This window comes from Erythranthe guttata, chromosome 14, assembly GCF_056151865.1.
Source record: "Erythranthe guttata isolate IM_541 chromosome 14, IM_541, whole genome shotgun sequence".
Taxonomy (NCBI): Eukaryota; Viridiplantae; Streptophyta; class Magnoliopsida; order Lamiales; family Phrymaceae; genus Erythranthe; species Erythranthe guttata.
This window is the reverse complement of record NC_142546.1, coordinates 17827858-17888805: the sequence shown is the minus strand read 5'-3', so window position 1 is coordinate 17888805 and position 60948 is coordinate 17827858. Positions and strand designations below refer to the sequence as shown.

Here is a 60948-nt window from a genome sequence, read left to right as displayed (position 1 = left end):
GCTGGACTTAAAAACATGGTTTTACATCAACGAGACGCACCAACTCTTCACTCTCCATTCCTGCCGCTACCGCCTACACCAAAACTTTCTACTGGCTTCGAGGTTGTTGGTGAAGAAAAGCATAGAAGAGAAGAGAGAAAAAAGAAACAGAAAAAGGAGGAGAGAGAAATGAAAACTTGAATTAAAATTCTGAAAAATTACAATACACACTTTAAATTTATTTGGATTATTTTAAAGGGAAATATTTATTTATCCTACAAAAACAACATTTAAATAAATAAAGTAGGCTCACGTAGTCAAAATTTTAGAGATCCAATCCAACCAAGACTGCAAAAACTTTCCACTGCAGCACTGTGTTCTGTTCTCTGTAAGGGCATCTCCGATCGGACACTATAACGCCATTTTTTTATCTAATTTATGTGTTTTTAACCTCCACCCGAAATTCATATATCACCATTACACCTAAAATTATAGAGATTTGGTTTTAGCCTCCCACCGTGGTCAACTCCTATATCACCAAATACTCAAATCCTATTTTTCCACCAAATTTTTTGGTGAAGAAATTTTTATCTCCCACCGGTCCACCATTTTTCTATTTTTTCCACCAAACCCTATTTTTCCTACCAAATATAGAGGTGAAAATAGGATTGCCGTAATTAACACCATTTTATTAAGTACCATATAAAATGACGATTTTAACTAATTGCACCTGATTACCAACTTATTAGCATATTTATCGTAAATACATTGGTATTAATTATTAAATTAGTTTTTGAAATATAAATAAATTTGATATTATTAACAAAACATTAATTCTAATAATATAAATATGCTTATTTTTAATTAATTTGTATATTTTGTTGGTATCAATGTTTATTAGTTCATTTCTTTACTTAACTAATACGCTAATTGCTATTAATAAAATATAATAAGAAACAATAGAATGATTAACGAAACACACTTTAATTGATGAAATACAGGACTGAGACATTTATAGACATTTAATATAATGATAACATAATTTTTAAATTATATAATTAAGAAAATTTATTACTTAGCATTGGATCTATAATTAATATTTATGAATAAAATATTATAAAATTATGATTAACATTAGATTTACATTTTTGGGGCATATATGGTGAAATGGCATGGGAGACCAAACCAAATCCCATTTCCTATAAGTGGTGAAATGGTGAAATATTATTATTTTAATATTTGGTCTAAATTTTGGTGAAACCCATTGGAGATCAAAAACACCATTTTTCTACCAAAAATGATGAAAGGGTAAAATTGTATGGTACCGGTGGGAGATGGACCCATTTTTTCACAACTAAAAATTGGATTTGGTGAAAAAATGGTGAAACCGGTCGGAGATGCTCTAAACCCAGCCCAAACTCTAAACCCAGCCCAAACTCAATTTGCGGATGCTCCAAACAACCATTCCATTTCTCTCTCTCTCTTCCATTTCTCTCTCTTCTTTTTCTTCCCCGTCAATTGTACAATACGGATTAAAAGAGATAGTAAAAAAAAATTAGGTTTTGGGAGAGCAATTCAACAACACTAGGGTTCTAATCACGCCACCCCCAGGTTCTAATTTTTCTTCCCTGTCTACATATTTGTTTTATTTATTGTTTAATTTTGTTTTTTGTTTTGATTTGTTGTGCATTATTAGTGATTTATGAGTAACCCTGGTTAATACACTACACTAGGATTTGTTTGGTGAAAATTTCATACATTAGATTACACTTTTGAATTTATACTTCTAGCTTCTGCAAGTAATCGACTTAAATATGCAGTATTTTTTTTTAATTAGACTTTGAAAGCTTATTCTCAAATTGATTATATTCAGTTGTAAGAGATATATTTTCTGGGCAAAAATAAAACAAGAACCAACATTAAATCTCCGTCTTTCGATTTTCAGGGTGATGGCAAGAACTAGGCGTAAGCGCACAAATCACGAGTCAAGTTCGACTAGGTTGCTCGATGAACAACATCTACAACAACAACAAGATACCACAAGTATGTTGTTATCATTATAAATTCATTCAATATACGTTGCAATTTATCTCGAAAGTGCTGTACCAGTAATTCTTTAACATTGTTACAAAATTGCAAATATAGTGATGGAAAGCATTCGACATAGTGCACACATTAGAAACGAGAACGTGGGCCATCCATTAGAGTCGAATTCAAATGATGTGGATAATTCAGTGCTTGACCAAACAGGTAATTTCGAGCATATTAATATTTAATATATGCCAGGATTTTGATTCTTGATTATCTCGTTTCTATCACACTTTGTCGTTTACAATTATTTTGTTTGTAGAAAATGTCCGACAAAAAAGGGCTAGAGGGCCTACTTACATGACACGTGTTTGGGCAAGGAAGGGTCGTAAAGAAGTTCAGTTCAATGAATATGGGCAAGCTATCGGGTTAAATAAAAGTGAATACGTTGAATTCGTCGGCACGTTAGTGAGAAACGGTAAGTTACTTCCTATTGACATTAAAGATTGGCATCGAGTGCCAAAGCCTACAAAAAGCAAGCTAGTCGAACTGGTTAAGGTACTATCAAGCCATCTGCACCCGTCTTTAATTTTAGGGTAAATTATGGCTACCCCTGATATAAGGTCAAATTACAGAAAAAAAACCCTCATGTTTGGGTAATTACAATCTACAACCACCCCTCTCAACTATGAATCTTCTTACACGTCCACCATTGTGGTGTTAAATTTAGTGGAATCTTCTAGATTATGTGGAATATTCTGCAGTTTGTACCCATTTTACCCATTCGAGCTTCACATTTTGCAACATGACGATTATAAGATGTGTCTCTTGGCTTGTAAAATATCAGATCAGAAACTGCATTTTTGCACAAAACGAGCACAAACTATAGAACATTCCACGTACTCTAGAAGATTCTGTTGAATTTAACCCCATAAGGGTGGATGTGTAATAAGATTCATAGTTGAGGGGTAGTTGTAATATTTACAGGAATGTTTTTTTCGTAATTTGACATTACCTCATGGGGACGGCTGTAATTTACCCTTAATTATAATGTTTAATTTGAATAAACTATCTAAATATATATTTTGCCTTTACAACGTAGGCGAAGTTCCACGACGCACCTGGTTTTGAGCATAACACATTGATGAATTTAGCGAAAAGTTGGAGGAACTGGAAAAATAGAGTAAAAGCGAATTATTTCGATCCGGACTTATCGTTGGAAGAAAATATGCGCAAACGACCGGATACTGAAGACGAAAGGGTCTTACCTGATCAATGGAAGAACGCAGTGATTTACTGGAGCAGTGATAAATCGAAGGTAAATAGTTCACTTTGTAAAGTTTCGATTCAACATCAAAATTAGGGTTTCGGGTTAGTAATAGATTAATATATTCCATAATTTACTGATCATAGTTTTTATTTTATTTTTGAATATTCAGATGATAAGTGCTAAGAATAAAGTAAGCAGATCAAATAAAAGTATGCATCACACTACCGGGAAGCGAAGCTTTGCTCAAGTTAGAGAACGGATGAAGGTTCGTTTTATGCCTATATCAGACCGATTTTTTTTTTATTTTTTTTATTTTTTTAATTTTTTTAATGATGTAGTAATTTTGTAGGAGTCAGAAGCATCGGTTGACGAAGATGAAACGGGGGATAATCCAATTATAAACGGACCAAGTAGAACAGATCTTTTCGTTAAGTGTTATACACGAAATGGAGAGTCTTCTAATCCTAGTGTAGTAAATTGTTTGGTACGATAATTATCGACTCTTCACTCTTATTTAAATTTCAGATTACGTTAAGTAAAATACTAATTATATCCGTTTTCATCTTCAGCGGAAGATGAAAGATTTAATTAGTGAGCTTCCTAGCGGTGCAAAAGATATTGGACCGGACGATATTTTTTCCCGAGTAGTTGGACAAGATAAACCGGGTCGAGTAAGAATGTTTGGTCGTGGTGTAACTGCGTCCGTTGTATACGGTGATTTGCATAAGGGAGGCGAGACTTCTCATACGAACATAGCCTATAAGAATGAAATAGATGCGTTGAAGCAAAGAGCTGACGAGCAAGATAAACTTATAATCGAGCAAAATATGCAAATCCAGGAGCTTATATTAATGAACAGGCTAAGAATCGAACAATATTCTCCGCCACAAGCGGATAGAGTCCGTTCGATCTCTCATCACCCGTCGACCTCTTCCTCGAGCCAATTGCCTACCTCCTCAAGCAAAGAGCCTTTACGGGTAAGTTAATTATATGATGGACAATGAGAAATATGATATAGATTTTAGGACAAAATGCAATTCGCCCCCTAGAATTTTTAAATTTTGCACTTCCCTCCTTACAAATTCAAAAAAGAGATTCTTCCCATTCAAAATTTTGTTTCAATTGCATGTTCCCCCAAATTAAAGTTTTCAGTGTATTTTTCACCGGAATTGCCATGAATCCGTCCAATTGAAGGGCATTTAAGTCATTTCAGGGACGGGTCATCATAATAGCTGTTAGTTGAAGATTCTCACTATTTTGAGACCACAATAGCCACAATTCGTTTCGGGAGAAAAATAACCACACATTTTATTTTTCTGAAATTAGTGAAATGGGTTGTATTTTTCATCTATTAGAAAAGATAAGGATAGTAGGATTTGGATGGGAATAATGAAATGACTCAAGTGCCCTTGAAGTGGATGGGTAATGGGCAATTCTGACGAAAAATACACCGAAAATTGTGATTTGGGGCAAAGTGCAAATGGAACATAATTTTAAGGAGGATAGTCTCTTTTATTAATTTGTAGGGTGGAAAGTGAAAAAGTAAAATTTCTAGGGGCAAAGTGCATTTTGTCCTTTAAAAAAAAAAAAAAAAAAAAAAAAAAAACTGTTAACAGTTTTGATGGCTAGCAAAATGTTGACTATCAAGAAACAGTATACATAAAAATTCTTATTAGTTTAAAGAGGAATAAAGTCGAGATTCTTTTATATTCGGTTTATCTCTTAGATAGTAAAGCTTGACCTTTCGTATTTTGTTCTTGTCCGACTTTTATCTCTATTTTTATCGAGCCTCTTGAATTTTATCAGTTGAGGAACATGACAAGAAACGTAAACATCTCGTGACTATATGGTTTAACTTTTGATGCACATTGAAATGTATAATTACATATGGTTAATTACTTCATTTATAAGCTAATTTTATTCTAATGTTTAATGTAGGTTGGAGGAAAAGTCAACTTGAGAAGTATATTTGAATCTTCAAAAGTCGTAGCGATTGGTTTTCTTGTAAATACATCGAAATCTGGTGAACAAATACAATTGGGAAAAAAATGGTGCGAAGTTATAATTAATGTTGGAATTGAATCGGACGAGGAGTTGATTCGTCCGACTGCCCGTTCCAGAACTATTGGTGAGGCTATCGGCGAGGTTATTGCTTGGCCACAAAACTTGGTAATAGCATTTTGAATTTTTTGTAACGAAATATGTATTTATTCAAGAATTGTTTTGATTGAACTAAATTTTAATATTTTGATTGTCTTTATAGGTATTCATGGATGAAGAAGTATGAATACATGTAGATCTCGAAATCGGATGGAAATTAGCTTTCGAGTTGTGATATTTGTGTTCACGTAATGCGTTTTTTGGTGCTTTGTTTTTTTTGGAGAAGGAGTTTTAGAATGGTGTTTATGCATATGTCTGTGATAGATTGTCATTGTATACTTATAATTGTATGTAATTGTTTAATAATTAGACATAATTGTATGTAATTGTTTAGCAAGTAGAGTTCCCCTCTTACAATGTGTTATTGTGATGTTGAATAGTGTCACAATAATTAATCTAATGGGAATTGAGAACTAATACTCCTCCTTCCCTAAATAGTTATCACTTTTGCCATTTTCTTATGTTTCAAATTATTTGTCATTTTACTCTTCGAATGAATCATTAATTGTAATTTTTTCAATATTGCCCTATCTCACTCATAATTTATTTACATATAATTAGTTAAAAATCAATTGATAGTATGGGCATTTTAGTGATTTGCTATACTTTTTATTATAATCCATGTATATTTATTGTGTTTCTTACTGTGTGTGCAACTAATAAAAGTGACAACTATTAATAAAAGGAGGGAGTATTATTTTAGTGCATATTAAATACAGATCAAATACATGCATACAACTTTACGATAGAGCAAATGAAAGGTAAATTTACGATAAAGCATGTTGATAAGCTATATCAAGCACCAATAGAAAAGGAAAGGAAATTGCGTTGATTTTGAAGCTACGATTTTGATCAATTTAAAGATTTTGAATTACAAAAGTTTAGTGTTGCAAGTTTCATTCCAAATCCATATTCACGAAGGTTTGTACATGGATTTTTTTTTAATTAATTGGTTTAGATAAGATGAGATTTCAAACCAAACGAGAAATGAGAGGAGGTCAAATTTTCTTGTTAAAGCTACCTAACCTGCTGCATGTTCTGATTTTTCGAAATTTACAGTTTACTCCAAATTTTCAAAATTTTCATTTTAGTCCGAGTTTGAAAATTTTATAATTTAGTCCAAATATTTAATAGAATTTGCAGGTTTGTTCCATTCAGCATCTGGAATTATAATTATATTTCAGTATTTTCAGTTGTCATTGTTTTTTATAAATCGCAGCAGTGACCCTATAGTTTTCAAAGTTTATAATTTGGTCCCTAGACTTTCCAATTTTGAAATTTGATCCTTTAATTTCAGAATCTGTTACAGAATAACTTTATCCTCAAACAAAGTTCTTTCTCAGTTTGATAAATTACTATATCACATGATTTGTTTCCTATTTCTACAATGAAGTATGTTGAGTTCATAATGGGAGAAATGTCTATGGCTTATGTAGTCAATTGACTTTTGATGAGACAATTTTCCGTCGTTAGGGGAGATTGTATAACGGCGTGAAATCATGTAAAGTGATCTTTGTCTTATTTAGATTTGTGCATAGAAATATTTAGCACAAAAGAAAAAGTATTCATTTGTAACAATTTTAATACGAAAAATGCCAAATGTATTTATCGACAAAAATGGCAACATGAAGTTATACATATGAAGCAAATGAATGCAAGAGAAAATTTCTAAGAAGGGCACATTTCACATCGTGATTGCATCATGAATTCCCTACAAAGGTGAATAATGATCAAGGTTGTAAAAAGCGGTAATTGGGTCGGAGGCGGTCAGGGACCAACTCACGATTAATCGGTGCGGCGGTGATTAATCGGTGATAAATCGGAAATAAATCGGTTTTTTAAAATTAATATAATATATTTCTAGATATTATTTATAAATACTAAAAAAATATATAAAAAGATATTTAAACACAGTTATATCTCTATCACGTATATATCTTAATAAAATAATAAAAGTTTAATAATAATAATAAGATCATAATACATAAATATCATTATAAAATATAAATAAAAAAGTATTTTTTTTTTGAATTTACCTTTATTCTTGAACATTCCTAACAATACATTATTAGTTCTTTAACAACAACAATTAACATAAAATAAAATAAAACATTAGCTCATATTTTTGTTATTAAAATCCCAACTTTTATTTTGAATTATAAAAAAAATATAAAAAAACCGATTTTTGATCGATTTTTGCCACCGAAGTTTGACCCGCCATAAAGGTTTGACTGCCTCAAACCGCCTCGGACCGCCGCCTAAAACCGCCTCACAGGCAAAAAACCGAATTTTCAAACATTTACACTAAAATCGTAAAGGTTTTTGACCACCTCCGCCTCGGAGACCGATTAATCGGCCGCCTCGGCCGATTTTTAGAACACTGATAATGATTATGGTACACTTGCAGCTAACCAATTATACGCTATACCTATAAGAGGGGGAGATGTGATGGTTTGAGTGATTAACCCCTAGAAGTGGGTAAATGTCTAGTTAAAGTCTACTGGCGCTTGTAGCATCATACTCTCATCGTATTACTTACCTCATTCGATAAAATGATTCATCTTAAAGACGATGTTGGGGGACGCCTCAACACAAATATCCATTACCATGATTTGAGAATTTTTGTCAGTTATGGTGGCGTAAACAAAAAACATATTTTGATGAGAAAATCATTGATGATTATATGGTAGCTACCGAGACCATTTTAAATCGAGCCATTATGTGCCAATAAAGAGTTATTGGCAAATAAATTATGGTTAGCTTGCTCTCAAAGTGAATAGAGAGGCATTCGAACCATTAGTTCTCAAACTGGTCCACTGAAAAGAAAAAGAATATGTCAGTTTTCTAAAATAAGTTTAAAACAGATTGATTTTTAATTTTTGGAAAATTATTTTCAATTAAGCTCAAACCCTATATTCACGATCCAAATCATTCATCTTTCATCTATTTCTATCTTTTCTCTTCACAACCGCCACCCCTCTCTCCCTTCTCTTCACAGTGCATAGTGAATTTCAAATTTTAAATTGGATTTTACATTAATTCTTTTACAGTGAGTGTGTCGTAAATTTCATTTTTTGGCAAACCTGTTGAAAAAAACATAAAAAAAAAGATTTTTTTTATAATTAACAAATTGAAAAAAAAAATTACATAGTGGATTTTGATAAGAACCATTTTTTTTAAAATGCAATAAAAATAAATTATTATCTTTTTAAAATAAAAATAAAACATAAATAAGAAAGAACTATTTTAAATTAAATAACCAAAAATAAAAATAAAAATGAAACAAAAATGAAATTAATATATATATATATATATATAACAAAGAAGGGGTTTTTGTGCATAAGTCCCTAACCAACCATCTTTATTATTCTAGAGTTAGGGGCTATATCTCTTTCGCCAATACATTCATCCTTTTAATTTTTATTATAAATAAAGAACAAATTCATGTATATGACAAAATTACCCTCAACCCTTTACATCAAATTCTTAATTGTAACCCCAATTTAATCCATTTGACCATAAAAATCCACTTTTGACTTTCTTTTCAACAACTTTTTTTTTATAAAATTATTTTTTGCCGTCGGTTTCCGGCGTTGACTTTTCGATTTTCTCTTCTCTAGTCTGTTATTCCGCCGCCGATTCCGGATTTTTTTTTTGGCTGTTTTTTCCACTGCCGGATTCCAACGTTGATTTTTTTTAGTGTTTTTTTTGGATAATTAGTGAAACCCCCCAAATTATTTACTTATATTAAGGTGCATATAATTCTATTTTCGTTATTAGTTAGACCCTCTATTTATTAAAAAAATCTTTTTTTTTAATTAAAATTGGAGTTGAGATGACTAATATATCCATAAGTAATTAAATCTCTTTAAATTTGTGATATGTAAAATAAAATCCTATTTCACGTTTCTTCTCTTTCTCTTCTCATTTTCTCTCTACAGCCGCCACCTCCGTCCCCTTCCACCTCTGTGCCGCCGCCGCCCCCACTTCTTCCATAGCGTCGGCCTAAGGCTTTGACATCGTCGTTCTCCTCCACAACCGGCTCCTACGACGACGACGCCGCCCTCGTCGTCGCTCCTCCATAACCGCCTTGAATCCAACACGGAAATCAAACAACGTCGATGGGAAGCACGGTTACAAGTGCATATTTCGGATCTCGTCATTCCGACAAAACCAACGATGCAAAACGCCCCGCGACCAAGTTCAGATCTGATGCCGTTCAATTCAAGCAAAAAGTTTATATTTTGTTTCTTGTTTATTGTGATTTTCTTTATATCATTTTCGCTATGATGTTTTTCAATTTTCTGTATACATGTTTCCGTTACTTTGTAGTTGATTTCGGATTTTGTTATTTTTATTTTTTTGTACTTATTGTCGATAACTTTACAGTAGTTTTCGATAGTTTTATAATTGTTTTCGATATTTTGTCTTGATTTACACAATTTATAGTTGTTTACCATTTCTTTTATAGCTGATTTCGTTCATTTGTAGTTGTTTTTATTTTTTTATAAATTTGTTATTTGTAAATCACTGTTTTTTATATAGTTGTTTTACAGTTTTCTAATAGTTGACTATGGCGAAAAAAACGAACAGTCGAAAAGAATAGATATTTTCTAATAGTTGTTTTACAATTTATAATTGTTTTTCATTACAAAAACTGGCAAAAAAATAGTTGTTTTCTGGAAAAAAAATGCCAAAAATAACTGAAACTTAAATTAAGAAAAATGAAATAAAAAATCGAAATTATAGTCGATTTCAAAAATATTATAGTTGGTTTCAGAATCTTTATAGTTGATTCCTAAAAAAACGTAAATTAAAAAAATTAAAAAAAATAAAATATTTTTTAAATAAAAAATGAAAAGAAATATATTTTTTTAAAGCTATTATTGGTAGTTTTTAAATAAAAAGTTAAAAAACAAAAAAAATAACTTTATTTAAATTATATATAAAAAAAATTAGAGTTTGTAGATGGTAGTTTATGGAAAGATTTGGGAAGCAATTTTTTGGGAATTTAATGACACACGATTGTTGGTATCTCAAATTTTCGGATTTTGTGTGTGTGTCTTCCAGAAGCCTATTTTCGGAAATCATTAAAATAGTGAGTTCTACTTATATTAAAAATATGGTCGGTAATGGGTCGGTTGGTGGATAAAAACCAACTCAGTCCCAGCCCTAATTATTATTATTATTATTATTATTATTATTATTATTATTATTATTATTATTATTATTATTATTATTATTATTATTATTATTATTATTATTATTATTTTTATTATTATTATTATTATTATTATTATTATTATTATTATTATTATTATTATTATTATTATTATTATTATTATTATTATTATTATTATTATTATTATTATTATTATTATTATTATTATTATTATTATTATTATTATTATTATTATTATTATTATTATTATTATTATTATTATTATTATTATTATTATTATTATTATTATTATTATTATTGTTCTTTTTTCTTTTTTTTGATTTGTTGACAAGTCAATGTAATTATATCACTGTCGTTGACAGTAAAGTAACTTTAAACACAATAATATTACTGTCAACCACATCAATATTATTACTTTTTTGGGATTTTTTTTGTTTTGTTTGAGTTATTCACGGAGTAACGTAATAATATTACCGTCTATTATTGTACTATTACTGTAAACACAATAATATTATTGTGGTTGACGTTAAAACTACTGTTGTTATAGTAATCTTACTGTCACTCACAATAATATTAATTCTTTTGGCTTTTTATTATGTTTACCTTTGTTGAACGGTCAACATATTAATATTACTCTATTACACAATAATATTGAGTTTTGTTGTGTTAATATTACTGTGCTAGAGATTAATATAGCAATATTATTGTTTTAAGTTGTAGTATAGTTAATTTTAATGTATTAAACAGTAATATAGTTAATATTACTGTCAAACACAACAATATTGTTGTTTAAATGGGGGCAAAAGGATGTTAAAGAAAAAAACAATCACAAAAAGTTAACGCCGGAAACCGGTGTCGGAAAAATCAGGAAGAAAAAAAAAGTCAACGCCGGAAACCGGCGGAAAAATCTGGAAGAAGAAAAAAAAAAGTCAACGCCGGAGACCCGCGGCGACGAACGAAATTTTCCATAAAAATGTGTTTTGGGTCAAAATTGAATAATTTGTGAAAGTTGGGATCAAATTGGGGTTAGATTAAATTAATGGATAAAATTGGAGCATATTAAAATATGAGTGGCTATTTTAGTCTTTTACAAACCTCCATGTGTGGACTTTTTTGTAAAAACATTTATTGTCTGAACTTCTTTATGAATAAGAACCCATTAAATCACTTATTTATAAAGTGCCCAACAAAGAAATCAAAAAATGCACTAAATTTGAGTAATTTAAGTATTCTGCAATTTAACGGATTATCCCAACACTCTACTAAAATTCAATGAGGGGATTTTGATCAAATAGCCCCCAAATATATTAGTTATTTTATTTGCAATATTTAATCTATGAGTATGTGACCTAGTAACTTTTGGGCCAAACATATTTCTCTTAGAAAAATTTGAAAATGTTTTAGAATAAAATTTTAGAATACTTTAAAAAAAAAAGTTCTAGTAGATTAATGAGAGACATTAAATTACAATACTCCTAACGATTGATTAGAACTATTGTGATCGAGTATAAGTAAGACTTGTTATTCTCATTTTGTACCAAGGAAGCAGATTTAAAATTTCATTAGCAACACAAGTTTCAATCTCCAAATCATCTACTCCTCATAAGTTTTGTTCGAAAATATTTGGACACCGATAGAATGCTTGAAGAGTATGCAATATTAAATTCAACAAGAAACCGTTTAAAAACACATCAACCTTACAATATCTTATACAACTGTTATATTGAAGAAAATTATGAAAAGTGAAGAATCATTTTGGACCATGCATTAATATGTTTAAGAAATAATATATTGAATTACTAGATGTTAGAAAAAGAATGCTCAAGATCAAGTCACTCATAAATTTTAAAAAGTAACAATTCAGTAATTTTGGTGCCCTATTCGCATCTTTACCATCACAATCTTAGCATCGTGTAGATGTTGAATATGTTTTCTTTTGTTTCGGATTTATCGTGAATATTAGAAGACCACAATAGTATCAGAACACATAATTAGAATAATTAGAGAATTAGAGGTGTCGTGGCAAGGAGAGCATAGAAAAAAAACCTTGCCTAAAAGTCCTATATTTCTAGGGCAAATTATGATAAGACTAGTACTGCACTATTGCACCGGTGCGATTCACAGGGCTATTTTTCGTGAAAGCAAATATTTGATTACAAAAAAGTGCTCGAATTACAAAGATCAAAAGTTTATTATCAATGATAAATAAATTTATAAAAAATATATAGATATAGATGGATAGATAATTAATTGAAATTGTAGATCAGTAATACTTGAAATACTGATCGAGTTAAATAATATCTTCAAAGTAAATGTCTATATTGAACTCAACTACTCAACCGCTAAAAATAAAATTTGGACTGATTTTATGTTGCATGCTTTCTAAATTATTGGCCAAATATAGTATTGATGTGCGTTACTTGATTAGCACAAAAATTAGTTACAACAACAACTCATTACCAATTCTTTTTAACTATACATATACCATATATACCAAATGTGTCTTAATTAAAACTTGCAGCAGCAAGAATGCTTGTTAAGGCAATTATGTAGAGAAAATGGACTAAGTTTTGCAGAACAAGGCAAAGACCACTTATGTTTAAGCAATGTCATAAGTAGATAAACAAGTAGCTTCATACTCTGCATACATCAAATTACGAACAAAAACGATGAACGGAGCATTTTACGTTGTTGTTTGCTTCTAAGCAAACTTATCGAGTCGGTGGATAGCATTTATTGACGAGTAAGGTTTTGAAGGTTCTGTTTTAGTGTTCTATTTGTTTCCTATTTTGGTTGCTTATGTGGGATTTTGAGTTGGTTGAGAGATGTTAGAAATGGCTATGAATTTAATTATAAATAACCAACTTAAATCATAAGTGTAATATATTAAATCATAAGCCCTCTTCTACATATCTAAATACACAAAGAAAACCAACATAAAAACAAATGAAAATGGTGCATGTTTTTTCAGCCTCCAATGTTTTTAAGTTTGTGTTTATAATCTTGGCGTCAATTGAACAACACGCGGTTGTAAAATCCAACCCATTATGCCCTTCGGAGTATCCAAAGTTTGGGGTACCGATTTACAAAGGAGATATAGACATGTTGCAGTTTGCCGAGAATCTAGAGCATTTGGAAGCAGATTTCTTCCTATGGAGTTCACTCGGTTATGGACTCGACAAAATTGCACCCGAGTTGGTCATGGGGGGCCCACCCCCTATCGGTGCTCAGAAAGCAAATCTCGATTTCCTCACAGAAAAAATCATTCGAGAATTCGCCTTTCAAGAAGTTGGCCACCTTAGGTTCATTCTTGAAGCCACTATTTTTTTATAATTTTCTTTTTCTTTTAATTATAATTTTATTTAAGTTTGTTTAAGTTTGTTGATAATATTAAGTGATATATATATATATATATATATATATATATATATATATATATATATATATATATATATATATATATATATATATATTATGAACTGATTAACATAGTTTGATACTAATGCAGAGCGCTTAAAACAACAGTGGGCGGATTTCCTAGGCCTTTGCTGAATCTAAGTGCCGAAAACTTTGCGAATATATTCAATGAAGCATTTGGTTACGAATTAGTACCGCCTTTCAACCCATACCGTAACAGCTTAAGCTACATGTTGGCTTCTTATGTCGTTCCGTATGTAGGATTACTTGGCTATGTGGGCACTAATCCTAAATTGATTGGCTATGTTTCCAAACGGGTTAGTTAGTTGTCTACATTTAACTTTTCAAGCTTTTTATCTCGATACGTTGTTTTGAGATCCCAACTAACTTTATGTACATTGTCGAGAACATGTATCCTTAAAAAGGGGCTTTTTTTACGACGATTTTTTTTCAATTCTCGGGATACTTGTATAAAAATTAAAGTTATATTGCCTCCATGCCAAATTATTTGTCGTTTTTTTGACGAAAAAAAAAATTGTTTGAAATTATTTGTGTCTTTACATTTCCTATGATGCATTTATTGAGTTTTTCTCAATTTTACCCTTATTACTCTTAATTAATTGATAAATTGAATTGATGGTGAAACAATTAATGATTCATATTATTATTTTTTTCTAGAATTAATGCATATTTATTATTTTTCTTAGTACATTTCCACAAATATTTTGGCATGTAAGTACTATAAAGCATGTAAAAAGAAATTATAAATATTAACTGGATTTGTTATCACTATGAAATGAAAATGAAAATCATTTAATGCGTGATGGGAATGGATGGCAGCTATTGGTAGGATTAATGGGAGTGGAAGCAGGGCAAGATGCAGTTATAAGAGAGTACCTATACGAACGGGCGGCAAAGGTGGTGCACCCGTACAATCACACGGTGGCGGAGTTCACAATTCGAATATCGGAATTGAGAAACCGTTTGGCGAGATGTGGAATAAAGGATGAAGGAATTATAGTACCTCCATTTCTCGGGGCGGAGAATCGGACCGAAAGCAACGTATTGTCAGCGGACTATAACTCACTCTCGTACAGCAGAACTCCGCCGGAGATACTAAGGATTGTTTATGGCACCGGCAGCGAGTGTGTCCCCGGGGGATTCTTTCCGAAGGGAGGAAATGGAAGAATAGCTCGACGATTTCTAGATAAGCCGTGAAATTAAAATATTATTATTATGGGTGTGCTATGTGTGTGTTGCGTGTTTGAATTTTATTCTAGCAATGAATAAGGGGGTTAGTACTTAGTACCCCACTGTACTTTTGATTGTTTGATGATGTTCTACTACTTGTTTGCCAAAAATTTGTATCCAGATGAAAGTTGTGACCAATAAATCTAGTCAGATTGTAATGTATATTTGTCATTACTAAATTACTAATAGACCAATAGTTAGAGAGGGCTACATTAGACATGGTTACAGTTTCGAGTATGATTCGTAACCATCATAGAAAATGACCGATTCCGACTTCCGTGCTGGTAGAAGAACCAGCAAATTGCTAGTTCAATGCCAATTGCTAAAAATATATGTAACTTAAAGGAAAATTAATAAATAAAAAGACTTGACCTTGATTTAAGGTTGAAATTCTTTTTTATTTTATTTTTTTCGAACTTAAGACTAGGTTGTCTACGTATCCTCGTATGGAATTAAAGTCCACATAGTTCTTACAATGTAGCTTGCGATGTCATCATCCCTCTTCGGAGGATTGAAGGATTGAGTACTTTTTGATCAATAACACTCGTCTTAACAATGTGAAAATTTTTACGGACATTGTCCGTTGAAACTTACGAAATCAAGTACAACTATCCAAATTGCCGAAAAATCCTTTTTTTTTAAATCTATTTTATGAATATCTATGTGATGTAAGACGTCACAAAACTGAAATTTTACGTAAAAATCCATTGTTGTCTGAGCGAGCACCAACGACGAATCAAATTTCATCTGCAAACGTAATATCTGAAATATATAACATGCAGCCGGTATACGTAAAAACTGTCGCATACATTAAATCACAAGTACTCAACATGATTGCAACCAGATATAACTTCGAAACTGTTCAACCATTCCAGTACCTCATCAATATCTATACTTCCACTCCGTTAATCTAGGTACAAGAAAAAAGTCCCGTCGAAAAGTCACACTGTCAAATCAACAACTAAACCACACCTCCTTAACCTCTACACAACTCAACTTCTGACATGTATAACTCGGTATCTTCTTATTTGCTCCAAAAAAGAAAAGGGAAGAAGAAAAAAGAAATTGGAATATGAGACGTATAAATATAACGGAAATCAATACGCATGAAAAACTGTATCACTCATCGTCAGATTTTTCGGTAGGTGTTCCAGCGAGCCAGCCCCATACGCCACCTGAGCTCTGCTTTTCTTTTGCATTTTGTGCAGCTTGTTCAGAAGCAGCTTTTTGACGCTGAAGGATTTCGAGCTCCTTTTGTAAGGTCTCCATGTTTTGTAGCTTCTGTCTTAGTTCAGCGACATCGACCTATTAGTGCAAGCATCAATTATTAACCCATGTGCTTTTCGGGTTCAATTCAAATTCGAACAAATATGGCACATATTCGAACAAGGGCTTTTTCACCAAATATAACGCCCCAAATGCAGGAAACTTCAGGCTCAAGCTAAGGAAATAAAGACGATCCCAACACAGCATATAATCAAATATGGTTCACAAACATGCATACAGTGTGACACTAAATTTCTTGAATAAACTTGCAGTTTCTGTACCAATATTCACCAATCAAACAATGCATTTCAGAATTGGAATTAATTTCTGATGTCATACAGACCTCGAGTTTGAAACATCTGGATTGTTCAGCGGCAAGCTGCCCTCGGACGGATTGGAGTTCCTGCAAAATGATGTATCATTTTTTTTAGACAAAGTTAATTGATTGAAGTTTAGACTAATTGCGGATATATAACACTTGCGCTCAAGTGAACCTAACTTTATATGCATATTATTTGCATCTTTAGAAGCATGTGCAGTTCTAGACTGTCTTCAGTTCTCGACTGAATTCTCATCCATTCTGTAAGTTCTTAGATAAACTTGCTTAAATATGTTCCTACAACTGCATAAAAATCAGAACTTCCTGCCTATCCCAAATACTCTACAGTTCAGTTCCATATATAGACAAATACAAGTTCGATACCTAGATCATGCTACCTGCTTAACCATAGCCAGAACATTGTCCTTGAGTGGTGAACGAACAATACCGTGGTCAATATCTAGTAACTGCATAAACCCTTTTTTGCCAGTTATCCAATGCCCATGTTGCACGAACTTTTTCAAGAAAATAGCAGGTCTTAAAATCAGCTATTTTTGCTCTCCGGCCCGATCGAGTGAAGATTTAACAATTTTTAGTAGAATAAGAGACTAAAATGTAGAAAACAATTTCAATAAAAGCCAATTCTTATTCTTATTTTCTATTTTGGCACGGAAATCTGCTACTCGGATCTGATTTCAAAATGATTTCTGATAATTTCGCCACCTGGGGGTTAGGTCTACCACTCCAAAAATAGATATTAGAAATAACAGAAGAGTTACCTTGTACATGTCTGTGTGGCGAGTTTCTGCTTCTGTCAACTCTTGCTTTAACTTGAGTGTCTGAGTTTTCTCCTTGGTGAGAGACAGTTCAAGTTCTTCTTTCTCTGCCTTAAGGGCTGCTAAAAGACGCTCTTTTGTCTCTTCAGCTTTAATAATCTGCAAAACACAGCGATACAACTTAGACGTTCTTCACGAAGAGAAATTGCAGCAACTAGGTTAGCGAATATTTTTTAAATGAAAACATTTCAGAAACTACTCCGGATTAAAGAAAAAAGATAATCATCTTTACAATAGCAAGTATTGAAAGATAAATAGTTAGTTTGAATATATGTCACTCTCACTGCAATCTATATACAAGATTTTTAAGAAAGAAACGGCACATAAATGACATCAGATCTATATTAAAGAAGATATAAAGTTTGAGTTCAACCTTTTCAAGAATACAATTGTGATAAAAAGAACTCTAATCAGTCATCTTTTCATGGAAAATTCACATTCGTAAATAGAAGAGTGAAATGTAGGCATTAAGTTTAAAACAACAAAGATACTGAAAACTCCTAACATAATTTTGTAGATTCTATTTCAATATCCATAGTTAGTTCACCCGTCATTTTTATGTCACTTTAGTCATCATGGTAGGCATACTGAACTCCATAATGATATATTTTTCATATTCTCACATATCACAAGAAAAAGTTACCAAATCACTGTAAACATCGAAAATACTGGTTTATCACATTGGTTCCAATTAAGAAGTTTAATAGGATGTACTATACTTAGTAGCTCTCTCTGACTATCAGAATACATAGAATGAACTGGTGAACAACTAAGCATTTATGCTTGTTATGCTTACCTGAGGTTCAGCAACAATAACGTCAGTAACAATTTTCCTTGTTTTTCCTTCCTGGCCCATCTCTAACTCAGAGTCCCCATCTCTTGTGGCATTTGTAACATTTTGAACTGCTGATACACTATCAGGCACCAGTGTCTCCGTCATCTTGGGTTGTAAAGTTGACTTATGGCTTGGTTTAAGTACATTTACCTAATGGCAGTAATCAAAGTCAAATTGAGGGATTGAACTTATGAAACTCTTGCAGAGTCGAAAAGGAAAAGAGAAAAGGGTTATCCAGACCTCATTGTTGTACCTCCCATTATATCCTCCAAATGATACCAGGATATCTTCGCCGCTGTAGGAACTAAGGACCAAACTTGAACCCTGTGAACAGAAGTATATTTAGTTAATGAATGAAAAACAGGACAACTTTGGTTGAATGTACCTGAACAGGCTCATTTAATTTCTTGATTCTTAAGTGTCATTTCACAAAATCATCAAACGGAAGAGATCACTTTTAAATGTTCTTAAAATGAAATAAGTATTGTATATCACGAGTTACTAAAAGTTGCGGTCTTCCAAATATGTGCTAGAAAATCTTGGTTTCAGGTATAGCTTACTCAAATGTAGCAGAATCTGGGACATTTATTGGATGATGAAACACTAAATTTTAAATTAGTTCAGAACTCCAGTGTATGATGTTCGTTCCAGAATAACCTTTTACTAGCTTCATGAAATCATTTCAAAAATCATCCATCAACCGGAACTTGGAAGCACAAAAGAATAGTAAATTATCCTTGACGATATAATAGACACGTTTATATATTTCTCCATTTATATCAAACAGACCCTCAATTCACATAAACAGGCGAGTCATCATCTTAGGGAAAAGAACTACAGAATAATCCAAATAAAAACGATGAATTTCTGCAATACAAAAGACTGAATTCAGTGGTACCAAACAATATATCATCTAGCCACGTGTACGGGTTCTCGTCAGCTGAGACATCGCATACTTTCCCTTTTTTAAAATGCATAACATTTTTCCTCCAATATCGTGCATTCAATAAAGATAAGATCAATGCCTCCAAAGATACTGGTAACAGACTCCATTGTTTAACTAATTCATCTTAGAAGATCAAGATGGAGCATATCTATAGAACATGGAGGATAAGATAGAGCATTTTCAGTTTCAACAAATTAGTTACCTCACTGGCAAGAGGAATACGTCCTTGGACAGTAGTTACAACAGACCAGGCCAACGTGGACATGTTAAGTACAACAGTCTCAGAGACTCCTGCATGCATATGAGAAAAGTTGAATGTTGATACAAATGAATAAAAGCTTCCTTTAACAAACAAGGAATATAATCAGACAAGTATTGTGAAATTGGATCATGTCCATAAATGAGAGTCAACCTACAATGAATAGCGAAACTGGAAACAAACATATAACATCATCAGACTTCCTAACTAAATGAATATATGAATATCAGGGTTGTGAATCAAGCACGTTAGGATATCACAATTTTTCCTTGATAAAAGCTAGTGGATTCAAACTTTCAAAATAATAAACATCTTCATAACAAAGTAGTGCACTGACACATTGGAGATTATAATATCTTCAAAGAACAGCTTTGTAACCATATAATAAAGACTATAAAAGTTGGGGTGAGGGGAGAGAAATGACTGAAAATGAAAACAACTGTGGCTTTCATATAGTTATTAGATTGGTATACAAATGGTGGGTAGTGCAGTACTGCAATGAGACAAATAGTTTTCTCTCGGATGATTCTATGCACTTGGCTGCAAATGCCAAATCTAATTCGGTACAGATCCGTGTATGTAGATTGTACAATCATTCTAATGTTTATTTTCTCAAGTCCATCTCGGTTCTAGTCTGAAATTTCGGTATTGAATATTACTCCACTTCCTTTACAAAATTAATCTGGTAACGTAAAGTACATCTAACATGATTTACAGAGAAACGAAAAAGTGAAGCTGCTCCATTTTCGCTAGTAAGCACATCTTGAATTTTATGACCTCTACACAAATATTATACAGTTAAAAGAAATTGGAACCAGTTCAAATACTTTTAGATTCAAAAATTTTAATTGGTGATCTGGTTGTTCCAATTTAAGACCTTCAGTTTCTTCATGCAATGGATAAAACTAAGGGTCTTTATGGAAGTTTCACTACCGAGCATATCAAGTTCACACAAATACCAGATAATGTAAGAAAAGCATTCATCTAGTGTCTATATAAATTTATTAAAGAATTCATATATTCAAATAAAAAGCATTAATATTCTCAATGTCAATAGCTAAATTACGTATCCAATCCATACCACTTTTGTTGTCCCCGCCACCGACAATGAACCAATTTTCTCCAACCGTCACACCTGCATGGCCAGCACGAGGACTAGGTATCTCACCCTGTTGGGTTGGTCTCGACCATTCCATCTATAACATATTCAAAACATGAATAAAAACTTGTGAAATTAAAGAAGTACTGACTGGGAACTTAACTAAAAAATAAATCATATGTATCTTACAGTTTGAAGATCAAGAACATGAAGATCATTGAAACATGTCGCATGTGAGCCCCCACCAAAAATAAGAAGGTAACGACCAGCATGTACTGCAGCAGCATGATCAGACCTTGGAGAAGGTGGCACCCCCCTATAAAAATTGGTGTGCAGTTAGGAACAGCATCTTTGTGTTCCAACAGATCATATTGAGGAGTTATCTTGAAGATTAAAAGACTAAACTGGAGGCACCTATGAGACTCTTATATGATGATATATCAACAATTAATATTGCGAGCAATCCTTTGCAACATGACCATACAAAGTAAGTCGAAGTAGATAGACATTTTATCATTGGGAAGGTAAGAGAAATCTCATTTCATACCATATGTTCCAGAAATGGCCGACTTGAAGATGTTCTGACAGAGGATTGAGCAATGTTGTCGTGTTTCAAATAATATTTGGCAAGCTAAGGATGTTTTACATACACTGACCAGCTTGAGGGGTAGTATAGCTAAATGTGATAATTTATCAATGTCTGACTTCATAAATAGGTCAATCTATGGAGTTGATGTTGGCATTTTACATTAATAGGGATTGGTTTTGAACCATATTTATAGGGATAGTATTTCCATTCCTCTACTTCTCTTTAATTGTATACATCTATCATGTACGATTCAAATATAAAGCTTCTTTTCTGCCGATTCAATATTGAACAATAGACTTGAAAAATAGCTTGGAGGGTTCGCAAATTCATCATCGTTCCATGATCATATAAAATAGATATAACATCTGAAACCAAATACTCTAATTCTGAAGTTCCACATATATAGAAAACCTTACACTGAGTCCATTTCATCCCATGTCATGGTCTCCAAGTCCAGTATGTGCAGGTCATTCAAAAGAGATCTTTTTGCATCTTGTCCACCAAATATGACTAAAGTCATTCCTACAAGGGTCACTGACTGCCCTCCACGAGAAACCTAAAGCACAAGAAAGCATGAAAATAATTCTCAGAATAAATACAGTGAACTTATTATTATTACAATCATAGGAAATAAAACTCAGCTAAACAATTTTATGCAAGTTAGAAGCATTGCCAGATCATAATTATCACTACTCACTGGTCATAATATTCATGTTCGAACCATTTGAAAAATAGGTCATACTTTCATCAAGACCAACAAAGTTTTATATATTAGCTTATAATATAAAAAGCTGTTAGTTGCGTAAGAGGATGGAACTCACAAGAAAATATACAATAAACGTAGAAGTAACTAGAAATAACAAATTTACTAGGCACTACCTAAAAAGGAAAAAGATTATCTTGGTATAAATAAAAATGTACCGGAGGCTTTCCATAAGTCTTCAAGGTTGACCATGTAAGAGCTTGCGGATCAAACACCTTCACTGTCGTAAAAAGTTTAGAAGGATTTAGAGGAAAACAAACTCAAACCGAGGCCAGGAAATTACTTTCAATGAAGAAAGAAAAGACACAAAAATAGTGATGTTGGCAAAAACAGATAGCAGACATAAACAAATGCAGATAGAATGAGCAAGAATAGAAAAGGCATCGAACAGAAACCATGTTTTAGAATAATGCTAATGCATTCAATTAAAGGGGTTCAGATATGAATGGCAAAAAATCTGAACATGCTTAAAGTTGATGACGTGTACATAAAAACTTGAAAAAAGACGTGGGCAATTAACCATGAATATTTTATTTTGTTTATAATATCTCTTGTCATCTTTGAGATAAAAGAGCAGAGACAACTCATATCAAAATCTTTCGACATGATTCCTTTAGCATTATGAACCAGTTTGAGGATTTTACAAAGAAAAAATCATTTCTTTAAATCTCGCAGACTACAATACAACAAAAAATCACAATCGAATTATTAGCACTAGCATGATTACCTTGTAAGGTTTCAGATGGATCTTTTGTATGTCCAGCTACTGAAAGAAGCTTCCCATCCCACGGTATCTAATAAGATGGGAATGCAAATATGTTACAGTAGGAACTGAAAATACAAACTTTTTGAGACTGTGACTCAATTGTTAAATCAAAAGTGACCGTAGCTAACAAAGACTTTTCATTTGATAGGTAAACCATTACTCTTTATACTAACCAATGAATGGCCAGCACATGGAGTTGTAATACCACCTAATCCTGCTTGAACTTCAACTTTGGACCAACTCCAGCTTCTCAAATTCAGAACCTGGTTCACGGAAACAGAAAAACTAACAGAAGTCATGTCTTCAGCAACCTCAAGAGAAGAGATCGAAATCAACTAATGCAAACATTATGGTAGTGAAATGTCTAGTAAGACAAAAATACAAAACGGTACAAGGGGAGAATATAAGACCTCATGCGCAACTTCTAGAGCATTTAGGTTTTTGGATGCAAAAAACTCGAGATGTTTCTTGTTTTTGCATGTATTAGAAGCTGAAAATTCAGCTATATGAAATTTTATTTGAGGAGGATTATTTTGTATGCTATAATACTAAGATCACATGCACATAGCACGCAGGCAGCAAGAATTTTAGTTTCAGTACCTGGAGATCATTTAGGTAACGGCCATTGTGGTTTCCACCAAATATGTACATCTTATCATCAATAACCGCTGATCCGTGCTGCGAATACAATCAAGCTCTATTAACAGCTACAGAAAGATAATTTAAAAAGAAAAAGAATATATAGTAAGAGAAATGATACAAACATACAAGTCCAATACCTCATATCGGGCTTTTGGACGTGTACCGGAGATTGGAGGTGCAATCCACTGGTCATAAACACTAACTATTCCAAGGCCTTCAGATACAACATCTTTATCCTGAGTTTCTGAAAGGTTGCCATTTTCAGTAGGAGTAGACTTTGCCTCTACATGAATTTTTCCATTCTCTGAGACCGGAGCAACTTCTGGATTATTCTGAGCATAAGAAAGCAAGAAAAAGAATATTAATTCGGGAGAGAAGTTATATTGCAGAAGCCAGGATAACATGGTAGGAATACAATAAAGATGTATGCTATTCATGGTTGCATACCCTAAATATCTCTTATTATCTCTTTTTCATACAGGAAATTACATGCATAAACCAGCTGGATTTATAATGCCTTGAAGCACCCATGTCAACAGAAAAAATCAGACAAGATAAGGACAACGATTACACCATGAAGCATTTAGGAGAACCAGTAAAAATCATGAAAAAGGTATTTCTAATATCACAATCTATAAAACAAAGCCGTTCAAACAGAAATATAGGATAACAACAAAGCAAGCACATGTCACAAACATGTCAAAGATACCCTTCATGGAAACAACATACTGAAATACTAGCGAATGAAAGCAGAACCCACGAGAAGGTAGCAGATCCCAACTACGTGATCATGTAAGCACATTATACTATCTTATGTTTGTCTTCCAGACGAAACACGAGCACATACATACGAATGTGCGTTAGATGGGACTAGATGGAAGCACTGTATCTTCCTGCCACCCTAGCCACCAAGATTCATATCCCATTTGGATCAAATACGTCTACTCTGAATGAGTGATGGACGTCATGGACGTCTGGTGCTATGGCTACTTGAGGAGAGAATGTTTGTTTTGATGGCAGTCAGAAAGTGGAGATGGTTGGTGATAGAAGGAAAGGGCTGAAGAAAGGAAGAGGTATGGTAGGGGTATTAGTGGAAGAAGGGGTGGTCTGGCAAGGGCTCTGAGAAGTGATGTGAATGGCTGAAGGAACAGAAACTGAAGAAAGGGATAACTTAAATTCTCAGCAAGGACTTTGTTGTAGAGTTTCACAGAATTTAATGCTGACTTGCAGAACACCCCTTTCAGTTTGAGTCCTTGGGTAGGATGGGGCTATTGAGTATCCCAACTCCCAAGAACTTCTGAGAACATTCTGAATATAAAAATGAGACAAACATATTTTGAAAAAACAAGGGCACAAAAAGCAGATTTGTGAACACAATCTTACCAAGGAAACATGCAAACTAAGTGGGATACCAGTTCTCTAGACGACTATGCACTTGAATTGTGTTCCAGTTCATGAAATGCTAATTCATCAATCAAAATCTCTCAGAACCCTACACTTCTCGCCAAAATTATTGAAGCTAAACTGAGACAATAAGCTCTAAGTTTCAAACTCCTGGCCACCAACCACTTCACATAATCACTACTTATAGCATATATAACAAAGAAATAACATATGGAGACATCAACTTCATATTGTCTTTTCCACTCCACCTGAGTCTCTTCCCTTTAAACTGATTTCAATATTTTCGACGAGTAGCCCATAATGATCATATATATATATATATATATATATATATATATATATATATATATATATATATATATATATATATATATATATATATATATATATATATATATATATATATATATATATATATATATAATGAAAACGTTTCCCAACTTCACATGACTCTTTTATGGTCTGCATATGGAACATAGCCTTCACTCTGGTCCATAAACAACTAGGCCAAAATCCCTCACATCTGATAAATACAAGGATATCCCAGGCCCATGGCCTAAATGTGCACATCTCCTATTTCTCCTCCATATTTAACTCTTTTACACAGTTCATTTGTTTGTCAAAAGACCTAAACAAAGGTCATTTTCACATAAACTGACACTTCATATTGTTACATCTATATAGATGTAAAAAATGACAACTCAAGTTTCATCGTGCCACAGTGTAAGCATTGAATGAGTGGAATATTAAGGTTGAAGTCATTATAGAAATTTAGCAATACCGTCCAGATGGGCATCTTCGCTATTGAATGAGTTCATAAAGAATAATTGAACTACAATTCTGCATCTCAACTTGAACCATATCACAGATAAGATGTGTTTGCGGATGAGAAACAAATAAGATGGCTCAAATTCCCCTGTGGTGGACTCTAATATGACATTTATCTACTTGAACATTAACGAGTGAATGATGGACTTCTTTTCCTTCAACTGGCAAATCAAGACTAAAAACTCCTGACAGCATGAAATATGCCACTATTCTTGGAGGTAAACTGGTAAAACTAGAGCAAAAATGTTCCAGAAGCTTTCTTTGATAATAAAACTCATTGTATATGTTTATTAAGTGATGAGTAAACTTCTGTGAGTGCTGGAGTAGTAACTACTAATAAAATAAGTTCAAATTGAGGTGCCTTTTTCATGTTTAATCTCATAAATTCTCGCTTCACGGGGTAATTTCCGTCTTTCTTATAATCCCAAGGCTCCCTTTATGCAAGGTTCAATCTTGACAACCTTGTCTGAGAAACCAGATTGAACTCCAAAACTTGAACTAAAATTAAGTGCATGATAGTAGTGCAAGCAAAAGCCAGAAATCCATCAGAATTCATATCAGTAAGAGAATACTATGTAGCTTCATATTTTGAGGCACATTTGAGCAGTACTGCTAAGATTGTTATACATACCAAAGCATGCATAGTTTATTGTTAGAAATTCTTCCTAGAATATTTCTGACAACCAAAATCTACCAAATAGACATCAATTAACAAATTTATGGGGACAGAAGAAACAAAAAAAATCGTATGAGAAAGAAATGGCAGAAAATTCATGTAGTAGCAAACTCACATTTATTTGTACGTCTAGAACAGGCTCTGGAATAAAGTCCGATACTCTCGAATACCATCCTGGATCTTCTTCCTGTTTGGGTGACTTAACATGTTAATATTCTAATAAGTTGTGGTATGAGTTTGATTACAAAGAAGTTTCTACGAACCTCTAGAATTTTGACGAAGAGACGCATTGCCTCAGTTGAGGCCATGGTTCCAAGTTCATTCCAGCTTCAAGAGAAATAAAAGAAAATCAAAGTTAAGACATATAAGAGCTCACTCTGGGATATCTAAATAAAACCTCACAATATAACTGATTCAACATGAAAATCTAATGCATGCCGATTCTATCTAAAGCAAGTATAAATTCACTGATATGCAAAGACGAGGAAGATTGATATATGAGTGTGTCAATCCCAGTTAATAAAAGAAACTATTTATCCCAAAGACAATGAATGTCGCTCAGTGAGACCAGATACAGATTGCAATTTGAACCATCCCAAACTAAATCGTTCATCCAAGACATAAAATAGTAACTTGCCAAGAGAAATGAACTTAACTGCAGCAAAACGTAATCCTTCAAGCTTCAAGCCTAATCACTATAAACTAACTCAACTAAGTGTTTGTTGAATGTAATGGTATCTGCAACTTTCTAAACTACACTATGGTTGATTTAGGATTTAACAGAAAAGAAACCCAAAATCAGTAAAATCTAGTATTCTAAGCAAATAATTTAAAATACAACTAAATAGACCTGAAGATCTCCAACAAAGAAATAAAAAATGTGCACAAAACTAGTATCTCCCACAATAGTTTATAATAAGCTTCTCTTTCACATTTCCTTCGTAACAAGATAAATGAAAAAATTACCCTCCACCGATCCATGATAAAAACACTTGCAGATCTGAAAACTCACACTTATTTATATCTTATTCAACAATAAACTCTCTAAAATCATGCATTCATAATCAAATTAATGAGTTAATGTCATAGAGGCCAATTACTACCAACCTTGTCCATTTGCTTTGCTCAATGGGACTCCAACCTCTAGGCTTAGGAATGTTGCAACGCCCTATAGTTGCCTGAGACCACCAAAGATGATATTATTCGCAGCTAGGGGATAATGAAGGATCAAGTGCATCTAAAAATATTTAAACTAAAAAGTTGACAGCCCATTACGTGAATATGAATGCTGAAAGTATTCCAAATTTAAAGCCAGTATAATTTCACTATTTAAATTTTAAATTTTGAAATTTGTCTCCTGAAATTATTTCAAATACTATAAACAAAGTCAACAATCCTTTTCTATAAATAAAAATTAAAAATAAATTAAAGAGAAAGAGATGCAAATAAACTAAACCATGCAAAAAGAAATAGGAAACATATAAATTTTGAAGCTAGAAGTTGAAAAAATTTCAAGGTAAAGAAACATAATCCCACTCACAATGATAAACCCAATATTCAAGAACCGGACATGGAATCAAAATACTAACTGCCGATTTCATAATGAACCAGGAACTTTCAGTTGGGCACTAGAGCATTTCCGGAGACAATTCCTCGGCAAATACAGTGGTGGAGCACTGGAGCTAATACTTCTGTGTTATGCGATTTTTTTTGTGGATACCCCGAATAAAAAATAGTACCAAACAAGTAAACATATATAGACTTTAATAGAATGCTGAGTACGATTGTTGAATTGAAATGTCGAACTGATGAAAAGATGATCAAACTTGGGGAGAAAAAGCCAAAGAGGTGAGAGGGATGGATGAGAGAGAGTGACAACATTTACTTTTACTTTTGTGGTAAATATTTGAGATTGTAAAACAGAAAATTTTGAGTTGGGAGTCTCACTTCCCTGTTTAACAGAAGTAACTAGAAATCTTGGTGGGAGAGAGGGGATGGAGTCCATTTCCCTGTTCTATTGAAGTTGGATTATAAGTTTATCTGAGTACATTTTTTTTTCATCTTTTGAAGATTCAGGGACCAATGCATTAGGAGATAGGATTGAAAAGTAAAATCCACAGAATAATAAGATAAAAAACACTCCTACTGCGCCGATTAAGTTGGACCACTGTGCATACTAGCTTATAAGCCAATCCGGAATCCATCTGAGGAGCTCAAGAAGGAAGAAGCACGATTACAGGAGTGGATCGGAAAAATTGAATTAGTGATCAACTGAATAACAAGTAATGCATGATGAAGAGGCAAATGTGAAAACTACAGCGGGTTTCACTAAGATCCAAAAAAATTGCACAAAATTATGAGGCTTGAGCAGCGATTCGACAAACACTCGACCAGAATCTCAATTGGATCAAACGAAATTGCAGATATTTCTAAACACAATCCTCGCACGCAGAAACTAAGGCGAAAAAATGTGATTTGAGAAAAACCAAAGGAAGATAAAATGAGATATGAAGAGCTAAAACCTGCTGATAGAGAGCATAAAGGATTAATGCGGTGTCGTTTGAGAACTTGGAGGCGACGCCTTTAGCCGCGGAATTTGGGGATCCACCGAAACCAACATAAGTCGCCGCCGCGTAGAATCTCTCCGGATAAGCAAGGCCCGAAGCTGCCGTCGCCATCGCCGCCGCAGCCGACATTTGCAGGTTTTCCGATCACAATTCGGAATCTGAGATCGATGACGAAACAGAAGAAATGAAACGTTGTTTGGGGAAAATTAAAAAATTGTAATTTGAATTAATTTTTTTTGGGGCCGGAGAGTGTGGGGGGTATTTATATTAGCTGGATTTCTGGGTTAAAGGTGTCTGAGATCTGCCTCGGATCTTTCTGTAATTCTCCAAACCACCCCCAACAACATATAAATAAAAAATTAGGTGGATTGGAGTTTGCATTTATGTACTATAATATACTATATTGTTTGTTATATTTACCTTCCTAAATTATTAAATATAAATGGTTATTGCCATGGTTGTTATATCGAAAATTGTTACTCCCTCCGTTCTTAAATAAGTGTCTCTTTTCAATTTTCACAAAGATTAAAAAAATCAATAAATGTGCCTTGAATTTACGGAAAATACATAAAAATAACTAAAACAACTTTTATCATTTAATTATTTATAAGAGATAATTAATGCTTAGAGTTGAGTTAATAAGGCTAAAACAGGAAAAATGCAATGCAGTATTGAAAATGTAAAGTGACAGATAAAAGTGGAAGAAAAATAATTTTAAAAAGAGACAGTTATTGTGGAACATGGGTAGATAATAAAGAGAATAAAGATAAGACCACGGCTAGTCGCAATACTAATTTCAATAAAGTGTAAGACCAAATTAAAAGAAAATTACAAAAGTTTCTATTTTATTAAGATGAAATGACAAATATGTCCATTAATTAAATTACCTTTTGTTTGTTCATTCAAGACCAAATAATAGATCAAATATTTTGCAAAACAAAAAAAAAATATACACGCCCCTCTGAAATCCTTTGCCTTCCCCGTCGCCCATGCCAGTCGGCCGCAAACTCGTCCAAGTACTGTCGCCGCCGTTGCAAGCTCGTCACTTGACCGCCGCCGCCATGACCAACCTAAACCCGCCCAACAACTAGAGTAATCCATTATAATTCTTTATTTTGTTCAACCTTATAAAAAAAAAAAAAAAAAAAAAAAAAAAAAAAAAAAAAAAAAAGAGGGAAAAAATTTAAAATTGAAATTGTTTATAATTGACATCAAGATGTCGAAAATATATGCTGCAATTCGACATCTTAGTGTCGATGTTTAGCTACCAATTTCAACATGTAAATGTCGAACGGGTCTACGCGGTTTTTTTTTTTTCAAAAACGATACTATAGCTAGAAAACACATAAATGCATACCTTCTTGGCTTCTTTTAACGTGGAATCTTCCATTTTGATGTCTTTTGATTCCATACTTGTCATCTTTGTAACGTTTGTTGAGTTTTGAGGGTTTTGAATGTTTAGGTTTTGTTGGTTTATGGAGGAGGAAGAAGAAAGGTTTTGGTACTTTTTGGAAGATGAGAAGATGGTTTGGTCTTGTGGTCTTGTGATAAGAGTTTTTGTAGTTTTTGAGTTTATGGTATTGCATCATTTTAATTTTTATTTTTATTTAATTAGTAAGGGTATTATAGTATTTGTACATTGAAAATTTTATTTTGCTCTTGCACTTAATAGAATTAGTATTGCATATAGTCGCGGCCTAAAAATAATTGATTTTGAAGCGACTTTTGAAGCCAACCGTCTAGATCAACAGGGGTGTTCGATTTTGAAACTAAAACGCCCATTACACAGGTCAACCAGACATATATACTGGTTTTTTTTAATATTAGATTGTTGCTAAATCAACAATCACGATGGTTGACGGTCAAATCATCTTGACATTTGATTGTAAAAATGATTCGGCATTTTCACGAGTCGACCTGTCATTACCATCTTAAAATAGAGTATTAGTATTAGTGTTAGTATCAGTGTTAGTGTTAGTATCAGTATCGGTGTGAGTATCAGTATCAATTTCAGTGTGAGTATCACTATTGGTATTATTATTAGTATTAGTATTAATATTTGTATTAGTATTATTATTATTATTATTAGTAGTAGTATTAGTACTAGTATTAGTATTAGACTTAGTATTAGTATTAGTATTAGAGCTATTTTGATTTTTCAGAATAGAGCAGATTGATCACATTATCTAGGTGGTACTGGCGTTTACTGCAGAAGACCTGTATCCGGATCGATCCCCGGCCCGAGTTCAGATCCGGTTTTCAATAGATTGTGGATCTCGCCTAAGGAGGTAATATTGGAGAATCCAACAAAACTTGCGATCCAGTTGAAAGTTAAAATTACCGAATTGCCCGTAAACAATAGTAAGATTGGCGACTTATATCCCTAATTGATTTTATATTTACACGCTTGGTAAATATATATACAATTTTGTAGCAAAATAATCGTAAACCCTATCATCTCTCCAAGCGGTACGCAATTCCTATTTATCCATTTTTTTTTTCAAATATAACTTCTGACGGGTATAATTTTTCAATTCATTAGATTTCAACAATTCCATGTAGGTTTGTTCGAATTTACGGGCAGATCTGGAAAATATGTTTGAAATAAAAGGTAACATTATTTACATTTAGAAAAGAAGTATAAAAATCAAATTCCCAACCTAATTTTTTTTATGTAATTGTTCTGATGCTGGTTTTATTGTACATTTGATTGTGAATAGATTTCTTACAAAATTCACATTACATCCATACATATCCGGTTAAATTTGCAGGACTGTGGTTGGTGTTGGGTACCGATTTTTTTCGCATGAGATTGTGGGCATTAACACTGTCAGAGACCGTTCTTGCCAGTTCCTCTATATATCTGACTAAGGTTGTGCTTTATGATGTTTGTTTCGTGCTTGCTATGTTTTTGTTTGTTGTTTCTGTGTGCACATCATATGTTATATCCTTTTTTGAAAAAATAAATAAATTTATTAGCTGGTAATATTAATTGTTGTGAAATTCAGAGAATGTGTGTGATAAGAATGGACATGAATACTCAACAAAAAGCCATTTGATGTTGCTTTGCCATAAATTGTTAATGACATAAGATTGAGTCTTATGTTGTTTGTACAATTATGTGAGTCTGTTGGACGCCGTAGATTGACAAATGTTGACGTTCTTCCTAGGTCCTATAGCTTGAAAGATAGACTTCCTCATCAATTAAATAATTGCGCAAAGTGATTGGATTTAGTGATAGCATCAGCCGAAAACATTTACTCATGAATATGGATACCTTTAACCGTCTGTGTTTTGTTTTGAAGAACATTGCAATATTTTTGCATATATTGGCACACCATAAAAAAAAAAAATCATTCTTCAAACAGATTATGCGTCTGACAGTAGAATCCTACGGGATGCTATTACTCAACCACATGGGTTAAGGGCTCCCACGGGTATGATATTTTTTTCCCAATAATACACTTTGTAACATTCAAATTATAATTAAAATATTGGGTAAATTACACACACCCCCCTGAGGTAAGCTTAAATAACTGTAAAGTCCCTGTGGTATACACTCAGCCCCCTTGAAACGTAGTCAGAAACTCTAATGGGATAATGAATTGGATACGTTATTCCGATAGGGTTCTAACGGACTATTGGTTTCAGAAAGTGGTGGAGACAACAAAGAGCTATGAGTGATTTAAGAAATGTTCGGGAATGTTCGAGGAGCCATGTCACCCCATAGCTCTTTGTTGTCTTCACCACTTTCTAAACCATTAGTCCGTTAGAACCCTATCGGAATAACGTATCCAATTCATTATCCCATTAGAGTTTCTAACTACGTTTCAGGGGGCTGAGTGTAATTATCGATACCACAGGGACCTTACAGTTATTTAAGCTTACCTCAGGGGGGTGTGTGTAATTTACCCTAAAATATTATCTTCAAAAATCATTTAATTGTCCAAGTCAGTACTACTTGGTTGATAGCGCGTCCACAAATGGGCCCGGCTTCTAGCGTCGTATATGCGAATTATAATGAATGAAATATATCTAACGTGTAATTTTCTAAAAAAATGTTTACGAAATTCAACAGATACATATTTCTAAAATTCATATAAAAGGCTAAATTTATAAAATTATACTAATTGGTACAAATTTATAATTAAAGTATTTATAATATTCATTATTATAATAAGTTTCATGTATCTTATGCATATTTTTTGAAATCTGAATATATATAAAATGTAACGTTCGGACATTGTTGCGTAGACCGCCGTTTCATATACAATGCAATGTCACGGGGATTTAGCGGTCGTAACGGGCACTTTTTAATCAAAATGCTAAAACTAGTTTTAAAAATTATAATAAGTTACGCAAGGATGGGCATGGGTTAGGTTGGATAATTATCGGCGAATTACCTATCCGATCCGATCAACTGATTTTGCTAAATATTGAACATTACCGACCCGACTATTATGGGCTGGATAATGTGACGACCAATTTGTCGGGTACACAATAGGTCAATTGGTTGGTACTATGGCCATCTATTTATTGTTTTTTATTTTTTATTTTTTTAATATAATAGCTAGACATTTTAAAGTGTTTTTTAAGAAGACATTCAAAATTTTGGAACTTTTTATGTTGCCAAAATCTTAACTTTAAAATTAATTTTTTTTTTTATTATTAAACTTCTACAATAAGTAAATATATAAGAAATCATATGAAATAAGAATTATAAAATAGAGAGAGATTTATATACTTGTGTTTTCAGTTTTTGAATTGACTTATTTTATAGGGGAAATATGCAATACCCCCTCAGATTGAAAATATTTTGAACTAAACCCAATTGACTATTAGAGACTTTTGCCTACACCCAAGTTTCATTCTTAATTAGTGAGACACCCCTAACCAGACATGATAAGACTAAAGTGCCCTTATGTGATTAGGTTTTTAACGTGATATAATTTATTTCACTCATTCCCTCTCCCCTCTCTCGTTCTCGATGTATCATTTTCTTTTTTTTTTTTTTTTTTCTTTTTCTGTCTTTCTCCAGATCTGTACCGCGGCGCCCTCCTTCATCGTTTTCACACCACCGCCGTAGTCCACTAACCATAGCCACCGTTGTTCGTGCACTCGTCACCATCGGAGTAAAAAATACCTTTCAACCTCCGGTCGACCGAAACCTGATGCAGGAGGCCCTCCTCCTTACAAGTGGTGGTGGCGGTGCCTCCCCAACCTCGTCGCCGCCCTTCGTCGGATGCGTTACATGAAGATTTCCCTTTTTCCTTTTCTCTCGATTTCTCAATTTTTTCTTCTTTTTTTTCTTTTTTTTTCCCAGATTTGTCCACCACCGCCACCGTAGCCACGTCCCCACTCTCTCTGTCATTCACCGTCGTTTGTCGTCGCCTCCCTAGGTTTTTTCGATTTTTTTCTTTTTTTTTTCTCTCCAAATCTGAAACAGCAGCATCAACGTGACTACCCTGGTTCGAATATGACTATTGTTGATTCACTCGATTAGTGATTTATTTATTTCTCGTGTTCGCTGTTTCTCTCGATTTCTCTCTCTTTACACCACCATCGTCTCCACATAAATTTGTACACAACCATTACCGTCGCCGCTCGTTGCCGCCGCCTCCTCATTCGTTTCCACGTAAGACTCTTTCTCTCCTTTTCGTTATCTTTCTCATTTTTTTTTTATTTTTTTTCCAGATTTGTCCCCCACCACCACCACCGTCGCCGCCTCTCTCACTCTCTTTACTTCACCACCGCCACCATCGCCGTTGTCGTCGACTCCCCATGACTCTCTTTCGTTATTTTTCTATCTTTATGTATTTTTCGAATTTTTTTTTCATAACAAGACTATAGTCATGTTCGAATATGACTATAGTCATATTTATGTATTTTTCGAATATGATTTTAGTCATATTCGAATATGATTTTAGTCATATTCGAATATGACTATTGTTGAATATGACTGTAGTCATATTCGAATAACTAGATTCAAAATTGGTTTGTGTGAATTTTGATTGGATTGTTTTCGTAAACAATAGGAGAATCTTCTTTGTTTTATATAATTTGGTAAACATGACTATACCACATTATATAATCAAAATTTTTAAGTTGAAAATATAAAAAATGCAATATAAAGAAAGAATATGTCTATATAGTCACATATAGTCATGTTTAACTATAGTCATATTCGGAGTTGTAAATCTGTCAAGAAAAAAAATTTCAATTTTTTGTTTAAAAATAATTTAAAAAAAATTAATTTTTTTTATTAAAAAAAATATTAAAAAATAAAAATAAATGAAAAATGGCTAAAAAATCCGAAAATAATAATAAATAAAAAAATAAAAAAATTATTATTTTTGATTTGGTAGCAAATTTTTTAGGAATTTGGAAGGAGATTTTTAGGAATTAGATTATTGTTATGGAAAGAGAGAAAAAAGGAATAATTGAGACTAATTAACTCAAATTATCCTAATTGACATAAGGGTACAATTGGGAATACAAATTCTAGGGGGCTATCAAAAAAAAAGATTGAAGGGGTGAACATATCACCATTTATTATCTATATGAGGGGTTTATTGCTAATGACCCCTATTTTATATATTTTTTTAACATTAAGAAAATTAAAAAGTTACAATTAAATATTTATAATAATTTTTATTATTAAAAAAGTCGGTTGGTCGATATTACTCGATCAACCGACTAAACTTAAAACCACCGACCAACCTATTTATAAATGGATTGATTAAATTCCCTGCCCGACAAAAAAAAAAAATATCGACTAAAAAAATTGGATTGGTTGGACGGATAAAATTGACCCATGCCCAGCCCTAAAATTACTAATATTGAAATTGTAATATAATAATTTATAAAATAATATTACAATGAACAAAATAATGTTATATCAATATTATAATAATCCCCTCAAATTTGTAAAAGGTGAAAAGATGTAGAAAATTCCAATTTAGTGGTTAAAGAGTAAGTTTTGAACATATCTCTTTATTTTAATAGATTTCATAAAATCTAGGGACTAAGTTGAAACATTTTAAAACTAAAGTGAAATCAGAACAAATATAAAATTGTCGGCTTCCACCAGCCCTAATCCCATTTCCGCCGCGACGAAGAACACAGTCACACCACGAACACCGCCAGAAGCACCGATTCTATCCCGTTCCGTCCGATTAATCGCCGCCGCGGTACGCTTCAGCCGCATACATTTCCGTTCCGGCTGATAAATCGCTTCTATTAGGTTTCAGAACACGCCACAGCAGCCGCTATATGCCGGAACTTTGTCGCGGTGGCCTCCGCTCCGGTTCCGCTAATCCCGCTCCGGCCGCTACAGCGGCGCTCCGGTAAACAATGAGCAATTCCGAGGATAAGGAGGTAAATTATGCGTCGGAGGATTACGATTCCATTTTATCAGAGTTTGATCGGTTTGCAGCTAAAGGAGTGGCTGATGCTGTTGGGTATGGGTACCAAATTGGGGATATGGTTTGGGGTAAGGTGAAATCGCACCCATGGTGGCCTGGAATCATTTACAATGAGGCGTTTGCATCTCCCACTGTTCGGAGAAGCAAGCGCGAGGGTCATGTCTTGGTGGCGTTCTTCGGGGACAGTAGCTATGGGTGGTTCGACCTGTCCGAGGTGGTTCCGTTTGAAGTGAATTTTGCGGAGAAGTCCTCGCAGACTTCTTCGCGGGCTTTCACAATTGCGGTGGAGGAAGCTGTGGATGAGTTGTCAAGAAGACGGAGCTTGGGGCTTGCCTGCCGCTGTAGAAACGAGTTCAATTTCTGGCCGTCGAATGTCAAGGACTACTTTGTCGTGGATGTGGGGGCTTACGAGCCCGGTGTTTACTCGTTGAATCAGATAAATAAAGCGAGAGAGAGTTTTCGGCCTAGAGAGATGCTTTCTTTTGTCAAACGATTGGCATTGACATCCATGAACGACAAGGAGTTCGCCATTGACTTTATCAAGAACAAGGCCAGTGTTTTGGCGTGCAGGAAGGCAATGTTCGAGGAGTTTGATGACACATATGCACAGGCTTTTGGAACTGCACCAGAGCGCCCTCCTCGGCCCACTGCACCAATGGCAATGGATCCATCTAAAGGTATTTTTCTTTATTATATTTGGAATGCATCTGAGAACTTATTTTCTGCAGTTTTTTTTGGTACTATGCAGTATGAAATATCTCTGTACCCATCATTTTTTAATGTCTTGTGATTTTTGATTTTTCCTGCTAAATATTGCCTCTACATATTTTAATTAAGCTGGCTTCAGTAACACCATACGAGCAAGACACGTTACACAGTTGATAAGGTAGCATTGTTGTACTAGAGAAATTTAATAATTGATTGGGAGTGAGCTTTGCCTTGCCTTTTGGTTGAGAAGTTAATTTACCTCTAGTTACTCTAATTTGTCATTAGTTGTCTTGAAAACAGTTTGAAAGATCCCCAAATTAAATGACCTACCCGATTCCATGGCAAATAAAGTCGTAGAATAACTTACTCCAACCACAAGAAAGGAAATAAATAAAAGGATTCCTGTTGGAGACATGTTCCTAAACGTGACTGCTGCGGTATGAGAAGTTATACAAGGAACTTAGTTTGTTTTATTTGCTTTGCTTCCTGTTCAAATTGTCGTATATTACATTGTGGACACAATGGTATTGGAAAAGCTGCTGATGTATGTTACATGGCTTAATGCTTAGAAGGCTGTACCTAAGTCTAATGTTGCAACCTTTGTGGGGTTTGATATTTTGTTCTGATGAAATCTATATTTGGCTATTTGTATTATTTTATGATAATAGATATTGTGGAGATGAAGTAATTCCAATAAAGTCGAGAGAAGTTTTTTGCTTTATAATATTGCATAATTGAGATTGTCTATGCACAATAATCTTAAGCTAGGTACTTGTTTGATCTATCTGTACCATTGGGAATTATTTTAGGCTTTAAATGTCTGTGCATATATGTTGGCTGAACTCGACCATTGTATTTGTTGATATTAGCTTCGACCAAAAGTTGGTCCTTGTCTCATGGCATGTTTTATTTACCAGTTGGTTTTTTTTTTGTGGACTGAATCACTTTTTACGAAAATATTTGCTGAGGTTAATTTTGAATGGGAGATAGTCTCAATTTCCGTTTGCCTTAATCAGGTTGCAAGTATGCACAGAACATACTAAGCTGTCTATCTATTTATGGTGTTAGAAATGTTATACCAGACACAAGCTAATATGCATACGAAGCATTTGCTGTGATAGAGGGGCATAGGAAAGTGTACATCGAGTGGACCAGTGCTTTGTGCTAGCATCTTTATTTCTTTTCAAAGTACACAAACAAGTGTGAAAGAATTTCATTTACTTCATACTATTTGCAAAATAATGCATTCATTGAAGACTAGAATAGAACATCATAGTTTTTTTATTTTACACCAAAAGAAATTCTTATATCGCATTATAAAACACGAACAGCCACGTTAAAAATCTTGTTTGCCTTAACAAGGAAAATAGTAACCCCTTTTATAATTGAATATAGGAATATAAATTGCATCAAATAGGACGTGCATTTTTTACCAAAAAATTATGAAACATGCGAAAATAAGAGGTAGACTGTTAGAATGTGTAATGGATTTAGGTTAATGAGTCGGGACATGCTCCTTCAATGGACGATGTCGAGTTCTCTTGTTCTTTATAGTAATCTTATGTATTCAACTAGACAGCTATGTAATTAAATGAGTTCACACAAGTGTAACATTCCAAGTCACTCCCTAGAGCAGTTGAATATAGTAGTCCCATAGCTTCTTCAACGCGTTAACAGGTTATATTGATTTTCAATGAGATAACCGGAAAAATGCGGATGATGTGAAACTCTTGTGCAACTTCTCTTACTTGCAGTGTAAAGAATAGATAAGTAATGCACCACACACAGTCTGCTTATCGTTCGAATTTCTTGTGGAGCCTTATTTATGTTTCAACGAGCATGTAAAGCAGCAAAAATGGAAATTAATTCGCTTGATATTGTTTGGGACAAGATATTATCATATTGCTGAACACGATAGCATTGTATTGCTCTCAAAACTCAATTTGAGTACTTTTTTAATGAGCCTAATTTCTACAGTTAAGGTTTTGATTGATAATTATTTGTTGGCAAGATGATACAGAGTCAAGAAAGGAACATTAATCTCATTATAGAGGAGAGGATACTATAATACTGGTCGAGTTGTATCATATTGGTTGCTGAGTGGAAAGAAAATTCAAGAGTTAGAATAAAGTGAAGAGAGAAGTACCAGTTGTAAAGTTTGGTTAACAAGATGCTTCTCTAATGACATATAACTCTTCGATTTATGTGGTTATCTAAAGTTTAAAATATAGCATAACAACTTTTAAAGGTTTGGGATGAAAATAACTATGGACATGCTATTGAGGAAATATGGAATTTATGGTGTAGTCAAAGTAAATCAATTAGGCACAAAACATAATAGAGATATCCCATTGAGGTCACCATGAGGTATTTGGTTAAAAAATAGAGTATCCATTGTACTGAGAAAGAAAGCCATCCCAGTGAAACCTAATATATAAAGAGTAGACAATTTTGTACTAATTTTAAGTCAACATGTCAAACTTAGACAGTGCATACTTTTTTTTTCACCAATCAGACATAAACAAATTAGAGAACTGGTACAACCCTGTGTTGATGATGTTCAGATATGTAGATTTTGGCTATTTCAAAACTCCGTCCCAGGGTGTGTTTGTTTGCCAGGATAATGCTCGAAGAAAAAGAAACAAGATGTTATGAAAGGGAGATTCAGTTCTAGTTGAATTTTGTTGGTTTATTGCTGTAAAATTAAAATATATTTTCTATTTACTCGAATACAAATATCATGTCAAATTAGTGATCTAGTACATTTATGATTCCACCACCTCACCTCTATTGTTAGCTAGTTCTGGAAAGCAACCAAAAAGTGTAACCTGTTTTTACAATATTCATTCATCCTTCTATTGAAACAGACTTTTCGGAGATGTGCTTGACATGACCGATCTTCCATTTTGGGATATTCTCTAATTTTTCTAATTTTTATCATTTTATGTAATTATCTAATTTTCTGAACATACAATCAGTTATATAAAAAAGATCAAGTTAATGCTAAACATAGGGTCTCACGGAATGTCAGAATCCGTATTTTGTGAGCTTATTATTGCAACTGGATGACCAATTTGGGGTTTAAACACATTTATGAGTCCCTTTATCTTTGTTTATTATCTGAAATGTTCCTTCAAAGGGATGGTTTGTTCATGAATTGGCTTAATCGGTTAACGGTATACTGGTTAAAGTTCTGAAAAAGTGTCATAAGTTGCTTTATAAGATATATATTTTTTAATTTTCTTTGTGGATCTAGAAAGTAACTTAAAATTTGACATGTAAGCTGATAATACTATAGTCAACAAGCTGATAGCCTATAGTTTTGAAATGTGGGGGGGAAACCAAGCATTTTCAACTTATTTGTATGAGGGTCGAGAAGGACGAACAGTAATTTTCCTTGTGATGCTTTTTCCTTGCCACTTAAAATTTGCTATTTTTTGATGAAGAGCAAGGACACATAATTAGAAGGGTACTATAGTCCGATGGAGCTATAATGTGAAGAGAACTAATACTAAAATGATTAGTAATGATTCATGCACTAGGAGTTGAAGCATTAATAATTCTAATAATAATGTTTGTTACAACTGTAGATACTGGTAAGCTCAATACACCATTTCCACATTGAATGAAATATTTAAAGGAAATAAGTCATTCGAAGTCCTGTAATAATGATCTTTCAGCTTTGTACTGCCGGAGAACTGATCAATGTAAAGCAGTGCAGATGATTTGTATGTAATGATTTAGACTTGAGAAGATGAACCCGATTATATAAAGTCAGGAACTTGTGATCGAACGGTTTATTGCACACAAATAACACACCACCATATCTCATGCTCATTACAACATAATTTGTTGTAGATCAACTATATCATTAATGCTGGTCAGAATTATAATTTAGAAGGTCAATGCTGACTTTATTGATCCATAGTGGATGAGTTCTACCATCCATTTAGACTTGTCTTGATTTTTAGATTATCTACAAAGGAATAGGACGAAATATGTGAGTTGTGAGTATAGGTGCTGTTGATCTTGTCTTTTAGTTGGCTTCTATAAATGTCGCTGGGGGGCACATTTTTTATAGGGGAAATTTCTCTAAAAAACCTTAGTTGCCCTCCATTTCAGCTTATTAGCTATATTGTTTGTTATACAGAAAATTTAGAACAATGTTCATGGACTAGTCCTTTTAATCTTGCTACTGGATAGGGCTCCAGACTCCCTTTTCAGCAATTCTTTTAGTAACTAGCATGCAAGAACTGTGCTGGAGAAAGTTTACACATTTCACTAATATTGTCTGCTTCCCCTATGACGAACCTGTGAAAAATGTGCTAATGATTTGAGGAATCAATTGCTATTCGACTCTCACTCAGCATTCTTGTTGTAGATTTATTTGATGAAGTTTCTCTCTCTGCCGATGTTGCTTGCCATTGTGATTTACTCTAGATAATTGCTGAGATTCAAGTTTGCACCAAGTTTTTGGTTTTCTTGTTCAGCAGATCAAGACTGTTGAATTTGTGGGCTCTTAGTTTGCTAAATATTTGGTATTTAAATGAAATCTCATCTCATTTCAACTTTGCCGTGATCTGCATTTTTTCTTCAATATTCTGCATTTTTTCTTCAATATATCTGACCTGATTTTCTACATTTTCGTTGTTTTCTCATCTTCTTTATTCTTTTATGTTATGTAGCTCCTTTGAGTGGCCGACTGGTGATTGCTGAACCCCTTAATAAGAAGACTAGCTCTGCAAAACCTGCTAAATCAAAGGAGCAAGCGCAGAAGGATAAGTATCTATTCAAACGACGAGAAGAACCAATTAAGACGAAGACCAAGAAAAAAAGTTCAGGCCAAGTAGGTCCCTCTGCTGATCCGCTTTTAATAGATGGTTCCGGATTATCCGGACTGCCACCAATTGACTCCCAAATAAAAGGTCAAACGCAGCAGACTTCTGTATCGGTCAGTCATATCAAACCTTCTGAAGGTCCCAAGAAATTTGTTGGAGGTGGAATTAAAAAGGCCAAGGCACATATGCGGTCTACCGGTGGGGAATTGGGTGCTGATAATGCAACAATGGCTGCGAAGAAGAAGAAGAGAAAGAAAGAAATAAGCACTGACGAACCTGAGAAGAAGAGAAAGAAAGAAGTAACAAGTGAAGCCAATGCCGAAACTGTGCAGTTACCGTTTGCTAACAGTGACAATAAAGCAGAAGTTGATAAAGTTTCACTACCTGTTGTTCCCCTTACTGCTGCTAATAACCAGCTCGATAATCAAGGAGTTGACTTTGGCAAATCAGAGCTTACGAAGCTAGTTAGAGACCTGAGAGCTCTTTCACTCAATCCCTTTCATGGAGCGGAGAGAAAGTGTGCAGCAAATGCCCAACTGGTTTTCTTGAAATACCGTTCTCTTGTGTATCAGAAGAGCTTGGTTTCATCCCCGCCACCTGAGAATGAGACAGGTGAAGCCCAGTTGACTAAATTACCTGCCTCTAATTTGCGTGATGGTGTTGACAAAACGAATGAAAAGTCAACCGTTAAGCTTATGAAACGGCTCGATGATCCGACCAGAGGTGGTAAGAAACGTGGTCCGTCCGATCGTCCGGAAGCAATCAAGAAAAAGAAGCAGCAGATCGATGGCTCGGAAGATACTAGTAACAAAAGGAAGAGGCTCGTAGTTTCAGAAGACGTTAAAAAGAAGAAGAAAATAATAATGAGCGAATCGAAATTATCGGATGTGAATAAGACGAAGCCCCAGAAGCCCAGTGAAGGAAAAGTGAAGGAAATTGCAGAGAAAAAAAATCTTCCATCATTGCCAAAACCAGTAAAAAAGTTTCCATCTGGTGCATCTGGCAAAAGGGAGCAGCTTAGTCCGACTATGCTAATGATGAAGTTTCCATCTGGTGCATCACTTCCATCTGGCGCAGAGCTGAGGGCGAGATTCGCTCGTTTTGGGCCGTTGGATCACGCGTCTACTCGAGTGTATTGGAAAACGTATGCATGCCGTCTGGTTTACCACTACAAAGCCGACGCAGAAGAAGCTCTCAGATTCGCTCGAGGGAGTAGCAATTTATTCGGAAGCAGAAATGTGAAGTGCTACTTAAGGGACTCTGAAGCCGAAGCGGCTGAATCAGAACCACCACCGGTCAAGGTTCAAAAGGAAGATGTTGACCAAAGAACACCGCCTGCCAAAATCGCTACGCAGCAGCTGCCGCCGCCGCCGCCAGGTCAGCAGTCGTTGCAGTTAAAGTCGTGCTTGAAGAAGCCTATTGGTGGTGAAGAAGGTGGTAATGGCAATGGTAGAGGTAATACTCCTCGTGTAAAGTTTATTTTGGGTGGGGATAAAAGTAGTAAAACCGAACAAGTTTCTAGTTTTGCCGAGGCCGATTCTTCTTCTTCTACTACTTCTGCTTCTGCTTCTTATACAACACATTCAATGGATTTGAGTAGTAAGAATTTGCCAAAGTTTAATGCTCCTACTTTGCCTAATACTACGACTAGTCATCGTCAAATTCATCCGCATCATCATCAGTTCCAAAAGATTCCAATTAATATTCCTCTTGCTACAAATGACATTTCACAAGAGCTACTCAATTTACTCACGAGGTGCAGTGATGTAGTAAACAATCTGACCGGGGCGTTGGGCTACGTGCCTTACCATTCTCTTTAGCAGAAGTTTTAAAGAAAACACGAATTCGAATCAGTTGGTGAAGGCTCGGATTATATGCGAGAAACGAGAATGGAACGACGTTGAGAGAAAAATTGGATGGGCTGAGGAAGCGAATGTGAATTTCTGTTTTTATTTGTAACTTTTGTTTTTAGTGATGGTAATGGATTATTATTATTGTTGTTGCCTTATATTTTGCTGCTGTTACTCGCTTTGACGAGGATTATTGCTTCGCTTTTCATTTGGTCCCTTTTGTATTTGAATGATAAATTGATAGTTATTTTTAGATATAGAGCATTTAGGAAATCTAGAAGAAAGAAAACATAAAAAAGACAAAACGCAATAAATACTGCTTATTAAACATAAAATTTAAACAAAATCAATATGATTCTCTTTGATAAGGACTACTTTAGTTGAATAGGGACTTGTTTGTATATTTCCAAAACAATGTAGACGTTTCAGCAAAAAAAGAAAAAAAAAAAAAAAGAAGCAAATAAAGGTCTTCGTCAAATAGTATATGCTTATCTTGTGAAACGCGTCAAGACATGAATTCTATAGCATGACAAATGCTAATGTAGATTTATGTACAAATAGAGGCATTGACTAAAGGAAATGTACACCTCTGAATTCTCGTTTGTTTATAAAATTTCTTAACCAACCATTTTCTTTCGTCTAGAAAATCCACTCTTCATAATAGCTTTCCCTTGCAATATTCTATTTGCTTATTTATAATATATATAATATGGGAAAATTAGTAATAACCCCCTCATCTATGAAAAGTAGTTAAGGAAACACCTCATCCAAAAAATAATTAGAGAAAACCTCCTCATCTAATAATGATATCTTCATAATTCCAAAATTATCCTTAATTTTCCAATCTCTCCTCATTTTTCCTCCTCTTATTCTCTACGTACATTTCTTATTTCTCTCTCCTCATTTTTCCTCTTTTTTTTTCTCTCTCTCTCCTCATTTTCCTTATATTCTTATTTTCATTGTACACTCTTTCTCACTCTTTTTTCCTCACCTTCTTCTTCTCTATTGTACTCTCCCTCTCTCCCCTCCTTTTCCTCTTCTTCTTCTTTGTACAAATAGAAAAGGTCGTCACTCATATCATCAATAGGATTGAAGCCGTATACACATTAATATCTTTTTTTTTATTTTTATTTTTTCTTACAATAAATCGCGTAACAAATTAAGAGAGAAAAACACAACACCCAATTTGTTTTGAGATTAATTTCTGCAAATATGTCATGAGTGTGAGTAGATCTATAAGAATTTTCTGTTGATTTTGACAAGGCTATAGTTTATTGGGAACAAAGTATGAATTTCCAGATTCTTCATCTTCTCTCTTCTCTGTGTTCTCTTTTCTCTCTTTCCTGCTAGTTATATTTTAATGGTGTTTTTCAGTATAGTCGTTAATGGAAGATTTCAGTTCTTGAAACTGGGAGACTGGGAGATATAACTCCCACTATGGTTGACAAAGAGTGGTGTGGCGGGGTTGTGGTGACGATGGGGAGGTAGATTTAGGGTTTTTTGGTGGATCGGGCGGATAACGGCGTGGGTAGAGAAATTCGCGCAGGCTGGAACCTTAATCGACTATGTACATTTTTCAATAGTCGATTAAGTTAATCGACTATGCTCTGGTAGTCGATTAAGGTCAATCAACTCCCATTTTTATTTTATTTTTGAATTTTTCATTTATTGATTCCAATTGTATAAATCAATTACAATGTTTGTATAGTTTTTGTATTTTGTAAAATATAGTTGATTTTTGCATTTTTTTTGCAATTGTGATTTGTTATGTTTAGTAGCAGATTCTTAATCGACTATGCTTCATCATAGTCGATTAATATACCTGATATAGAAAAGAAAAAAATAAAAATAAAATAAAAAATTAAAGAATTTCCTTAATCGACTATGAAGCATAGTCGATTAAGGCTAATCGACTATGCTTCATAGTCGATTAAGGAAACTGATACAGAAAAGACGGAAAAAAACGGAAAAAAACAAACGCAGAGCGCATGACACAGTGATGATGTGGCAGGTGGGGACAAAGCTGGAAAACATAATGACTGAAAATGGGTGTGGGCTTTTCTCAAATGAACAGAAATATTTTGGGCCTCTCTCTATTAAAAGAAGTAATGAGGGGGTTTCCTCAAAGAGCCCCATATAATTGTCCATTATTTATTTGGACGCGGCTACTGACAGTACTAGTTCCATTAAGTGTAAGGCCAAAATAAATCTATGTACAAATACTATAATGCCGCTCCTTCCTTCAATAAAAAAAACCAAATTAATGCAATGCCATAAACTAAGCAATCACAAAATTTTAATCGCAAAACCACAAAACCAAATTTTTATCTTTCCCCATCTTCTAAGACCCACAAAAATCTTTCTCCTTCCTCTTCCATAAATTCACAAAACCAGAACATTCAAAACCCTTAAAACTCAACAAACCTTACAAAAATGGCAAGTATCGAGTTAAAACATATCAAAATGGAAGATTCTAAGATGGAATAATCCACGGAGGTATGTATTTATGTGTTTTATTAGCTGGGTTATCGTTTTTGAAAAAAAATCCGCGCAGATGCGATTCAACATTTACATATCAGATTTTGCCTAAAAAACTTGACATTAAGATGTCCTATTTTGCCCTCAAAATTCGACGCTTAGATGTCGAAATAAACTTATTTCCCAAAACTCGGTAATGTCGAGTTTTGGGGATACAATTCGACATGTAAATGTCGAATCGTGCGTGCACAATTTTTTTTTCTAAAGTGATAACCTAGCTAATAAAACATATAAATGTATATATCTGTGGGTGCTACCACAGTAAAAAAATATCATTTTGATGTCTTTTGACTCCATACTTACCCTTAAAGATTTTTGTGGATCTTGGAATATGGTTAGATGAAAACTTGGTCTTGCGATTTTGTAGTTTTTTAGTTTATTGTATTGCACCGATTTTTATTTTAGTTTTTAACAGTAGTGGTATTATAGTTCATCTACATTGAAAATTTTACTTTGACCTTGCACTTAACAAAATTAATATGCGGCCTATTTATTTCTCATTGTGTATGACCATAAAAAAATCATTTAACACTTAGGTGGTGTTTGCAAAAACTTTTAGAAATAGATAATGAGTTTTTTTTTCCTCACATAATTTGTTTTTAGGTATTTGCAAAAACAACTTTTGCTTTTGCTTCTCTTAAAATAAACAGTTTTAATCTATAATTTATTAAGCACTCATGACCCTGCTTTTTCTATTTAAGTTAGTTTTCCAGTAAATCTGCAAACACCCAAAACTTTTAGAAATAAGCACTTAAAATGAACTTAACACACAATCCATAACTTTTGCTTTTAAATAAGCTTTTGCAAACAACACCTTAATCCTTTTGATTAAGCGCGGGCCGTGAGACATTGAAAGTGAAAGAGAGTGAAATTGTCCACCGTAAGATTTCACGATGCTTAAGGTGGTGTTAGGAAAAGCTTTTAAAAATAGATTATTAACTTTTTTCTACATATAATTTATTTTTAGGTGTTTGAAAAATATACTTTTATTTTTTCTTCTCTTAAAATAAGCTGCTTTAAGCATAACTTTAAAAGTACCATGTATCAACATCGGAACTTTTAAAATTAAGCATTTAATATCAACTTAACTCTCAATCACAAACTTATACTTTAGATAAGCTTTTGCAAACACCACCTGGAGAAATAAGTTAGTGACTTTTACATAAAGTTATTACTTGATCGCCTATAGTTTAAATTCTAAAATATTAAAAGCATTTCTTCAAACTATAATTACATTTAAACTCTCTCTCTGTTTTTTTTTTTTTTTTTTTCTTAAATAAAATTCAAGGTTGTTACATGATTCGTCAATGCTATACGAATGGGTCGCGAGTTTGAGCCGTTGACTCGTTCATGTCACTCGGTTAATCCACGAGTCAGCCAAGCATGGGCATTTAGTTACCGTCAAGTCTGAATCCAGGTGGTCCCATCCCAATTAAGAAGATGTCTTCGAAAATCATTAATTCAATTTATTTTATATATAATATACATAATAAGAGTTGTTAATTAAATTATTTAAAAAAAGAAAAAGAAAAAGAAAAAAAGAGCTGTTAATTAGCTTTGTCAAACTTGCTGCGCTTGAAGCAGTCCACTTGGGATGAACTAACGCGACACATTCCTATCATTGAAGTGGATATGAGAATATAATTAAATAAATATGTATATAATTAATTATTTCTTGTATTAGTCAAACTTGTTCAGCTAATTAATGCACAACTATATGGGTTGGACCCACTAAACCAATCATGTTCAAATTAATTATTTAATTTTAGGGTAAATTACGAAAACCCCTGAACTTAGGCTAAATAACGAAAAATACCACCATCTATCCGCAATAACCGAAAATCCTGCTTTGATTAACTGTTGATCGAGTTTTTTAGCAGAAAAATGTGTCCAGTTTATTATACATTTGTTAAATAGGTGAGAAATAAAAGAAAATATCTGAAATTGTGTAAAGTCTATTCCCTGAAATAAAAAAAATAATCCGTGAAAAAGCACACTGTAAGGGGTTGGTGTAAGACGGAAACAAATCTCAGGGTTTTTTGATAATTACGAATAGGTGGGGGGTGTCTTTCGTTATTGCGTAAGTTCAGGGGTGTTTTCGTAATTTACCCTTTTAATTTTTTTTTCATGCATCAATCACTCTTTGCTGTGCTGCTTATAAATATTAATGACCATTTCAAAAAAAAAATAAACATATAGACATTAGAAGGAAAATATAGAGAGAGAAACTATTTATCAAAAAAAAAAAAAAAAAAGAAAGAGATTGAAACGAAAAAATCATGTCAAGACTAGTTCATAAACTAGAGGCGAAACTGCACCTTGGCCACAAGAAGGAGGGGGAGGAGGAGGTGGCCGAGCACAAGGAGGAGCACAAGGGCGGCGGCCACCGCGAGCACATGAAGGAAATGATGCACAAAGTCAAGAAGAAGATGGGCGGCAGCGGCGGCAAGGGCGGCAAACGTAACAAAAAGGCGGGAGGTGTATGCGTTGAGGGCGAAGAAGAAGAAGAAGAAGAATGTGAAGAATCTGAAGAATCTGAAGAAGAAGAAGAAGAAGAAGCTGAAGCTGAAGAAGGAGAAGGAGAAGGAGAAGGAAAAGTTTCTGGTTTATTTACTATGTTGGGGGAAATGTTAAATCAACTATAATTAATTAATTAATTAGCACCACCTCTCAAAGGACAAGTGTGTGTTGTGTGTTGGATTCATTTTGTTCATATATTGCAGTTGTTGTCGATTTTCTGTCTAAACTGTTTTGATTTGTGATGATTTACTTAGGGGGGAGAAAAATTATTTGGGATCATATATATATGTATGTTTGTTTACATGTTATATATATATCTTGCTTTTTTCATGTGTTTTTTTTTTGTTTTTTTTACGAATGTATTTGATTGTAAAAGCATGAATACAAGACATATATATATATATATTTATACTATTAATAAGAAATTGTAAAAGAAATGAACGTTTTATTTTCTATTTTTTTTTCTTCTAGAAAAGTTGCTTTAGTTAAATCGTGAAAATGGGAAAAATACGTGCTGAAAATATGCGACATTACGGTCTATTATATCTCTACTATATACATCAATGAATCTTATTTAATATCGAGAACTGATAACTGAAGATCTTGTTGATCTCGAAAATACTCCCTCCTTTGTTGGTGTTCTTGCACTCAATCGCGAGGCGGTTTGAAGCAAAATTCTATTCATGAAGAATATTGTGATGAATCTGAAAATTTGTGTCAATCTATACTACAAGATTTCATGATTAGTATAATGTATGAGAATGTTAAGCCAACTTTTGGTTGTTTCAATAATCCAGTTGTTTCCCAATTATCATTAGGAGAGTTGGTATCTAACCTTCCTAATAGGGTAAAATGTTTTGGGTTCGAGTCCCCCTTCCCCTAATTTCCCTTGTAAATGACTTGAATTTCCTTAAAAAAAATCTAGTTTTTCCAAAATATTATACTATTATTATGTATAATATAATATATACAATTTGTATAAAAAATACAAAAACCCCCACCTAATTTCATTAAAAAAAAAGTTATTACGAATAAGCCCATGGTGTGCTACTTATTCTAGATAGGTCCAACCAAGAAACTCTTTTACAAATAAGTCCAGATAAGGTCCAAAGGTGTGTAAGAGGTCCAAAGGTGTGTGAGAGAGTAAAATACCCCCTCAAATAAACATACTTTAGTTTCACCCCTTCAACCTCAATTTTACCCCAATTTGATCATAATTTCACAAATTATTCAATTTTGACCCCTAACCTAAGTTTGGTTTCAATTTTGACCATCGGCTGCCGTTGATTACTATTCCATTGCAGCGTTGATTTTTTATTGGTCAACTTTGTTTTTCCCCGGTAAAACAATAATATTATTGTGGTTTACAATATTTACTGTATTACTGTTTAACACAAGAATATAAACAATAGTATTGCCATATTACTATCTACCACAGAAATATTAACCAACAAAATCACTATGTTACATAATAAATTATTTTATAATATAGTAATATTATTATGTTGACAGGTCAATAAAGGAAAACATAATAAAAAGGCAAAAAGATTAATATTGTTGTGGTTGACAATAATATTGTTCGTAATATTACTGTCGACGACATTAGTATTAGTAATTTAAAGAGTAATATGACTGTCAACCACAATAATATTACAATAGTAGACAGTAGTATTACTGTGAACGACATTGATATTAACGAGGTCGGCTGTAATATGATTTTCAACCACAATAATATTAAAATATTAGACAATAATATTATTGTGTTCACCGATCAACAAGCAAAAAAAAAAGAAAAGAAAAAAACAAACAAACAAAATTATATTGATGTGGTTGACAATAATATTATATTGATGTGGTTGACAAACGGTAGTTGCGAAAACTTTGTTGTAAGAAGTTTGGTGGAATATTTGAAGTTATCTGTGAAAAAACATCCTACTACCTATACTATAGGGTGGATTCAAAAAGGACCAGTGGACCAAAAAAAAAAAGATTCAGAAAGCACCAGCGGTTAAGGTGACAAAAGTATGTCGTGTGCCTATCTTGATTGGAATGAACTATGCCAGTGAGGTGACATGCGACGTGGTAGACATGGATGCTAGCCACGTGCTATTCAGTCGGCTTGGCAATTCGATGGTAACATAATTTATCAGGGGATAAATAATTCATGCATATTTGAGTGGGGTGGGCGCAAGATTGTGATGTTACCCAGGTCGAAGTCGACGGTCAAGCTTGCCAGGATAGTGGGCAATGAACCAATTTTGGCGGTTTCTTAATCTAAGAGTGAATTCATAGAAGATGTAGATGTTAGAGTAGGTGACCAACAAGTCAACTTGTGGCTGTGGTCTTTCTATTTATTCTTGTAATAAATAATCCCTTTTCGTATTAATGATACAAACACCTTGGCATTCTATATCTTTGTCCCTTTGTCTCAAACATAGATATAGTCCTTACAGTTATCACAAGTACTAGTAATTGATCTTTAGGATCGTGAGATATTTACTTTAGTATTATAATTGTTGAACGTGTTCCTAGTCGAAGGGTTACGCCACCAATGAGGACATCGGCCTTTCCCATTAAGAGACTAGCACTTAGTGTATGTGTACTGCATCTCATCAGTAAACGGTATTGTGATATCGGCATGAATAAGTGGGTGCTCGTAAGTTGATGAGTTCACTGAACTCCCTCACCCTAGAAATCTCTAAGTAGTTCTCAATAATCGAGTAGAGATATCTATGGTATAGTTGTATGGTACATCACAGTGACTTCACTAGAGGACCAGCTGTATCGTGACTTGTCCCTGAGTTCCACCGGGGACCGCCCCAATGGCCAGTGTTCGTGCAGTCCGAAATCTAGTGGGAGATTTGTGCATTGTAGTCGGGGATTCGATCGCTATAATAGTCTTGGATGACCTGTGTGTTCTCATAATTTGTAATCTTTAAGTCTCTGGCCAGAGCTGACTAAGTGATGATTAGAGAATTCGATTCTCTAAGTCATGCACGTACCGATTACAACACTTAGAACGATAACATAGTTATTGAAAAACTAAGTAGGTCTCGATGAACCAATGCCTCTAGTTCAATCGGGACATATGAATCGAACAGATCGTACTATAAGTTAACTATATCAAAAGGTTGTTGCAGACACTTCATTTGTATCTAGGGAATCATGACGATTTTGGTGATTAAGGTGAAACGAGCTTCATCTTAATCGTAACTCTAAGGGATGAGTTTAGACTACAAATGGTTGTGAACCCACGACTAGCTTACACCTGAACCAACGAAGGTCCCACTGCTCGTGCACTCGAGATCTTTGAATAAACGGTCATAGATAAAAATATTTAATCTTTGCATGATTGGAAGTCAATGTGATTGAGTCCAACATTCGTAATTTGGAATTATGAATGAGAATAAGAAAAGAAAAAGAATAGGCGAACATCTTAGTGAACTTTCTTAATTGGGAAGTTTCCAAATTTGGAAAGTCCACTGAATTAAGGTTTCCACTTTTAGAAATTGGAAATCGAGGATTGACACTCGTAATGACGAGGACATTACAATGATTCCGAGAATGTAATCGTTATAATTTTTCGATCATTGAGTTGTGAGAAACGAGCGCGTTAAGAACTAACGAACTTAAGCAGTTGGGCCCGGTCCAACTTAAGCCCGTTAGGGTTTTTATACAAGACACTATAAATACATGATTTATAGGTCTTGTACACAAAACAACAAAACACAACACAATAAAAAAAACCCTAGCCGCTCGAATCTCAAACCCTCGGCTGTTCTCCCCTTTCCGCCACTGCCGCCGTCGCCGCCGATCGTCGCCTCCGTCGCCGCCGATCGTCGCCTCCGTCGCCGCCGATCCTCGCCTCCGTCGCCGCCGATCGTCGTCGCCGTCGCCGGAGTTGGCCTCACGCGCCTAAAATACTATCTGTAGTATTTTTCTTTATTTTTATTCTTCCATTTTTTTTTACGTGTCTAGTGCCACGTAGTTAGTTGATTTCGGTATACGAGGTGAAATCCGAGAGGAGGAAGATCAAGGAGTCTATCGCCGAGAAGCAACCGCCGAGCAAACGTCGCACGCGCCCTCACGCGCCGCCGCCGCTCCCGAGTGCACGGATTGGTTTCCGTGGCAGTCTTGCTTCGATCCGAGTGCTTACTTCACGCTTCAAGAGGTAAATTTTCGAATCCGATATTTGATTATGTGTTAATTTAATTAGATTAAATTATATGTGTTTATATAACCCTCCTATATTTCCTGTATGTATTTAACCTTAATTGTTTTGCTTATACATGAGTCTTTCCTCAGCTATAAAAAAAGGAGAAGCAGGAATAAAATGATGCGTGCCTTTATTGAGAGAAAAAGATTTCTCTTTTCTTTGTTGCTCCTACATGACTTTTTATCGAGAGAAGTTTAGAGAAAATATTTTTTCCTCTCGTCTTTATTGCTCCATTGTGATATTGATTTATATAGAAAATATATCGGCTTTAAGGCTTTTTATAAATCGGGTTTAAGGCTTTGTGGTGAAGACACCAAGATTCAAGGATTATCACAAATTTGCTTCTTCTATACAAAAAGAAGATCGGTTCTTCGGGAGAGGGGCTTAAACAGATCTCGGGAGGAGATCAATCCGCCGATTGAAGGGATTCAACGTTGAAGGGAGTTCAACCGTGCGGAGCAAAGGACGTGCTACAAATTTAAGATTTATAATTCAACGTAGTATTCAAGAACGTCGTCAACAAAGAGGGAGTCTTTGTATTTTGATTAAGACTATTGTATTCGTAAAACTAAAAATTAGTAAATTTTATTTGCAGATCCCTGTGGATGTAGGGTACAATTGTATCCGAACCACATTAAATTTGTGTCTCGTTTATATCTGTTTTTACAAACGGTTTCACAAACCGTTGCAACACTTCACACAACAGTAACGAAAAACTGAATCTGACACAAATAATTTATATCTGCACGAAATAAATTCTAACATATGTTATATTATTATCTAGCACAGTAATAGTAACACAACAAAATCACTATGATACATACTAAATTATTGTGTAATGCAATAATATTATTATGTTGTCCAATCAACAAATGCAAACATAATAAAAAGTCGAAAAAATTAATATTATTGTGGTTGGAAGTAATATTAGTAATATTACTGTGACTATAGTAATATTATTGTGTTTATAGTAATTTTACTATCAACCACAATAATATTATAATAGTAGAAAGTAATATTATTACTTTGAGCGGTCAACAAATCAAACAAAATAAAAAAATTAATAAATAAATAATCTTAATGTGGTTGGCAATAATATTATTATGTTTACAGTAATTTTATTGTCAACCACAATAATATTAATGTCACCAGTTAGCAATGGTCGGAAAAAAAAAGCAGAAAAAAATTAACGCCGGAGATCGGCGTTGACCACCGGTCAATACCGGAAACCAACGAAGAAAAAAAAAAAAAGGAAAAAATGTCAACGCCGGAAATCAGGGGCATAAAAAAATCCTAAAAAAAAAAAAGTTTGGAAAAGAAAAAGTCGAAATTGGATTTTTTTGGTCAAATGAAATTGAAGTTAAATTGGGGTTAGAATTCGGAATTATGTTTAAAGAATTTGAGTAAGTTTGTCATATACATTAATTTTGTTCTTTATTTATAAGACATATTAAAGGGATGTGCTTAGTGGTAAAGCAAATGTAACACTTAAACCTGGAATAATAAAAATGTTTGGTCAACTACGTACTCACAGATACCCTCTGACTTTTATACATAATAATTTCTATATATAGTTGTTTTTCAATTTTATAATTGCTCGTTTCACATAACAATTTGTTTGAGTGAGATGGAAGAAGTACTCCCAATCCTTTTTATATTAAGTACTAATATTCCTGAGAATATTTATATCAATTTAATTGGTGACCAAGAACACGAGGTTTTGTGTGTTGTGTGTGTATTTATATTTGAAGCCCTAAATAGAAAACATAGCGTAGGTTTTGTTGTTTTGAATTTGTGCTAAATCAAGTAGCTTTAAGCGAACGCGAAAATCGGAGCCGTCGGATGCAAATCCAATCTGGACCGTCGGATGAAAAAGCCGTTGAGGCGTCACGTGCTTGTCACGTGTTTCCCTTTTGAATTTGAAATATTCTGTTTATATGAATAATGAGTTATGACCGTTGACGATGGGCTTCTCGGCCCGAACTGATAGTGGGCCGTAGGAAACTTATTATTGAATTAATTTTGTAAGAGTAATTACCGGACATAAGTCCATTATTTATTTCAGCCTTAAATTGGATTGGAAAAAATAATGCAATAATTTTTGTGTCATGATTTCTATTTTTATGACAATTCAAATAAACGAAGAGATTCATATATAATATTAAATTTATGAAAATATATATGAGGAATTACATAATATTAATAATAAAAAATAATACTAATCAAATTTTGTATGATTAACATGTTAAAATTCAAAAGTTAAAAGTTAACGACTTAACGGGCTTTAATCCTTCGAATTTTCGAACACAATATAAGCACATAAATTATTATTAAGTTTTTTTTTTCTCATCGTTTGTAATAATCACCGACCTAAATATTATTATGTGTTATATGGAATGTAGATGAATTTTTAAATTCAAGATCGAATACAAACTCATGCATGCAATCAGTTGATTGCAATCGGCAAAACAAACAAAAAATAAATAAAAAATAGATCACAATAAAACTTATTTAAATATATCTCTTATAACATCAAAGTGTTAAGAAAAACTAATTTTAATTTCTAATTCTTTACCCAAAATAATTTAGTAATTTACCTTTTTGCCCTCGTGTTTTCATTTCCCGGAGCATTGTCTTGTGGCGAAAGTGACAGCTAAAATGAGTCAGAAATTTAGCTGAATTCCAAATCTTCATCTCTATCTCTATTTTTGGAGTTGTGATATGAAAAATAATTAAGTAAGTAAATAAATAATAAAGATAATTAAAAGGCAGATAAAATATAAAGACGATGGCCGAAAGAAAAACCAAACGTATATTACTTATTGTATTAATCTTATATCTTATATCTTATATATAAAAGAAAGAAACGACGGGCAACCTTAAAAATCCTAATGATATTTATGTAATTTTTTTTTTTTTATAGTTTTCCTCTACTAATTTCTAATTATAATTTTTAACAATTATCAAAATTAAAACTAACCCGTGAAAAATCATACCTTATTGTTACTTATGTAATTATTTATTTTTAATATTTTCTTATGTACTAATTTTTTAACTATAATTTTCAACAATTATTGATCTCCTATTTTTCATCAATATATCTCAAATCTTAATAGATAAAGCTAGAAATTCGATGTGTTAAATATTAGTCTATTTATTTGGATAATACTATAAATTTTATATAAAATATGAATAATACTATTTATTAACTTTTACTACATTAGTGTACTATATTTTTTTATTATGTATTATATTGATTATTTTCTTTTTTTTACTATTTAAATATATCCCGTATATCGTGTATCGCACGTGGGAAAATGCTAGTAAAATAATTAAAAGAAGAGAGGAATGAAATATACGTGGCGTTGTCTAATGACCTGACACCAACCATGCCCCGCCACGTCGGATAGTGCAAACCTAATTTGGAATTTCTGACCGTACATGTATCTACTTATAATTTTTTTTTCCCTTTGATTAAATAAGGTTCCGTGAATAAATCTATTTTTAATTACCAAAATCCAATCTGGTTTGTTCCCGTCTTACATCAACCCTTTACAATGTGACTTTTCACCAATTTTATTTTTTTAATTATAGGGAATAGACTTTTTGCAATTTCAGATGTTTTTAATTTTTCATCTATCTAACAGAAGGTATAATAGAATGTACAGTGGCGGATGAGCCATGGTATAGGGTGTGCAGTTGCACACCCTTGATTTTCAGTAAATATTACTATTATACATAAAATAACAAAAATTGCAGTTGGTTGAAGTGGTAAATATATGTCTTTTTTTATTAATAAGTCATTGGTTCGAAACCCATCCTCACAATAATGAATTTTTTTTGAAATCTTAACATTTTTCAATTTTTTGGTCTTTAAATATTTCCACAATTCACCTAAAATTTGTAAATTATAAATTTTTGGTCCACTATTTTTATAAACTGACATTTTAATTTTTTATTCTACAATTTCGAACCCCCTTGGCAAAAATCCTGGATCCGCCACTGAGAATGTACACATTTTTTGTTAAAAAACTCGATCAACAGTTAAGATTTTAGTTATTACAGATAGATGTGGGGTGTTTTTCTTTATTTAGCCTAAGTTCATAAGTTTTTTTTCGTAATTTAACCAAAAGAATAACGGGGGTACCGACAACATAACAAGAAATTTATTTAGATTAACTAGGGCTAGAAAATAATTATCTACCGACAACCACCATGGTATATCTATCGAAAATTACCAACAATATATGTATACCGAAACATCGATTACCATTTTATTTGGTATCGTATTAGTACCGTAGCACTATTATACAGTACGGTAGCCGTATTGCATTTTGAAAACGATGTAATTATATGCAATTCTAGATTTTTTTTGTATTCGTCTCGATACCCTACCGAAAATAATGGTATTCCGAAATTGTTGGTGCAGTAACGGTATGAAACCATAAAATACGGTAGGTACACGGTAATATATATTTTTGAGCTAAATATCCGGTAATCGGACCGAAACCACCCCTAGATAAAAATACTTTTTTTTTTTAAATAAATAAATAAATAGAAATAATAAAAAAATACCTCCTATTTTTTTTGGGCCGCGCCGGCTTCATGCACCCAATAATCCTGCCTCGGGGCGCCATTTAATTGACAGCTGAAACGAGTCAGAAAATTGCTGCCAATTTTTCACTGAAATCCAAATCTTCATTTTAATTAACTGCAGATAATCGAGAAGATGACGACTACGACGACGACGACGACGAAGATTTATCTATTTTGGATATACTTGTCGTCTTTTCCGACAGCAACCATGTCTTGCCACGAGTGGAAACTTACTTACTTTGTATGTTGGCAGCTTGATATTTCTCACTGTACCTATGTTCTTTGCAGTACTAGATCTCTTTTTCTGTGTGTTTCTTCTCAATGAAGAATCCACCCCCCACCCCCACCCCCACCCCCACCACATCTCTTAAGTATAATTTCGAACTGAGAAATTCAGTTTTGGATTAACCTAAAAGTCATTACTTATAAGATGTTACTTAATTGGCACACTTTGGCAATTTGTTTTTAGAAATATGTTAAATTTGTTAAAAATAAGTCGTTAGGGATTTTATAAGTTGTTTCTAAAAAGTTGTTATCGGATATATTAATATTAAATGATACATTTCACTAACAACTTAAATTTTTGGTTGAGATGATCATTCAACATTGTATCAGAGCCGGACCAAATGAAAAAGTCTTGAGTTAGAATCCCACAGCCAACCATTTCAAATATTTCAAGTCCAAGGCTTCAAATGTAATTCGTCTGCATTTAAGTTTAAATCATACATTTTGAGATAACAGTAATCGATACCCACTACCCACTTTTTTTTTTTTTTTTTTTTTAATTTAAAATCTTATTTGCTCATGTATTAAATATTTAAAATATAAAATTACACTCAAGTAGCTGATAATTAGCATGGTAGTTAATCTCGCGATATACCGCGATATATATCGTGATACGGTACGGTTCCAATCAAAACGATACAACTCTGGTTCTGTATCGCTTATTGATAAATACCGTTCAATACCGCGAGATATCGTATCGTATCGTCGTATCACGATACGATACGATATTTACGATATTAGTCGACAATAAAAAAAAACGAAAAAAAAAAGAAGAAACGCAATCAGCTGCTTTGAAAAATGGATTTGAACAAATTTCTTCAATATCCCAACTTTAATTCACACTTTTCTTTTCAATCTCTTCACCAATCCTTACAATATCACAACCTTAATTAACTAATTTTCTATAGATTCTGGCAATTTTAATTTTGCGATTCAAGACCGATTCAAGGCCTTTTTTGACTGGATTTTGCGATTGATAATGATGAAGCCAATCGTATAAAATTGTTGGATGAAGACGATTTCAGTGACTTTGATCTTTAAAATTATGAGTGATCGAATATTTTTATAAATTAGGTATTCGAATTTGAACTTAGGGCCCATTTCGCTAAAGTTTATTTTAAACAGCTGATAAACTCTTACATCTGATAAGCTGTTTTAAGAGTTGATAAGTTTTTACGTCTTATTTTTAGAATTAATTTTTTCAAGTATTTAGATAATAATCTTACAAGATATTTTTACTCATTATAAGATCTTAACTAAATAGGCGGGGTAAATGTATTTTTTTTTAAACTCCAACAACTTATATTTTGAATTTTCAAGATCTTTTAAAAAAAAATTACTTAACACATTGGAAGAGCTTATAAGCTTTTAAACATCTTATAAGCCTAGACAAACACCACCTTAGATGATGTTATTTGATGAACAATTATATTTTTTGTCCTATTTCATAATAAGATGTTGAAACTTGAATTTATATCTATTTTGAAATGAGTAGTTTAACTTAAAAATAATAAATTTTATAATATTTTTATAATATAGATATATATTTTTTACTATTTTTATAGTTGGTTAAATATCTTACGATACGATACGATAACGATACGATACGAGATGTGGAGCAAAACGATACGAGATATTTTTACGATCCGATAACCATGATAATTAGCTCCATATCCATACATCTTAAAATGAAAATTTTAAAATAAGACATAAAAGAATATATTTTCTAAAATATCTTATTAGATATATGTATGAAAATTTTAAAATAAGACATAAAAGAATATATTTTCTAAAATATCTTATTAGATATATGTAGGAGTTTATAAAATGTTTTCAATAAACTTAACCACAGTGGGTACATTCCAACACTAAAATTAGATTGAGATACCGAGGGTGGAAATCGGACTGAACATGTCCAAATTAATGGCTTTTTGGGAAATTTTTACAAAAAAATCAAAAGTTAAAAATGCGTTTCAATTTCGGTTCCGAAAAAAAGACCAAATAATATCAAAGACCATATTAATAGTGTCGGAAAAGTGAAAATTTAACCATGTACACTCGAATCTTTTTTCACAATTTGAGTTAAAAAACAGAAAAAAAGTGTAAAATCCAAACAAAAGTTGATTTATTTCAAAAATTGTTATTCATATAATTTATTCCTAAACACTTTAAGCATGGCACGACTTGACTGCTACAGCACAAAACATCTCCACTCAAATCTACTACAACTAAATTAAATCATATGAAAAATGTATTTATTGGAGATATTAATATTAATGATACATTTCCGAACGTACGTAACCTTAAAGTATATATATATATATATATATATATATATATATATATATATATATATATATATATATATATATATATATATATATATATATATAAACTGCAAAAAGTACCCCTGTGTAATCTCTAAATACCGATAACCCCCTATGATAAATAAACAGCAAAAAAACCCCTGTGAAATTATTTAAAAAGACACAAATACCCCCAGGATTTTGCAATTACTAAATTCTTATATTTTTTAAATATTTTAATTATTTTATTTTTGTTATATCTTAATTATAAATGTACAGTGGGGTCTTTAATTTATTTTTATCTTTATTATCACATAATTTTTTGTATATATTTTAAATTATCGCTACATCAAAAGAAAACTTTAATTCCATTATTATGTATTTAAAAAAATCTATACAAAAATTATGTGATAATAAAGATAAAAATAAATTATGATTTATATATATGCATTAGAATCAAAGGGCCTGGATTTGTTGCTCAAATAGGATTGGGTGCAGATATGGCACACTAGACTCCAAGAAAAATGGGCCTTATTTAAACTCACCAAGTCCGTTGGAATATTTGTCCCACAACTACTTTAATTC

The 60948-nt window shown here is 33.2% G+C and overlaps 5 protein-coding genes across 5 annotated transcripts in view; 4 read left to right on the top strand and 1 right to left on the bottom strand.

The window, feature by feature from the left end:
- The first annotated feature begins 310 nt into the window (after positions 1–310).
- On the top strand, positions 311–5854 carry LOC105967360 (uncharacterized). The gene is made up of 11 exons (XM_088813512.1): positions 311–325; positions 1464–1590; positions 1925–2022; positions 2125–2229; positions 2330–2565; positions 3110–3325; positions 3447–3542; positions 3627–3761; positions 3847–4254; positions 5216–5446; positions 5541–5854. Exons 3-11 carry the CDS (start codon positions 1929–1931, stop codon positions 5562–5564), a joined length of 1545 nt encoding a protein of 514 aa, XP_088669638.1. The 5' UTR covers positions 311–325; positions 1464–1590; positions 1925–1928; the 3' UTR covers positions 5565–5854.
- A 7413-nt stretch (positions 5855–13267) lies between these two features.
- LOC105966296 (ferritin-like catalase Nec2) lies at positions 13268–15499 on the top strand. Its single transcript, XM_088813325.1, has 3 exons — positions 13268–13921; positions 14128–14353; positions 14877–15499. The coding sequence occupies exons 1-3, from the start codon at positions 13566–13568 to the stop codon at positions 15252–15254; spliced, it is 960 nt and encodes a 319-aa protein (XP_088669451.1). The 5' UTR covers positions 13268–13565; the 3' UTR covers positions 15255–15499.
- Positions 15500–16028: 529 nt separating this feature from the next.
- ACBP4 (acyl-CoA binding protein 4) lies at positions 16029–29547 on the bottom strand. The gene is made up of 18 exons (XM_088814153.1): positions 29038–29547; positions 27623–27693; positions 26779–26842; positions 26631–26702; positions 23745–23939; positions 23566–23643; positions 23139–23228; positions 22927–22993; positions 22358–22419; positions 21853–21992; positions 21037–21163; positions 20830–20944; positions 19692–19780; positions 18784–18867; positions 18505–18693; positions 17652–17807; positions 16897–16956; positions 16029–16592 (listed from the first exon to the last, which is right to left on the bottom strand). The coding sequence occupies exons 1-18, from the start codon at positions 29209–29211 to the stop codon at positions 16407–16409; spliced, it is 2019 nt and encodes a 672-aa protein (XP_088670279.1). The 5' UTR covers positions 29212–29547; the 3' UTR covers positions 16029–16406.
- Positions 29548–36102: 6555 nt separating this feature from the next.
- Positions 36103–44166, top strand: LOC105967358 (PWWP domain-containing protein 1). The gene is made up of 2 exons (XM_012991959.2): positions 36103–37183; positions 41900–44166. The coding sequence occupies exons 1-2, from the start codon at positions 36436–36438 to the stop codon at positions 43870–43872; spliced, it is 2721 nt and encodes a 906-aa protein (XP_012847413.2). The 5' UTR covers positions 36103–36435; the 3' UTR covers positions 43873–44166.
- A 16761-nt stretch (positions 44167–60927) lies between these two features.
- Positions 60928–60948, top strand: part of LOC148765335 (uncharacterized) — a 776-nt gene continuing 755 nt past the window's right edge. Inside the window, exon 1 of the mRNA XM_088812762.1 lies at positions 60928–60948. This exon is cut by the window's right edge and continues 429 nt beyond it. The gene's annotated coding sequence lies outside the window, so the exon portion shown is untranslated.

Excerpts from the sequence above, each read along its gene's own strand:
- LOC105967360 (XM_088813512.1), top strand. The coding sequence starts at position 1,929 with ATGGCAAGAACTAGGCGTAAGCGCACAAATCACGAGTCAAGTTCGACT. Across the intron at positions 2,023-2,124 it reads ACAACAACAAGATACCACAA|TGATGGAAAGCATTCGACAT; the intron begins GTATGTTGTTAT and ends TTGCAAATATAG. Across the intron at positions 5,447-5,540 it reads TTGCTTGGCCACAAAACTTG|GTATTCATGGATGAAGAAGT; the intron begins GTAATAGCATTT and ends TTGTCTTTATAG.
- LOC105966296 (XM_088813325.1), top strand. The coding sequence starts at position 13,566 with ATGAAAATGGTGCATGTTTTTTCAGCCTCCAATGTTTTTAAGTTTGTG. Across the intron at positions 13,922-14,127 it reads CAAGAAGTTGGCCACCTTAG|AGCGCTTAAAACAACAGTGG; the intron begins GTTCATTCTTGA and ends ATACTAATGCAG. Across the intron at positions 14,354-14,876 it reads TTGGCTATGTTTCCAAACGG|CTATTGGTAGGATTAATGGG; the intron begins GTTAGTTAGTTG and ends AATGGATGGCAG.
- ACBP4 (XM_088814153.1), bottom strand. The coding sequence starts at position 29,211 with ATGTCGGCTGCGGCGGCGATGGCGACGGCAGCTTCGGGCCTTGCTTAT. Across the intron at positions 20,945-21,036 it reads ATGTTCTTGATCTTCAAACT|ATGGAATGGTCGAGACCAAC; the intron begins GTAAGATACATA and ends AATATGTTATAG. Across the intron at positions 16,593-16,896 it reads CCAGATGTTTCAAACTCGAG|GTCGATGTCGCTGAACTAAG; the intron begins GTCTGTATGACA and ends TTGCACTAATAG.
- LOC105967358 (XM_012991959.2), top strand. The coding sequence starts at position 36,436 with ATGAGCAATTCCGAGGATAAGGAGGTAAATTATGCGTCGGAGGATTAC. Across the intron at positions 37,184-41,899 it reads GGCAATGGATCCATCTAAAG|CTCCTTTGAGTGGCCGACTG; the intron begins GTATTTTTCTTT and ends TATGTTATGTAG.